Here is a 72,089-nt window from a genome sequence, read left to right on the forward strand (position 1 = left end):
CATTGCCAAAGCCACCACCTTGTTGATTGCCATAGTCATGATCTATTTGTTGCTCAAGATCGTCTGTGAATCGGGACAAGTATGCTTGGGTTTCAATTTCATCAGCTAGATCATCGTCGCTGTCATCAACAACCACTGTTTCACCATGATGAATCCACATTAGTCAACACTATCAATCACTATCAATCATGTCAAAATAGTCAACACTATCCGAATGAGCAATGTTGCCATTGTCATTGTCTAAATGTAATCGCTCAAGCATTTATAAGTCCTTCACATTTTGCACCTCATCTCCAGCGTCCTCTTCAATGACCGTTTCATTGTCTACTTCCATTCTGATCGCTTCGGCTAAGTCTATCTCAAACCTCCCTTCTAGTCCCTCTTCTTGAAAGAACTCTCCGTCATATGTGTTTGGGTCTAAGTTGTAATCTTCATCGTTTGGGACAGGCACTTTACCGTGTGGTGATACCTTGTGCACAATATCCCAACCCTTAAGATGCCTTTTGGTTTGACATGCATGTGGGAGATAATAAACTTGCGTGGCCTGTTGGGCCATAATATAGACATCGTCTCCTGGTAAGATGGAATCCTGTCGAATTTTGACTAGCCCAAGATTAGAATATGTCTGTATCGTTACTTTAGGATCAAACCAATGGCATTTGAATATGACGGGATTAAAAGGTTTGGAACCATGAAACTTGAGTTCGTATATTTCTGGCCGTGAAGGGGTTTCTGTGCCACGGCAAACATGTCGTAGAACGCCTTTGCGGTTGCCTCTGGCTCCTCCTCCATACGTCCTTCAGCGAACTATGCCTCGTGACAGTCATTTAACATGTCTGCTACCCCGGCATCAGCATCATAATCCTCGACGCGTGGTCTCACCACCTCCTCTCTCATACGACCGGCTTCAACATGGTGGACCCACCGGGGTATAGTCTGCCGTAAATCCATTCTTCCAATTATGTTCCCCATGACCTTCTTCGTTTGTCTTTTCCTGTTTGCACATTTGCTGCAGGGACAACAAATTTTACTCGCTCCTTTAGCATCCACGCCAAATGCCCGTTCCAAGAAAGCATCGGTCTTGTCGATCCATTCATTGGTGACCTAACCCTGACTTGAGCGGCCCGTGTACATCCACTCATGGTCCTCCATCCTCTAACATATATAGCGATGAGTAATATAAACATCTATTGCATCTACACGACGTTCCTACTATCTAATAGGTGAGGATAGGTCCTAATCCCACGTAAGGATCCGTAGATGAGGTTAGTTTCCGTGCTCTACTCCTATCCGAGACAGAATTTCAGTAGCACCTCCCCGCTGTTCTTTAAATACACGTCCTGTCAGGGAGAGTGTGTATCCAGAGAGCAACAGAGAGATGATGCCGAAACTCTATCTTGGATTGGAGCAGACCATGGAAACTAACCCCACCTACGCATTCGCGGGCTGTCCAAAAAAACTTGGACAATTTGAAACAGATACGGTTTTACATATGGAAATATCTACATATTTCCAACCGTATCTCTTTCGAACGGGAGACGCCTAACTGGGTTACGTGATCTACGACCATGATACGGAAAGAGGGGTTATACCTAGGGTGGCGGTGGAGTCAGGCTAGCGGGGCCGTGGCAGGTCGGTGCAGTGGCGAGGCGACGCGGTGCAGGCAGACCCGCAGCGGCGAGGAAGGCGATCAGGGTCGTTGAGGTACTCCGGCTCCGCTCCGATGGGCACTTCTCTGCAAAAAAAGAAACATAAAACTGTCAATACAAAATTTCGGCAGCACCTCCCCTGCACAGTGAGGTTTCCAAAACCTACAAGAAAACAAACGACACGATGGCCGACATGCACATATATATGAACGACACAATGGCCGACATGCACAAGATTATATACAACCACATATATATAACAATATCACAACTACTCCTACGACTCCTACGACTACCACCACTGCTACTCTACCACTACTACTACCGCAACTACTAGTAATACTATGACGACGACGACGGTAGGGCATACCTAGTGGGCGTCGTAGGGCGGCGGTGGTGAAGGGGCCAGGGCGCCGGTGGACAAGGCGACGACTGGGGAAGCGTCGGGGATGTGGCAACGGTGGTCGGGGCACCTCCTCCTCCTCCTCCTTCTTCCTCCTTCCTCCTTCTTCCTCCTCCTCCTTCTCTTCCTCCTTCTTCCTCCTCTCCTCCTCTCCTCCTCTCTTTCTCCTCCTCCTCCGACGGCACGGCTGGCGCGGTCAGTTGCCTGCGTGCGTGTGTGTGGGCCGACTGGGCCGGCGGGGTTAAATCCCCCCTTTGCCGAGTGCGCCTGATCTGGCACTCGGCAAAGTATTTTTTAATTTTTTTAATTCTCTGCCGAGTGCCACCTGGCCTGGCACTCGGCAAAGAGTTTTTTTTTTAAAAAAATCTTTGTCGAGTGCCCCCGATAGGGCACTCGGCAAAGTATTTTTAATTTTTTTAAATTCTTTGTCGAGTGCCACCCGGCCTAGCACTCGGCAAATCGGGTTTTTTTTTATTTTTTTTAAAAATTCTTTGCCGAGTGTCAGCCGTCCTGGCACTCGGTAAAGAGGCTCCTTTGCCGAGCGCCAAACGCAGACACTCGTCAAACCGTTTTTATTTTTTTTCTTCCTGCCCCAAACTTTTTCTGTAGTCCTCATACAATACCTGGTATTCCATGTTCCAATGTGGCACATTTCTTGGACTTTTTCTATATTTCTTTAATTTATTCCATTTAATTGAATTTTCTTGGATAATTCAAATTATAACCGCTAGTCATTCGAATAATGAAAAAAATGAATGGAAAAATGATAATCATGTTATTTAGTATAATGTGAGGCCGTATCTAGGAACAGACCACCAATTTCGAACATCTTGTTCACGAAACATGACCACAAACTTGCAGTTGAGTTGTTTTTAAATTCTATAAAAAGCAAACGAAGACCGAAAATCTTGAAACTTGTCGAGATGTCTTGATATCATATGTGGAGGTTGTGATAAAAAATTGAGGAGGTTTCGCGCAAGGTTATCACGTACGATGCTTACCACCTCGTCGACCTCTTCACGAAATCTTAAAACTTCTTCAGAGATTCTTCGGTTTTCAAACATCGTACGTAACAACCTTGCGCGAAAACCTTCTCAAATTTTATCACAACCTCCACATATGATATCATGACATCTGGACAAGTTTCATGATTTTCGGACTTCGTTTGCTTTTTTATCGAATTTAAAAACAATTCGACCGCAAGTTCGTGGTCATGTTTCGTGAACAAGATGTTCGAAATTGGTGGTATGTTCCTAGATACGACCTCACATTATACTAAATAACATGACTATCATTTTTCCATTCATTTTCATTATTCGAATGACTAGCAGTATAATTTGAATTATCCAAGAAAATTCAATTAAATAAAATAAATTAAAGAAATATAGAAAAAGTCCAAGAAATGTGTCACATTGGAACATGGAGTACCAGGTATTGTATGAGGTATGCAGAAAAAGTTTGGGATGTCAAAAGTAAAAAAATATGGTTTGCCGAGAGTAAAAAAAATGACACTCGGCAAATCACCGCTTTGCCGAGTGTTAGGAGAAGACACTCGGCAAAGGGTTAACGGCGGCTGCCGTCCCGTTAACGACGGCGGCCCTTTGCAGAGAGTGTTCTGGTTTGCTGAGTGCCCGACACTCGGCAAACCTGGTCTTTGCCGAGTGTTATTGTTTGCCGAGTGCTCGGCACTCGGCAAACCACCTCTTTGCCGAGTGCCAGTTGTTTGCCGAGTGCTTTCTCTCTAGCACTCGGCAAATAGCTTCTTTGCCGAGTGTCTGATAAAAAGCACTCGGTAAAGTCTGGGACCACTCGGCAAAGAAGCCGTCTCCGGTAGTGGAGGTGCCAGTTCATCTAGTCTGCTCCTTTCTCTTTTTGGCGTTGTCGAGTGCATAGGAGGTGAGGAAACGACCAAGCAGGATGGGAAATGAGTCGAGATGAACTTAGGGCCATGCACTAGGTTGATGACCACGTGGAGGCAGGTTTTGTCGTATGGGAAAGATGGAGCAGGGATGGAGGTGGCCGTTGTGGCTGCGACGGGGGGTGGTTATTAGGAGGCAAACACATGCATAGGGCTTGAGGTCCTGGGTTCCAGCCCACACCACCATGCAAATTTTACGTGAAAAATCACGTGACTTGTGGGCTTGCAACGGCACCCGCATGTGGCTGCCTGGTGGGGGGGCCACCCTAGATTCCTTTTAAAATAGAAAAGCAATACCGGAACTACTCACAACCCTTCTAATTAGCAAGGGGGTAATCGATGTTTTGTCACCCTTCTTATTTCGTCTGAAAATCCCCTTGATTCCTTATATTTCAGGATGGAGGAACTAGTATATTTTCATAGTAACATATGTGAGGCATAAATGTTGATATTATTTTTAATAAACTTAACGAAACTTAAAGTATTTGACTTAGTCCAAACTAAAATTGAATTCCCTTTTTTGATAATTTTATAACCTCATGCGAGACTCCAGGTAATGGTGACATTCTCCCCCATGTCTCTCCCTCCTATATTGATATCTCTCTAGGCAAATAAATGATGAGCCACCGCTAGAGATGCAAGCGGGTTGGTCTACAAACTCACATATATGCTTAGTTTTGTTGGTTTCTTGCGGCAACCCGTAAAATTAATGATGTATACAGGTTCGCAAGCCGACCACTTGCATCCCCGCTGTCCCTCATGTACTCTCTCTCTCTCACTCTCCACACAAAGTGACGTCAATGCGGATGATGGGCAGCGCGATGAGTAGGAGGGGCATCTAGAGGTCCTCGCCTAGAGCTCTGGCGCAGGCAAGCGGAAGCACTGTTCATGTTTACTTCTCTAAGGTGCTCCCAAGCGCAAGCACATCATCAATGTCTTCACAGGTAGGGCAGTACAATGGGAGCGCCAGAGGCTAGACACTGATGATGAAGAGCAAAGGAGCAGCAGAGATAGGCCATGGAAGTTGTTCAGGATCTTAATCACCCCGCCTCTAAAATACGATTTCATGGGAGGCGTATTCGTCCGCTCTATAAATTTTTTAGGTAACACATACTCTCTCTCTCTATATATATACACACTAGAGAATACCTCGTGCGTTGCTGTGAGAATTTTACAACAATTTAGATAAAATTTTATTTAAGTATGAAATGATGAAATCATAAAAGTAAAACTCTTCGCACCCTTATATTGATTTCTCATGTGACAAAGAAACACATGTGCATCCAAGTTTCTTGGGACCATGAAATAGATATGATGTCACTTCCGTGGAAGGACCCCTGCAGCACCAACCCCTAATCTCCTTATGTTATCCTATCACTACTGGAGACGGCCTTTTTGCCGAGGGCCTGAGGCCCTCGGCAAAGGCCCATTAACCCTCGGCAAAGGCTTTGCCGAGGGCGGCCCTCGGCAAAGAGCACTCGGAGAATTTTGAGTCGGCGAAGAGGGTCTTTGCCGAGGGCCCTTTATCGGGCACTCGGCAAAGCCTTCGCCGAGGGCTGGAGCCGCACTCGGCAAGAAAGCAGCCGTCACGCCGCCGGCGCCTGGGACGGAGTCTTTGCCGAGGGCCGTCTCCGTGGGCCCTCGGCAAAGAATATTCTTTTTTTTTGAAAAATCTTTGCCGAGGGCCTCCAACCATGGCCCTCGGCAAAGAAATGTGCAGATTTTTTTTCCAAAAATCTTTGCCGAGGGCAATGGGGACGGCCCTCGGCAAAGAATTATTCTTTTTTTTTTTGAAAAAACCGTTGCCGAGGGCCTCCAACCATGGCCCTCGGCAAAGAAATGTTTGCAGAAAATTTATTTTTTTTTAAAAAAAATCTTTGCCGAGGGCAATGGGACGGCCCTCGGCAAAGGACCCTTCTTTGCCGAGGGCCTTGGTCATTGCCCTCGGCAAAGAGGCAGAATTTTTTTTTGTTTTTTGCATTCCATCGACACAAGCATTTCATACACACACACACACACATATCAACCATCACACACACACACACACACACACACACACACACACACACACACACACACACACACACACATATATATATATATATATATATATATATATATATATATATATATATATATATCACACAGAACCTATTTTCTCACAATATATCACAATCATAATTGTGAACCACAAATCACAATATATTACAACGACAAGTCATATGTTCATCATCATTCACATGTTTATTACGACAAGTTCATGAAATCCAAGCACAAGTCAGAACCATAAACCACAAATATTACAATAAAGTCCAACCACATCACCTAGCACTAGTCCTGATCAAGGTAGCCTATGAGACGGTGGTGAAGGAAAGGCGGGATCACCCGGTGACGCACTACCAAATTGATTGGAACCCGTGGACGGAGGCTGCACAAAGGAGCAGAGATTGCATGTGTGAGTAATCCAGGAAAACAGTTTTGGAACTTAGAGATTGCATCTAGTAATCTAGGAATACAAAAAGATTAGACTCAATTGAAAATTTCGGCAGCACCTCCCCTGCACGGGGAGGTTTCCAAAACCTGCAAGAAACAACGGCACGAACGCCGACATCCACAACGGCACGAACGCCGACATCCACAATGGCACGAAGGCCGACATACATGCAAAACACAAGCGAAAAGTGAACTTTCATACTTACAGGAGTAGCTGCAGGAGTAGGAGGAGGAGGAGCTGAAAACTGCACAGGTACACCCGATGCTTGCCCAAGACTTTGCATGATCACCATCATCTCCGCCATCTGCTTCTGCGCGGCCTCGAACGCGACCTGCTGGGCCTACAGCTATGCGGTCAGTTCCGCGTTCTGCTCTTGACTTTGCCTTTTTGTTTCTTGCAGCTCGGCCTGCAATATTTCACTCCAATGTATCAGTAATGCAAATCTAATTTAGGTGTGTAAATATCAACGTACGATGAGTAAAACAGAAATTACCTAGAGTGCCTGGACCTGCTGCAGTGCTGGAGAAGGCCGTGAGCGTATGGGTTGGCTGGAGCTCGTGCTCCGTGCTCGGATAGCGTCGAGGGAGGGAACAGTGGTGGAGTCGATGGCGCCGTCTGTAATCCACAGCCGCCCGTGCTTCTTGCCTCCTCCGAGCCTCATGATCGTCTCTGCATCATGGGCTCAGTGCGCACATTGTAATCTTCCCCATAGATCTCCCTTACCAAGGACGTGTACTCTTGGACTTTAGTGTATACGTTCGGGTCGGAGTACACCTGGGGCGGGGCAGCCGGGTCGAAGGAGACAGAGGACGACGTCCTGCCCATGTGGGACATAGCCCACGCAGAGAACTCCGAGACCTCCTCGCCCGGGTGCGCAGCCTCCTGCGAGAAAGACGGGAAGATAGTGAGAAATCAAGCAGAATTGAGCATCAAAATAAATGAAAGAAATCACTTACGTATGCTTGTTTGTATCCGGGGAGGCTGCGGCTGCCTTGATGGTGAGTTGGACCTTGCCTCATTAGATGCTGTTCCCGTAGCCTCTCGTGCGTGCCAACAAAGTCCTGTGATAACCACTTGTCCACGATCATGGCCCAGCACTCGGGATACGATCGGCACCACCAAGGAATCACCTACAAGTCATCGAGTATTTGACATATAAGAAGATGAAATTGAACCTACTTAATATCAAAACGAATCATTAAGAAGATGAAATTGAACCTACTTAATATCAAAACGAATCATTACTGGTCCCGGGTCAGCGTAATCAGTCTTGCTTGAGGCTTGGGGAGGGACTGCTTAAGTACCGACCTGTAGTAGTCTATGTGGGCTTGGACGCGCCCATGGTGGTGCATCTCGGTGACGTACTTCATACAAGCTGCGGCAGCCGCCCGATCCGCCTGGGCCTCAAGTCCTTCTTCAGCCTTGAAAAATTTCTGCATACAAAACCGATGTATCCATTCATTATTTCAATAAAACATTTAACCAATGAATGAGATGTATTAAGCAATGTTGTGCGAGAGAAACTTACCCAAAACTCCGCCAATACCCGCTCCTGCTTGTTGCGGTAAGTGTCATCCGTGACCAGTGCGTACCTGTCCTAGTTGGAGGCCGGCTCCCGCACCACCCGCTCTTCGGACAGTTGCACAATGCTGGGGTACCATTTCCTGCACAAAACACCAAGGATGCTCGTGGGGGTGCGTGCTGGAGTACCTGACAAAACCAACCAGGACCTGCACAAGTGATTAAGAAAATTTATCAGTTTCTCTTATGATTTCCAACATATCTTATGAAGTAGTTGTGATAACATCTATAGTTACTTACCTCTTTGCCATAGGCCGAATCACTGGGCGGTTGTGAGGAAGCGGAACCGGAGGGAGGCCCGCGGGACCTCTTTGCCATAGGCCGAATCACATGTGGAGATGTCTGGGTTTTAGGCATCCGACGTCATAACTTGCTCGAAACCTTCTCAAATTTTTACCACAGCCTACACATGCGATAACATGACACCTCGACAAGTTTCATGATTTTCGAACTTCGTATGAATTTTATTTAATTTGAAAACACTTTTCCGACAAGTTCCTCGTCATGTTACATGAAGAAGATGATCGAAATGTGATGCGAGTTCGTGGATAGGGACTCAACATACACCAAATACCATGAATAACATTTTTCGAATCACTAAATTGCATTATTCCATCCACCTGCAGTTCAAATTTGAAATATTCGAAAAAATCAACGAAAAGAAATAAATTAGGAAAATATATAAAAAAAAAGTCAAATATGGCTCAAATTTTAAAATTGAGATTTAAATAATGTATTATAGCACCACAAAAAAACTGGATTCAAAAAACAAAAAAAAAACTCTTTGCCGAGGGTCTAGCCTGGCCCTCGGCAAAGGGGGTCTTTGCCGAGGGCCTGACCAATGGCCCTCGGCAAAGAATATTTAAAAATAAAAAATCTTTACCGAGGGCCTGACGGCGGGCACTCGGCAAAGACTAACGCCAGTGGCCGCCATGACCCATCCGGCCAATTTGCCGAGGACTAGGTCCTTGGCAAAGATTTATTTTGCCGAGGGTCGTTTGTTTGGCGAGGGCCAGGCCCTCGGCAAAGGCTTTGCTGAGGGCCTGTCTTTATCGAGGGCTCCTGGGGCTGGCCCTCGGCAAAGACCCCCTTTGCTGAGTGCCCGAGATCTATCTCTCGGCAAACCCACAAGCCCTCGGCGAAGAGGACGTCTCCGGTAGTGTATCTTTAGAAATGCACATAAATTAGCTTTGGCTTCTCATATCGTGATGATAACCATGCCATGCCTTTATGGAATTATTGACGGGATCAAGCGTGAGGATTTTGGTGGCTCGATTTGAGATGGTTTTGGTCGTCGGTGCCCTATGGAGTGGAGATCAACGTCGGGCAGCAGCCTCACATCCCTGTGCAGCGGTACAGATATAGCATTCAGTCGGTACAGATAAATTTGAATTTCAAAATACTAGGACCTCAAAATATTATCATTTCTCACTCCGGTGGCGGTCCGCTAGTTGCTCACCTGGGCTGGGCTACTCCCCATATACACGCCTACTGGCTCATATGGTTGAATTTTTTTAAAATAATATTTTTGTAATGATTAATTGCAAATGTAGAAGTGTTATATAAAAAGTGCAGATATAACATTTAGTCGGCCGTTGGAAAACCGACACGGCCCGGAAAAAATTCCCTGCATCCTGCATGTAAATCGCATCCGTTGCATACGTAGAGCCAGCGAGCGACGCGTGGACGCCAACAGAAGCGGACGCCAGGCGCTCGCCAGGACGAGTGACCTGTCGGCTATCCAGCGGCCGAAAGGCCTGGCCCCCGCCTTTATCGTACCTTCAAAAAGGGGAAAACATAGTACTTGTACATAAGGTTCTCGTTTCTGTCCAGCAGGTGCTGGGTTCGAGCATTGATTGATGCGTCTTCTTCTCCTTCTTCTTCTTCTTTTTTTTTTTTTTGCCTACCTCCAGATTTATACTCGGTAAAATTCCCCTTCTGTTTGTTGAACGTGCTAGTGCTAGCCCATGCAACCATGGGTAAATTCTATAGATGTGATCCTGTAGAAAAATTAGGAACTCAAAAAACAAAACAAATATTTATACACACAGCAGGTCTTCACGCCACGCTGGGTCGGCATACAATTTAAGTGAAGTTACTTTAAAAAGAACTAATACTTATGAATGAACACGTCGTCTTTTAGGTTTGAATCTTTTTGCAATCACATTTTTTATTTTTCTTTGCACTAAATATCGATAGCGGGCCTATTGTTTTGGGCTAATTAGAGTATGACGAATTTAAAATCATACATTGTGATGACCCGGATAAAACCATCCTGAGTTAGTGGGTCGGGAATATCCACTGGCGCACATCCACGACAGAAAAAAATTATCGTCACGGATTGCGTCTGTCAGTGACGGTTTGTAAATCTGTCACCGAGAATCCATAACAGATTAACAAGTTTCTGGTAGTGTGAAGGGTCGAGATGACGACTAGAGGGGGGTGAATAGTCGCTTCTAAAACTTAATCACGTCGGCTAACCAAAACAAGTGCGGAATTAAAACTATCGGTCTAGCCAAGACTACACCCCTCTATCTATGTTCTGTAGCACCTTGCAAAGATCCTAATTAAGCAACAAAGGTGTCGGGCTAACTAGAGCTCACCTAACCAATTTTAGGAGCAAGGTCACACAAACCTATGCCACTAGTATTTCAAGCAATGAGGAAGCTCCTACACATGCTTGTAAGCAAAAGTCCAAATCCAACTAAGCTCACTAGCAATGCTCAATAAGAAGGCAACCAATGCTAAATTAGAGAGCGCACGTACTTAGTTACACAAACTAAGCAAAGTGACTAACAAGGTTACACAAACCAAATTAGCCACGCAAGGGAGCTACTTCTATGCTACACAAGCAAGAAGGTAACTAGTGAGCTACACATGCTAACTAATTACAAGAGCAACTACACAAGCACAATGTATATAAAAGTAATCACAAGCTTATGTAAGGGGATTGCAAACCAACAGGAAGAACAAGGTTGACGCGTTGATTTTCTCCCGAGGTTCACGCGCTTGCCAACACGTTACATTCCCGTTGTGTCGACCGCTCACTTGGTGGTTCAACGGCTAATTGGCATCACCCGCCAAGCCCGCACGTTGGGCACCGCAAGAACCTACCCCAAAAGTGAGGGTAACTCAATGACACGCTCAACTAGGGTTGCTCTTCGCGGCTCCCGCGGGGCGAGCACAAGGCCCCTCACAAAGCTCTTCTCCAGAGCACCGCATAAGCTTCTTGCGGGCTTTGACGGAGATCGCCACCAAGCCGTCTAGGAGGTGGCAACCTCCAAGAGTAATAAGCACCACCGGCTTGTAACTCGATCACCTAGTGCCACTCGATGCAATCTCACAATGCAACGCACTAGAATCACACTCACTCGCAATCGATTCGCACTTTTGCAAGCACAAGTGAGTTAGAAGACATCCAAGCACTCCTATACAAGCCACATAGGTGTGAGGGTGCTAAGCAACCAGCCCAAGGCCGGCCACACACTCCTTTTATAGCCCCAAGGGCTAAAATAGCCGTTACCCCTTCACTGGGCAAAGCGCGTACTAACCAGACGCGCAGGTCATAACGATCGGACGCTGAAACCCAGCGTTCGGTCACTTACAGAGAGGTTCCAGCGATGTTTTTCAGCGACCGGACACGTTTGGTCATCACTGACCGGACTCTCCCAGCATTCGATCGCTTCTGGACACGCTAAAAACACTGACCGAACGTTGTGACTGGACTCGCGGGTGCTGACCAGACGCTGGACCCCAGCGCCCGGTCGTTTTTCGCGCTAGCATCCGGTCACAGACATTTCAGCGCTAAAACGGCTATACCTCTTAGCTCCGAACTCTGATTTCGATGATCTTAGACATTTTGGAAAGATTACTCAGAGGGCTACACATCCCACATGCATACTTGATCCAAATCACAATGGATCAAAATAGTATTCCAATCCAAGGACCATTCTATAGTTTAGAGTACACCGAAAACCCTTTTTCTCTTCTCTAAGTTGATTCACGACAACTCTAACTTCTTCTCCTTTGCAAATGTGCCAACACCACCAAGTGTGCACCACCATGTGTATATGTGTTAGCTTTTCACAAATATTTTCCAAAGGATTGGCCACTCAACTTGCCACGCCACTCGATCCTAGCGATGATGCAAAGTTAGATCACTCGAGTGGCACTATAACCGATATGCAAACAAGTTTGCCCCTCTTGATAGTACGACCATCTATCCTAAACCCGGTCATCAACTTCTCTACACACCTATGACTGGTGAAATAAAATGCCCTAGGTTATACCTTTGCCTTGCGTATTTCATTCCATCTCCTCCAATGTTGATGCAACACATGCACCAACATGATCAACAATGATATGATCCACTTCATATCATCATGTGATCATATTTGTTCATCGATCTTGACTTCACTTGTTTTTTACCGTTGCCTTCGTCCATCGGCACCAAGTCTTGCTCAAGCTTCACCGCCACACAGTCCATCGCTCCAAAGCCTCCGACTTGCCCTTCACGCTTGCAACCGGTCCATCAAGCCAAGTCTTGTCTTGATCTTCTCCACCTTGATCGCATGACTCAATGTCATGTCTCATGTGCAATAAGCTCCTTCATCATCACATGTGTGAGCTTTGGAACATCTCCAAACCATTTTCACCTTCACGGCATATGTTGCTTACACACATGTACTTGTGGACTAATCACCTGTGTATCTCATATAAACACAATTAGTCCACTTGGGTTGTCACTCAATTACCAAAACCACACAAGGACCTTTCATAGTGCCAGGAGAGCTTGCCACATGGGCACATGCATCCATTCATCTTTATTTGTATATCCAAACACCCTTTCACCTAATAGGTGGATAGTGAGTTATTATCCCGCTAATATTAACTATGTGCTATTAGATAGATAGCTACTATCAGATAATAGATCCAAATAGACCCTAAATTGCTCTCCTGCTAGTCTTCCTCCCTTCCTCTCTCACACGAATGGCGGCGATTCTTTTACTAATCTCTCTTTCTTTATCATGAAGTAGCTGCGGGTGGCCCCTAGTGGTGGATGTGGCACGAGGGTGAGGGTTTTGGTGCCATGACGGGCATGACACGAGTGCAAGGGAGTGACACGGCACAAGGGCGACAGAAAGACACATGCTCCAGCCTCCTAGATCTGCACGAGTGTGGCGGGTGCAGGCACGGAAAAACACCGATGGGCCTAGCGACCATTTTTTAATATCAGTTTTCAACGCTAGTTTCAAATTAGTGATGTTCAAGTTCAGTCTACTTTCACCGATGCCACTCTAAACCGACATGATGATAATGGTTTCCAAGCCACCGCGACCAGTCCGCAGCATGCGTAGCTTCTTGCCGCTCTCCGACTGTGCGCGCCTTGAACTTCTTGATTGCTTCAGCCGCCTCGGTCTTGGTGGTCAGAAGCTGCAGCCACATGTACCGGCTGTACTCATCCACCAGCAAGATGAAGTACTTGCGCCCATCAGGCGTCGCCGACGTGATCGTCCTGTAGAGGTCACCATGGACCAGCTCGAGGGCCTCTACCACGTGGTACTTCGCCGTCTTCAGGAACGGTAGCCTTCTTTGCTTCCTAGCTAGGCTGCTATCACACAACTCGTCTACGTGCTTGATGTGAGGTAGCCCAGTAACCATCTTCTCCAGCCAACCAAGAGCGTCGAAGCTGAGATGTCCATACTGGGCATGCCACACTCACCTCTTTCCTTTGCACTCCACAGCGTGCACCACCTGTTATATGTGTTAGCTTTTCACAAATATTTTCCAAAGGATTGGCCACTCAACTTGCCACGCCACTCGATCCTAGCGATGATGCAAAGTTAGATCACTCGAGTGGCACTAGCTAACCGATATGCAAACAAGTTTGCCCCTCTTGATAGTACAGCCATCTATCCTAAACCCGGTCATCAACTTCTCTACACACCTATGATCGGTGAAATGAAATGCCCTAGGTTATACCTTTGCCTTGCACATTTCCTTCCATCTCCTCCAATGTTGATGCAACACATGCACCAACATGATCAACAATGATATGATCCACTTCATATCATCATGTGATCATATTGGTTCATCGATCTTGACTTCACTTGCTTTTTACCGTTGCCTTCGTCCATCGGCGCCAAGTCTTGCTCAAGCTTCGCCGTCACATGGTCCATCGCTCCAAAGCCTCTGACTTGCCCTTCACGCTTGAGCCGTCACCAAACTTCCCCATGCTGGTCATGTTGCCGTTGAGCTCGGAGAAGGCTGCCTTGGAGCCCGTCATGTGGTTGCTGGCGCCAGAGTCCAGGTACCACCGCTGCTCCTGCTCACCGCCCACACATCTGAGGTGGACTTGGGCGCGTGGTTCATCGAGGTTGATAGCCTTCAGAGCCTTCCCATGCCCTTCCACCGCCATCACCTCTCCCTTCTCCTTGGCCTCAACGTCATACAGTGCACAAAACATCGCCATCAGGAGAGTGGCCTCATCATCATCATCAGCCTACGCTAGATGAGCCTCAGCCTTCTTCTCTTGCTTGCGATTTGGACACTCCTTTGCCTAATGGCCCGTCTTCCCACAGTGCTGGTAGACATTAGGGTCGACCTTCTTCTTCTTCTTCTCCGAAGGAGCCTTGCCGCGGCGCTTGCCATCACCACTATGGCTGGAGGAGGCTTCCTCGGACTTCTTCTCCTTCATCCGGGCAGCCCACTCCCCCTCTATTAGCAGCAGCTTGCCGCTATCCGTTGTTGCTGTGGCCTGCTCCATGCGCTCATCCACCGCCCACAGATGGCCAGTCACATCCTCAATGGTGAGGGTGGACAAGTCCAACATCATCTCTATGGAGAGAGCAATCTAGATGTACTTCGTCGGCATGGAGTGGAGGTACTTGGAGACCACCTCTTCTTCGTCGATGGTGACATCGTGGCTCCTTAGCTTGCTGATGAGCATTTGCAGGCGGAGGGAGAAGTTCTCCACTCACCATCCTTGAACTTAAGGTTGGCGTACTCTTGCTTTAGTAGCTAGGCCGTCACCTTCTTTGCGTGGTCAAAATCGACGCGCATCGCCGTAATAGCCTCCCACGCCTCCTTAGTAGAGCTCTTCGCCCCCAACGGCTCCCTATACTCCACTGGCACAGTAGCGAGCATGGCTTCCAACACTGGCATATCGTCTTCTTCATTGTCGGTGCCCTTGTTAATGGCATATCAGAGCCGTCGGGCTCTGAGCTTGACCTTCATGGTCACCGCCCACTCGCCATAGTTGGTGCGAGTCAGCGTTGGCCAACTAGTGCTGTTGACCTCCCGCACATGCGCACGACGACCTCTTGTCGTGGCTGGGTAGCCATAGCAGCATCGCTGCTGTCGCCCATCTCCAAACCGTCCGTCATCGCCAGCGGTTAGTCCAGCGATGGTGTTTGTATGGATCTGATACCACTTGTTAGTCCCTCGGCTGCCCTGCACTAGTAAGCAGTAAGCTTACCAGCACACTCACTCACTATGGCTTGAGGTAGAAGAAGATATTAAGAATAGCTCACACATACACAACACAAGCCCAGCGCTGGCCGAAAGCTCTGCTTCTAGACGTGACAAACTGAACTGATTTGTTATATTGCCTTTGGATAGAATATATACAACTCTAGCTGTACCTCTACCAGGTACATAGTTGTTGGTGAGTACACCAACTACCTACTACCGGAGTATAATAGTACACCAACTACCTACTCCTAAGGTACAGAGTACACCAACTACCTACTACTAAGGTATAAGGGTACACCAACTACCTACTCCTAAGGTACAAAGCTTAGCTCAACCATCTCCACTCTACATGGCTGAAGTAAACCACTACTACTATGACCTAGTGCCTTACTAGCTACAGGAGCTAGTCGGCAGAGCCGATCAGTATCCAACTCCCAATAGGGAGTGGTCGGTCGAGCCGACCATTCTCCAACAATGGAGAATCGAGGGGGAGCAGATTATGTCTTACACTACCTAGCTAGTAACAAATAAAAGGCAAAATAGAAAATGCGAATGCACCTTGTTAAAACCATGTTGAGCCTCTATAACAGAAGTTGAATAAAGAGAGAACGACAAGTCTGCAATCTACATTTCATGAAGTATGCATTACCGTTTCACATATGTAGTGCATTCGTGCTCCAAATGAGAAGATGTTTCTCCTCTCCATAAAAGAACAATTGGAGATATGCAACCCTGAAGGACACTTACAAGTCGAAGGCCAGCAATTTGTTCTCCTCTTCCATCATCTTATTCTACAATCAACCAATAAAATAGTGGATGAGGGAAAGAATTAAAAAGAACCGCATGCTCAAATAAAATTCATGATACAGATTCATTAGTCAGATTAAGCTCATACGTTTGTAACACGCCTTTCCTAGTGCTCCATCTGCATCAACAAAACAACCAATATCAGAAATTATTACACAGATGACCATACCTGCAACATCAACCACATTGAGATCGACTGACTGAGCAGATTTGTTACCAGCTTCTCATTCAGATTCGTCAGTCCATTATCAAGTGCCTCCTCAATCATGATCGGGTCCTTGGGTTGCAGCGAGTTAAGATCTTCACCTTTGAGGTGACTGTACCATCACACATGAGATCACATTCTCCATAAATATCAAAATGAAACTGAAGAGGTAAATTCCCAAAAAGAAAAGACAATCTATTCTAGATTAAAAGATTACTATGAGACCACACTCGCTTTAAATTATATTCTGCCAAAGAATAGAAGCTCTTGAACACGTTGCAAAATCACCGTTTACTTTTCAGTAGAAATAAATTGGCCAATATAAAAAACCTTGAAATGATGAGGGTGCAGATTTATTACCAGACAAGCACCAAGGTAACTTGAGTTCTCAAATTTAGGATACACCTTTTATTTTGCACAACCTGTATGAGTTTGGTGCCTACTGTTCAAAGGACCTGCAAATGGCATTTTGTTAAATAAAAAAATTAATCTTCTAAACTAACAAATATGCATTAAGAGAGAAAACTCAAACTTTCTCTGTTAAGACCGGAAAAATGGTTTTGCACTACATCACAAACCCCCATATTGAAACAGATGTCTAGCACCGCTACGAATATGCATGCATTGCAGCAATACAACGTCAGCCCGCATCCCACCTCCCCGCTTCCCACGCCAGGGGTGGCCACTGGCCATAACCACCATTCCAATTTCCAAACTTCTCGTCTCCTCCCCTTTTCTTTCTCCCACGTCAAACCATATCTATTACTAGATCTAATCTCCGTCGAGCACTTGGAGAGGCAGCCATAGACATAGAGACCGGCGTTGAGCACTTGAGTGGATAAGGTGGTGCGGCAGGGCGGAGGCCACAACAACGTGAGTTCGGCACCCTCACCGGCCATCTTGGCGGCGAGTGTAGGCGGGTCCATGGTCCAGTCAAGTAGGAGACTGCCGCCCTCTCCGGGGAACGTCTCGGCTGCGAGCATGATTGGGAGTTGCCACAAATAAGATTACAGGGTCCAGGGGGAAGAGATGCGATGACGGTGGCGCTAGCCAACAGCAGATCAGGGCTCGACCAATCCGTCTCCACCACCATCGCTTCTGATTTCCAGGTCGGATCCAACATTAGACGGCAAACTACGAAAAAACAACTCCGATCTTTGGGTGAAGACTTCAATTCCACAGGGACAACTGACTGGTTGATCACAAGTCTAATTCCTCCAAAATCTAGCAACCTGATACCCATCCAGAATTTTTATCCAAATAATTAAAAAATAAAGCACGCGTAAGTACATGTCGAACTCAACAAATATAACATGAGGTTCATGCGGCTCAAAAGGCTGACATTGGTTTAAGTACGATTAGCTTTTAATTATCACAATTTTAGCATAGGAGTAGCAACAAGTTTACCATAAGCCCATATAAACCCCTGATCAGGTAAACATGAATAATGAATGAGCATCTTTATCATCAGGATCATCAGTATTCATCATCTATTCCGTAAGGGTTCCAATGTCGCTCGTGACCGTGAGCACGGCTGATATACCAGTTTTATACTCTACAGAGGTTGTACACTTTCACTATGAGTCGTGATTTATCCTTTCAACCGAGGTGATCAGCCTCTTGACCTACTACTAAGGAAGGTCGGCAGGGTTCACTATGAAGCCTTTCAAATGTTCATCTAACAAGTTAGGGCCGCTAGGTTTCTGTGCCCTGCGAATGTAGGGCTCCCCTTCCGACAGGCACGATGACACGTAGCCTATACACTGACGAAAAAAAGCCACACTATATCCAACCTGAAACACACCCCTCTTGCGCCATAAAGGTAACCTCTAACAAGCTAGAAAAGGTCCTTGTACTGAGCTAAAGCCAGAGCCATGTAGCCCTCACAGCTATACTGTAAGTCCCGGATGATCACTCACATATAAGTACTTAGGGAGAGGAATCTAGAGCACCATAAAAACAGCCCAATGCTCTAGCCCCCTTATTCCATGTTGCTAAAAAACATCTTTTAATGTATTGCATATTCCATTAGTCAAGTTACAAGATCATGGCTTTAGTTTGAGCACTAGCATCATACTATCCAATGCAATACCTCATAGGTAGGTACAAGGTAACAAAGTACTAGGAAATCCTTAGTAGTAGTCAAGGTAGACACATGTAGTATGAATTAAATGATTAAAGGTATATAGGACAACAAGGAAGATCCCATGCTACATTTGCCTTAAACTCAGATCCTTCTTCTAGTCTAAGCCTTTATTGAATTGCTTTTGGATTCACCGCGTATAGCTCACCGACTGGACATGATTATAAAACACCACACAAACATCCATGCAATCATACACGAAGCAAATAATAAAACTAAATTAGAATAGTACACCAAACATAATAAACAGTAAGTGAAAAGGTTTCAAAGATGTTCTACACGTTACTAGGAACACACAGACGTGAAAAACACACTATTCGGAGCTATAACGAAAAAATTATGAATTAAACAAGATTTCCTTTAATAAAATAGTAGATTAAATTTAACCTCAAATTTTATAATTTGAAAACATATCTAACAGTAGTATGAACATATAGATTATGAAATTACGAACCTAACACAAGTTGAACGGGTCAAATCGGAGTTAAACAGAGAAACTACTCATAAAATAAGATCAATGGCATTTTTGTAAATATTTGGAAATCTATTTCTTGTTAAAAACCGAATTAAAACAGTCCTGTGGATCGGACGTTGTTTTTGGCAAACTGTAGGGGCTGAAACAGGAAATCTAGGGGCATATGTTGAATTATTTTCTACAGAGGGTGCACTGCGGGTTGATTTGAGAAAACTGTGGGGTCTCTTTAGCAAATAAGCCAGCTGAATCGGTATCTTCTAATTTAGGCCGTTGATCTTAGATCAGGCGGTGCAGATCAAATTGGGGCACGAGGGTCGTTGGAGCGGCGCTGTGCGCGGTGGCGCCATGGCCGGGAAACTCGGCTCCTCGCCGGAGTCCATAGGGACGGCCCTAGAGGCCACGGCTAGACCTACGGATAGCATGGAAAGAAAGAGAACGGCGAGGCAAACTCACCTATGGTATTCTCGACGGCAAAAAAGGCACGGAGACGACGCGCGGTTTGGCGGGGCGACGCCGCGGCTTGGTTTCGTAGCGGCGGCGGCGCTACGAGCTCGGGTGGAGGCGGCGACTTGCGCTAGAGCTATGCGGGGGCGATGCGGCGCAGAGTCTTTGACTTTTATAGGGGCGGAGCGACGTGGGCGACACAGCAAGGCGGTGTCGTGGTGGCATGGGGCTCTCAGCGGCGGTGGAGTCCATGTCGAGCACGAGAGGTTGAAGACGCCTCGGCTAACAGCGGTCCCGACCTGGCAACGACTACGGTGGGAAGGAGGCGCCACTTTCAACTGGGCCGGCCCAAGAAGGAGGAGGAGCGCGCGCGCAGGCCTTCGGCGATTGGGCCTGTGGAACTGAGGGAGTGCGGGGGAGAAAAACGGGAGCAGGCCGGATTGGGCCGAAAGGGGAGAGGGTTTACTCTTTTCTTTTTCCCAAATTATTTTTCTTAATACTTTTTCAAGTAGGTTTTGATTTCATTTGAACCTTGAACCATAACTAAATTCAAATATTATTTTAGATATACTTTTCAATTCAAATCAAAATGGATAATTTTGGTAGGCTTTCAAAAATAAACTTTACAACTTTTAAATTCTTTTTTTTCTAATTTTCTTTTCTTTTGCTTCAAAGCCATTTTCAAACTCATTTCCAAAAACAATTTAAACCATTTTGAATTTTAATCAAAACCACTCAACCAAATAAATCAAATACACCAGTATGTATGCACATCCAAGTTGCGACTCCTTATGATGTATTTTAATATAATGAAAAATATTATTTTCACAAAATACAAAATTAAATCAATTTATATCTTTTTCGAAAAGAGCAATTTTTAGAGTGTTACACCGGTGGGCAGGGAGTTGGCGCGTCAGCAACCTCCCCGACACGAGCAGCAGTGGCAGACCAGATCCCTTCGCTTGGCAGCCGAGCGGGGGCGTGGTGGCGCACTTGGACTTGGGAGCGACCCACAGGAGTCGCTTTTGGTTTGAATTCGTTTCTCGTTGAGATACTGGATATACAGGGACAAGCGGACGTTTTCCGTTCGGACAGAGGGGCGAGTGCGGCGACTAGCGGAGCGCTAACGATAGCCCACCATATTTTTTAGATGTTTATTATTAATTTTATTAATTAACTTGCCTTTTTTTATGTTCTAGGCTCATGTGCAATAATCCAGCACAATCTTGATTCAAACGTGAAGGAAGGAAAGAGTTTGATGTTGGACTCTACCCAATTTTAGCTTGCCGACCGGTCCGGCAAGCACATCGTGAACTCTACCCAGGAACTTGGCTATTAACGCGAGCATGGAAATTGAAGTCTGAGTTCGGCATGTATGTGGACGCCTCACGTACATGCAAGAGTCCATATGCAAAACGATCATGCTTCAGGCGGGCGCGCACACCAAGCTTGGTGGACGAAACCTCCTCTGGCTTTTTAGGTGGTAATAGATTATAAGAACGAAAGGGTATTGTAGGTAGAATGATTAGTATATGCAGTGTTAGCTTTGGAATCTTCGTTGAGTGTAGACTTGTTTTTTTTCCTTGATGATATGCACTACCGGAAACCGGCGATTTGCCGAGTGCCGAGGCTTTGCCGAGTGTATTTTATCGGGCACTCGGCAAATACCGTGTTTGCCGAGTGCCAAATAAAATACACTCGGCAAACAAAAACACACGGCTTCACCGGCTTTGGCTTCACCGGCTTTGGCTTCACCGATGAAGCCGTTTTGGATGAGCCGTGCCAAAGGGGGCTTAAGACTTGTTTGACTATACACAAATCCACCCAATCCAGTGGTTTGGGAGGGATTGAGGTGGATTTTAGTTTAAGTTTCACCTCAATCTCTCCCAAACCATAATGATTGGAGTGGATTTGTGTGCAGCCAAACGAGACCTAAGCGGTAGCAGCCACGAGTGCAGCACGGCCATGATCACCAGCGTCATGGTAGCAGCATTAGCTGGCTGAATACATGGGGGGCGCGCTGCTTCACATACAACGCGCTAGGCCGCTAGTATCACCAGTGCCATGCATGACGTGTAAATTTTCTGCATGTTAGTCAACTAAATCCGATCGAGTATTTGTAAAATTGGAATTAGCTTTGCACCGTGGCCAGTTAATAATCTCGGCTGCTGATCCAGACAGGATTGGTTTGCGTGCATTGCTTTCTAATCTCTAGTGTATTTCTGTTTTTTTCCAGCAGAAAAGGAGGTATTTGACGTAAGCATGATGTCAAAAACTTTGTTCTATTTATACTACCTCCTGTTACAAAAAGGTCAAAAACTTGTCGTTTATTAGGGGAGTATATATTTCATTAAACTTTACATGCCTCAAACATAAATAATTATTACAACGTTTAGCTTGTTAGCATATAAGCCATATGTTGATTTGTATTCAAAATACTTACACATTCTCTTATACCTAATATGTTTCAACAATATGTTATAGAAGAAACTAGTAGTCAAAGCTGCACACCAAACATCATATATAAAATGTCAAGTATATACGACCGAAGGGGGTTAAAAATTGTCCAAATAGCACTTTTTCATTATACAATTTAGGATTTTTTTGCCAGGGTCCCGGGCGCCAACTCAACTAAACCGGTTGCCGTCCACTTGGCCAACCCGCTTTAGCCTAAACCAACACCAAGGATCGCCAGGAGAGAGCCATTCTCATCTCCTCTTCAAGATCTTTTTATGGTTGAGTTACACCACACGAGCCAATCATTAAGCATCTGACATATCACAATCATATTATGGTGAAGAAATTAACAAGTTACATCATTGACCACAAAAGAAAATACGAGTGAAAATCAATCTAACATGCTATCAAGATGTTTCATCTATTAACCCATTTTGTAATTAAGTTTTCTCCCAATCTCTTCTCTACTACTGTCAAAGTAACTGCAGCTCAATTGGGGGACGCTTCGTCCCGACGTCTCCTACAAATCAACTTCATTGAGCTTGGCTCAATGGTCACCAAGTCAAATATACCTGCAGAACAACTTATTGGCAGCAGCATGAGTACATTGCTACATTGCGTACTCACAGGGCTTATAGCAACATAAAAAAAAATCGGTGGATGCACAGATTAACAGGCATTTATAACATTGCATAAGAAGCATGGTGTTCATTAGGAAATGATATTGCATTCCTCATCCGTGTTTTTCATGTATTTGATAGTTTTTATTCTCCCATTGCAATGCATGGGCATATTTTTGCTAGTATAGGCTAAATTGCAACAAAGCACTAAACAACACCTTAATGCCATGTTATACACACACACACACACATATAACAAAACAAAACATATGATGACCTTTCATTATTCCTAGGTACTAGATTTGTGAAGGCTAATAAAGAATGAAATTGTTATAAAACTGTTGGTCTGAATCGCCTAAAAGTTCACCACGTGTACCGCGAGACACACAATAACGAGGTCCGATAATCATTAAGTGTTCTCTTTACACAAAAAGGTCGGCGTCAACAGACGAAAGCAACAAACAGCACTTTGGACTTGCATTTGATTTTGTAACTGAGACCAAAACAAGCTCGCTCGTGCAATATATGAAATTAATCAAATACTAAATACTATAAATGATCATCACTGAGACTGGAAATGTTGACTCCTGCAAACATATAAATAAATACATAAACGATATATAAATAGTGTGATGGATAAGTAACATGAATAATCGATGCTCGTTCAAATGAAATGAAATACGTACCATAACTGCTAGGGGCAGGCCCGCAGGAACTGAGGCCATGGCAGCGTGTAGGTGAAGATCGACCTCGTCTCACGACAATAGGGTACCTCGGGCAACACCTGCAGCTCAATCGTATTTACATCCATAGAGAAGAACCAGCGCCTTCCATCATAAGGACATGCTGACAAGATAGCCAACGCAGCGCCGTCGGCGTTTAACGCTCGCCATGGTGCTCCACGTCATACGATCCCTTCTTCTCCGGGCAGACTAAGAGACCACAGGTCGCGGTCGCCTCCGACAAGTTGGGGATAATCAGGGGATGATGTGCTCCAGCACCCACTCGCCGCTGCCCTGGACCCGGCGGAACAACTCTAGCTTCTCGCCGCACACGTGGACGATGCTAGCCCTCTGCGGCAAAGTGGGACCAAGACCGCCGGCGCCATGGACGACCGTGAACGATGACGAACGGCGGCGGAATAGACTCGTGTCCACGCGGGTGGGCAGATCGACCATGGAGAACACCAAGCTGGTGCTGTCAATGGCTATGATCCTACTACTCTCCAGCAAGCCCAGGTACAGGGATCCGTCGACGCGGCCAGCGGCGTACAACGAGCAGCACGGATATAGGTCCTCGTCTGACAACCGGCGACTCAGCAAGCGCCAGCCCCACTCCCCGGCGTTACCTCTGGAGAATACGCAGGAGGTGGCAGCGCGAGCGACGGTGAGGTGGCGGTGCAGCACCTTGAAATTCGATACGGAGATGCGGCCGTCGTCGCCGTCAAGCAGAAAAACTTCTCTGGTGCCGTAGCTGAAGCCCTGCTCGTTCCGCGTTGGGAGACCGGAGATCGACCGGTGTTTGCGTGTCAATGGGTCGTAGACAATGAGGTTTGGCACGGAGCCTGCACACGGCCCGTAGGTCATGCTGAGAAGGACGAGGCCACCGTGGCAGTCGGCGACGTGCCAACGCAAGTACTGGTTGTCCTTGTCGAGGAAATCGTCGACCGAGAAGCGGCTGCCGTCGATGATGGGCGACGAGGAGGGCACGAACCTGTGATCGCCACTGGTGTGGATGTGGTACTGGCCGACGACGGTGGGCGGGTGGAGCGAGCTGGCGAGGCGGAGGAAGGCGCGGCCTTCGTCGGCGCCGCCGTCTGTGACGACGCGGCGCCACCGCTTGCAGACGCACGCCGCGCGGATGAGCCAGAGCGAGGAGTCGAGGCGGAGGAGGATCCACCTGAGCGAGTCGTCCGGGAGGTCATGGATGGTACTCGCCCCCATCGCCTCCTTCCGGTCCTTGCGCTGCCGCGGCCTCACGCTCCAGCTCCAAGGGCGCCATGGAGGATCGAAAACCCTAACACTCCGAGCGCCTTACGTCCCGCAGGAGCGGTGGCATGGACCGGCCGGGGCCATATACTTGGTCCGACCTGTTCTCGATCCGAATCCAAAGGATTGCTGTGGGCCACTTCCAAGCCCAACCAATGTGTGGATCTAGTACAGCTTCAGGCTAAAAATACCTGTGTACCAACTTTCAGAATACATACAGATCGATTCTCTTAGATCTAATATATTTTAGGAATATATCCTATAACAAACTAGTGGTCAGAGATGCACATCAAATATTCTTATCTAAAGTGTCAAGAACGCACTACCAGAAAATAGAATATCCTTGGCGTCCAACAATTTCCTTGAGGAACGAAATTGAACCCCAAGGATATATGATTGCCTTGAGGTTGTATAAAACCTTAAGAAAATGCATATTATTGAGTGCTAACCTGACCGCCAAGGTACTTCTCCACGTTTCTTTGAGTGTTATTACAAACCGCCAAGGTATTTCCTCATTTCCTTGGGTGTTATTCAAAACTACCAAGGTAATTCATATTTTCTTAAGTGTTATTAGAAACAGCCAAGGTAATTCACATTTCCTTGGGTTTAACTAGAAACAGTTAAGGAAGTGCTAGTTTCCTTGGGTGAAAACCCTAAGTAAATTGTTGTAGCCACGCCAAGGAAAAAATATTCAGTTTATAGTCATTCCTCTTAACCACCGATATAATGGACTCATTGTACTCTTCTTAGTTAGACATTCCATTTTATAGACATAACTGCTCCATTAACATGTTTGTGAAATGAAATATAATTTTTATGGTACATTAATCCAACAAAGGGTGCAATTTTCTCTTGTTATGCACTAGAGAATACATATTGGCATTAGCTTGAAATTTTCTAGTTAGTTTTAAAGATATCATGCAACATACTAATATCGTATGAAGGTAAAGTTTATATCAAAGATGTCGAACCCGAAGAGATATACGACTTTATAGTTAATGACTTTTTTATCTGAAATTATTCGGAGTCCAAAAACTATGTTTTAAGTTCTCCGAGTTTTGAAATTAATTTTTTTATTTTTTCAAATGACCTCGGATGGAGATACAACCTAAACTAAAGTTCTAATGCTCGACCAAATATAAAACATTTTAGTTCAAACTTTTCCATTTGAAATTGTTTATGATGTCTAATATTCATTATACGAATACAAAAAGAAAGAAACATTCACTTAGTCACAAATGACTTCGTGGTGTAGCGGTCACGCGAAACTGTAGGTTGTGACTTTAGTTCCAAGCTACGACAACCATTTGATTATTTCTCTTTTTTGCTATGCATATTCTTGGAGGTCATTGACCCTCAACAAAATATATATCCTTGGCAGTTGGTATAAATACCTTGGGGGTCATCGGCCCTCTAACAAACATATATCCTTGACAGTTCTATACATATTCTTGGGGGTCGTCCACCCTCAACAAAATATATATATCCTTGGCAGTTGGTATAAATACCTTGGGGCTCATCGCCCCCCTAGAAAATACATATCCTTGACGGTTGGTACACTAACGGAAACAATAGGTAAGCCGAGTGCAATAGTTTGCCGAGTGCAATCCATCAGGCACTCGGCAAACAAGCTCTTTACCGAATACTGCAAAAAAAAAAAACACTTGGCAAAATAATTGCACTGGGCAAACGAGGAAAAAACACTCGGCAAAGTTTGACACTCGGCAAACTAGAAACAAAACACTTGGCAAAACTAGGCACTCAGCAAAGAAATATGTTTGCCGAGTGTAATTGTCTGGCACTCGGCAAAGAAATATATTTGTCGAGTGTCCCCGATCTGGCACTCGACAAAGATGTGGCTTTGCCAAGTGTCCTGATCTGGCGCTCGTCAAACTCGCAACCTTATAAACTCAGAGCAGCGGCCGCACCGAACCCCCAATCCCCATATCTCCCTCCCTCCAAAGCTTGATGGCTGCCGCTGCGAAGCTCGCCGTGGCGCCGGGCACACCGACCACGACAACACGTCACCGAGTCTCCACGACCCTAGCGATGTCCTCTGCCACGCCGACCATCATCAACCTCAACAGCCTACAACACAAGCAAGAGGCTGCAGCGTCGACGAAAGTGGTGGCACCAGCAGGTGTCCACGCCAAAGCCATGGTTACGCCGCCGCTGGCGTGCATGTGGCAGGAGGTACAAGGCGCCGGCGACTGGCGAGGCCTGGTGGAGCCGCTCCATCCGCTGCTCCGTGCTGATATCGTCCGCTACGCGCAGCTCGTGGCAGCGTGCTACCAGGCGTTCGATATGAACCTAAGGTCCAAGCGGTATCTCAACTACAAGCACGGCAAGAAGCAAATGCTGCAGGCGGTGGGAATGCAAGCGGTATCTCAAAGTTTGGGTTTTCTTTTCTCTTACTCCTTAGCTCAGTTTCATCTGCCATTCGTCCTATGTTCTTGCTGCCCAAACCCACCCCCTGCTAGAACAAGCGAGTAGCGAGTCCTTCCAGTCGAGGAAGGGGTTGCGTTCCGGCAACTGAAACCTTCCTATGCTGCGGCGGCGGCGTGGTGGTGGCGGGGTGAGCCGCGAGCGGGCAGTGGTGGTTTTTTTTTATATTTTTCGAAAAATCTTTGTCGAGTGTTGATTTTAGCACTCGCCAAAGTCTTTGCACAGCTTTGCCGAGTCTTTTTTTTTTGCCGAGTGCAGTTTGCCGAGTGTAACACTCGGCAAAGGCTTTGCCGAGTGTTTTTTAGGCTTTGTCGTGTGCCTGGGGCACACGACAAAGCTACTGTTTCCGGTAGTGGTATATGTACCTTGGAGGTCATTAGCACTCAAGAAAATTTCCTTCACTCTATTTAAAATCTGACCTCGTCTTTGTTTCCTTGGCAGCCAAATCCCCAAGAAAATCATCTATGGTGGTCAGCCCTCAAGGTAATTTGAATTTCCCTTGCTTTCAACCTTTGGTGGCCATCCTTGAAGGTTGGCTGCCAAGAATATTTTTCTTGACGGTTTTTATGGTTTCCTTATGTGCTTCTGGCCCTCAAGGATATTCTATTTTATTGTAGTGATATTGTAACACCCTAGGTGTTATGAACTTAATAAAACTTTGATCATGATAATCATCATGCATCAGCATTGAGGCATAAATGCATTCCATGTTTCATTCATAGCATATATGTTGCCTATGTAGTGTTTTATACGTTACATGAAATGTTATCAATGTTAACAATAATCTCAATTAAGGTTCTTTGGGAATTTATATATGTGAATTTGTTTAAACAATTAAATTTTGCTAAAATAAACTTTGGGGTGTAGAGTGTGTACTTTACACTAGTGTAAAGTGTTGGCTATGAATATGAGTCCAACCAATTAAAATTTGAGCCCCAAATTTGATATTGAAATTGAAATTCAACACTTAATCCTAATTTGGCCGTGTGGGATTTCAACATTAAGTTCACTTTTGGGGGAATTAATAAAATGTTTTTCACAAATAAACTTGTGCAACCTTTAGTATCATTTATTAGTGCTAAGTATGTACTATGCTATGGTGCTATTAGCTGATTTGTTTTAGTGTTAGTTAATCATTAATAAAATTCCCAAAATAGCTAAGTTTTCTCTGTTTTCAAAATTCTAGGGCTGAATTCTGTTTTTTAGTTTATTGTTTCAATTGTGCCTACTTTCAAAAGCTAAGATCTTGCAAACCCTCGCGTTTTAGATGTTGGTTCCTTAAGCAATGTTGGAGAAGGCATGAAGATGAACAACTTTTATTATTAGAGTTTTTCAAGTTTCTACATGGAATCGAGAGAGATTGGAAGCTGAAGGTGGACTGTCAGGATGCTACAGTACACATAGGTAACCACTCTGTTTGCCTGCTCGCCGCCGTCCAGCGCCTTCACGGCATTTCGTGTGCGTGGACACACAGTCGTGCACGAGGCCGAGCTCGAGAAGACGCTGCCGAAGCCACGACGTCGTCCTCGTCCTTTAAAATGCGAAGCAGCCGGTGCTCCTTCTCTTTTTCCTTTCTCTGCTCGCCGCGGTGAACTTGACGTGCCAGCGAAATTTGTCACGGCCGCTCCATCTCCGCACGTCAGCTCACGCCTACAGCTTCGCCTGCTCCTCGCGCATCTCCTTGAACCACTCGTGCCAACCCTTTCCGCCAGAGCTAGTCGCACACCGTCATCTTCCTCGTGGGCGACCGCAGCGCCGCCGTGACCACCCCCACCGTGGCCAGGCTGCTCCGATGAGTCTCTCGCCAAGCCGTTTCACGTTTTAGCTTCGCCATGACCCCCTGATGCTTATCGGCTTGCCGGTTTTCACACATAAGCCACAAACGCGTCGGGACGTCATCGCCGCCGCGAGTTCATGTCACCGCCGTCATCCTCACCGTCGACCACCTAGCCTTGCCGTGTTCCCGACTCAACCAACAAACGCAGAAGAGTCGCGGTGAGCTCCTGGTGCTAACCTGAGCCCTAGCTAGGTTGCTACCATAGCTCCATCGCCTCTTCACCACCGCGCCGCTGCACCGCCATAGTCGCGGGCCGGCCTACTGCGCAACCCTAGCCGCTGGTTTAGTTTCCTAGATCTATGTGCGGTGATGTCATGAACTCGTCGGTTACCCGCCGGTGCGGTCGTGGTCAAGGCTGGGCTAGGCTGGTTTGACCATGGGACCCACGCATCAGTGGCGGTGGGTAAGAGTGAGGTGGGTGAGAAAAGATTTATGGCGCAGAAAAATGATTTATTCTTTTTTAGAAAATGCTTTTACATGCTAAATCTTGTTTAATGCATATAAAAATATAGATATGTGATAAAATCATGAAAATTTTTATGTAGCTTTATTATGATGTGCTCTACATGGGAAAAATATCTGTTGGTCATAAGCAATAATTTTTGTATGCTTAAAAATTCACTAAATAAATTATAAAATGGACCTTGCATAATTTTTATAGGCTAAAATAATAATGTTTTGGCAATAAAACTTTTTGTGTAAATGTTATGTGCAATAACCTACCTCCACAAAAAGTTTGGTACTGTTTTGATAATTTTTAAATTACTCACTTAATTTCCATGCTTTAATTTATTAATTAATAAATACCAAAATGCTTATGATAAATCATGAAATAGCTTGGGTATGTTTTGGAATTCATTGTAGACCTTGGGACACTTTCACCTCTATTGTTCCTTGGCAATTTAATTGCTTATTAGCTACGCTCATAATCAACTTGATGATAATAATAATTAAAAGTGCTTTACGTCAATTACTTGCGGTAGTATCGTGAAGGAAAAAAATTGTACTCAAGTTAATCTTGTTATGCTTTCACCAATGCATTGTCATGCATCATCTCAAGCATACCATTATTGAGCATGCATCATTATCTCCGTGTAGTGAACGAGAGTGGGAATATCGTGGTTGATCAAGTCCTCGAAGGAAGTTGCTAGCCGGTGGAAATTGGGTCAGTTTTCTATGATCCTTCTGAGGAGATTGACTACCCGACCAACACAGGCAAGCCTCAGAGCATACAACCATATCCTTGTTGTTTACAAATGCTTTTATCAATTGCGTCCAATGAAATATGCAATAAGTAATTAGGCATTGGGTGAATACCAACTGCTGCATGACTACCTTGATATTCAGATATTTTCCTTGTCACCCCACTAGTATGTAGGTTGTTTCCTCTAATGCTTAGTATTGCTTAGACTACGATTGAAGCCAAATGATGGTTTCATCGTTCGAGAGAAATAAGATCTACTTGCTCTTCTTGGCTCCACTTATGGGTCGTAAAAATACAATAATGATGATAATGTTAAATGGAGACCGGACGGGACATGACAATTGTCTTTGGTGGTTATGCCGATAGGGTTGCATGGTCGTGCTTGTCCTGTCTGTGTCTATTAAGGACCGATCGTTGTAGGGACGCTTGTGGTCGAGACTTTGCAGTACCGACCACAAAGTTAAGTTTTACTTAAATATGTTTTGTAAACTAATATTATAAGTCTTCCGCAACTCCGATGTATGAAATTTTTGTATCAATGTTGTAATGTTGTGGTAACTCCATTGTTAATCCTGTATGAGTTGTAAAATGTGGATGATTCAGGGTTCCCCAAGGACACCCGATAGACTACCGGATTATCTGCTTTCATGTACAGCAGTTAGAGGTCTTTAGGACAATGATGGGTACACGTGGCTAGCATAATTGGGGTGATTCTGGCACAGCTGGTATCAGAGCTCATACATTGGATGTGCTACAATATTACTTTTTGAAAACTTCAAAAAGATTGTAACGCTAGGCCACCCACCATCTATTCATGCTCATATGCATGGAGTAACTAATCCTCTGCATTATGGTCGTCATTAAGCACTAATTTGCATGGTCATTATGCAACAGCATTATTATGCATCCATTTCATGGGCAACACCACAACACGTAACATCCATGTCTATTCATATCCATGCAAGCATGAGATGACTGTTACTATGATTCCTCTTTACTCTAAATTACACACACTAAGTCTCACATAAGTTGAAGGCAGAGGAGAAGGTGTTTCAACCCATTGATTTTTAATCCTTTCTAGTCTAGCAACCATCGCACATAGGCCGTTTATAATAAGAATTAATTTCTTTAATTACATGGGCCTCATTTTCAATTAAAATAATCTAACAATAGATTGGCCATATTAACTGTAACAAGACACTAAATAACTAGCAAGGTGGCAAGACCAAATAGCGCTAGTAGCTAGCCTTTTCCATTATAATTATATAGCATTTAGGATTGTTTCCATCAAAATGATTCTTACGAATACACTGGTAGAGAACCGAGCTTTACTCCCGGTGGGGAACCCCCTCTAGTCCCGGTTCCCCACCCGGGAGCAAGCATCCGGGACTAAAGGGGGGTCCTTTAGTCCCGGGCCAGGAACCGGGACTAAAGGAGGACCTTTAGTCCCGGTGGGTAACACCAACCGGGACTAAAGGTGCCTCCTGACATGCCACGATGGCCGGCACCTTTAGTCCCGGTTGGTAATACGAACCGGGACTAAAGGTTTTTTTCTTTTTTCTTTTCTTTTCATTTTTTTGTTTTCTTTTCAAAATAGGTTTTCGAAGTCGTATTGTACGCTGCTAATTATACATTTATACGCGCATATAGTATGTTTCGGTTCAAGCACAATGAACGTATTAAATCACACAATTCAAGCATAGAAATATATATATATATATATATATATATATATATATATATATATATATATATATATATATATACATGCATGCATGCATATGTGTATTTTACATTATATTATTTCATGTGCATATATTACAAAAGATTGCATTATAGTTGTTGTGACATAACAAGTTTCTTCTCATCCTCTAGCTTGGCTTCAATGGCAGTGTTGGGTCGAAGTAGAACTCGCCCTTGGAATCGATGACCTGCTCATTAAAAAATCCGGCTATAGACTCTTGAATTGCTTTGATTTGGTCTTGCCGTATGACCTTTTCCTCCAACCATCGAGTCTACAGGTTTGAATTAAAGGAAAATAAATTAATATATGTACATATATATATATAAAGACATAGTAACACAATCAATAATAATAATTAAATGAATATATAGTGTATTTTTAACGTACTTTGAGTCTCTCTGTAGGAGTTCTTTGAGAGAGCACATTGATAAACTTGCAAACATAGTAACCACAGTAGTTGTTCCCCTGTTCCTGCCTCAGACACCACTTTACGAGAAAAAGATTTGTCATCCAATCTGGTGATCCGGTGAAAGCTATATGTTTAATTAATAAAGATGATGCGATTCAGGGGACTTACTTTCAATGGAATTACATTCAGTGGCGCTTTGCATTTTTCCATGTGTTGCTTCTCAATAAAGGTTTTCCAAACACTGCCCAATAAAAAATTTGCAACGTCATCAGATATAGTTAATCATCATGTTTGTGTGTATATATAGTTGCTAGAGATCCCGAAATTACCTCTGGATAATATCTATCATATCTTGGTAGTCTTGTTGTGGTTTTCTCATCGAGTCATAGATTATCAAGTGACTTTTCACCAGATCGATGTCCATCAATATCCAGTGATTACTGCATGTGTTTATAGGATATAACGCATAACACTCATTAATTAACTAGAATCAACATATGAGCCATTAAGGCTATGATCGACATGATTAACACTCACTTGAAGTTATAGGGAAAGCGTATATCCTTCTTGTGGCGTTGGTTCACTAAGAAGTTCATGAGGTTACTCTCTGACTCAGACTTCCAATTAGTCTTTGGAGTAATTGGGTCTTTGAATACTATATGGGGATCAACAAAACCAATTTCATTGCAGTCTTCCTTTCTGAGCTCTGTCATTGTAAATCTGCATATATATAGTACTTGTTAGGATAATTTATATGCATATACACACATATGATGAGTTTAATAATAGATCGAAAGAATTATTACTTACAGGCAATAGCAGCTAATGATAACTTTGTCCAGAGAGGTCAGGTGGCATAGTTGATGAAATTCTGCAAAGTCAACATACATAACATCATCGCCACGGAACCAATGTTCGTCTCTAATTCTGACACCAACGCAGAAGTCTCCACTGGTAGACGCCTGCATGTACCACTTGTTTAGCAGGTACATTTGCGTCCCCAGATCAGATAAGGCTTGAGGGTTGTATAGACTCTGGCCTAGTACAAATTTTTTCTTCCAAATATCAACCTCCGCCGCACTCTCAATGTTTCCATCACCAAACATCTGGTAAAGGTCGAGACCAGTCTCATCAAGAAATTCACCAAGGTGATCCAAATCGACATCCGGAGGTATGTTTGCCTGATGCATTAATCCTAAATTTGAACCATATTCATTACCAACAACTAGCGGGGGGATTGATTGGTGCGCTTGTTGTCCGAGTTGGGCAACTCCTTTCCCTGCCCGCTTCTTTTTCTGTGCCGCCTCAATTGACTTGGTGAGAGTACGGTCATAGTCTGATAACGTTGATTTGGACGGCTTACGAGATTCCCGCTGTTGTTGCTGGTAAGAAGTCACCTTTTTTCTTAAAATATCCGGAGCTACGAAGAAGTACGGTTTCTCCGGGTTTCTCCTTGCTTCTTGATTCATTTTAAGTTTGTCATAGAATCTAGACATGTCTTTTTTATATGCATCAGTTCCTTCTTCCTTCTCTTCAGATATTATTTTGGGAATAGCCCTTGGTTTCACGGTGGCTTTCTTTGCAGGCGGGGACTGGTTCTTCGTTTGAGGGGCTGGCCTCTTGCTAGGCTTCTTGGTAGGCGGGGGCGGGGGAGGCGTTGGAGACCTCCTTGGAGGTGTTGGCAGCGGCGTTGGAGACCTCCTTGGAGGTGGCGGCTGCGGCGTTGGAGACCTCCTTGGAGAGGGTGTGGATGCAGCCTCGTCTTCCAACACAATGTCATCGTACAGAGCACTATGATGATCTGGCGATTGAACAATTGGATTTAGGTTGGGGGAGGATCTGCTACAAAAAAAGGAATGACATATTATTATGAGCAGATTGTTAATTATTTAAGCCAATACAAATTAATGATGTAGTGTTTTCATCCGCACGTACCTATGGTGAGGTAGTTCAGGAGGAGGTGGAGCCGACATCCCTGGAATGATGATGTAGCGCTTGCGCCATAGAATGAATGTCTTCTCCGCTTCTCCTAGAGTCTTCTCGCCATCACCTCCAGGAATGTCAAGAGGCAAATCACTAAAACCTTTTTTAGCTTTATCTACCGAGATGGTAGCATATCCTTCTTGGATTATATTCCCATGAATCCTTGGTGTCTTGGTTCGGTCGATAGGATTAACAAGACCGATAGCCACCTTGATTGTGGAATTCTCCTTCGGAATGTGTAGCTCACACGTTGTACAAGGTTCAGTGACGTCATCCACAGGGAAGCGCAGTCCTGTGTCCCCTTGATTTGGTATCTCCGTGGAAGCGCAGCTGCTTTTCAACTGAACAGATTGGCTAATATTGATTCCTGGCTCTGATGCCTGCTTGCTTGCACTCACTGCTATTTGCACTTGCCTTTTGATTTCCTCCTGCATTCTCGCTTCAAGGTTTTTTTCCTGCTCCTGTGCTTCACGCACCGCTTCCTCCAACCTCTGGAGCCGCTGTGCCTCTTCTTCCTTCTTTCTCTGGCAACCACGAGACACTTCCTTTGCCTCTAGTTCGGCCACCATGTTCAATAGTCCCGATGGCGTATGTCAGCTCATCCTTCTCTCTGTTGGGCTTGAACGCATCACTAGCAGTAGCTCTCTGAGCATAAAACAATCTTTCTGCTGCTTCTTGCAGTCTTGCGCCATAAACGCACTTCCCTGTCTCCTGGTCTAGTGTTCCCCCATGAGCGAAAAACCAATTCTTTGCACGTTCTCCCCACTCGACAGATCCCCCGATTGTGCAACATCTTTGGGCTTCTTCGGCTGGATCACTGCCTCATTAGCCGCCGTATCTGCCTGTTGTGCAAGATATTTTTGCACGAGTTCAACATACTCTTCCTCCCAGTAGAAGCCTGAACATCGTCCACTGCCATCCCACTGAAATTAAAACAAAAAATTAGAACTTTAATCACAACCATCATGAAAATAGGTATAAACTAACCATAATCATTAAATACGATAAAATAACTCACATTGCGATCCGGACACTTGTAGAAGATACGATCCTTGTTGGGACCCTCCTTCTTCACTCGGTACTCCATCACAATCTTCGTCTCATCACGACACTTGCCGCATGGAATGAGAGGAAGGCCCGGCCTAAGTCGCTTTGGAAACCCATGAGAGGCCGAGGACCCGGAAGCAGTTGCCATCTACTCTCTATACTCATTTTTAATACACTATAAATTTCTCCTTTTATAAACAAATAAAATTAACAAACTATAAAATTATCTAGATCTCTAAACAATGATATTTTTAATGGTCATTGTGTTCTCGTCTTTTACTGCGGCAGGTAAGTAATTCATATGATATTTCCGCAAATTAACAGAAGAATGGGAATGTACACACATAACAGACTACTACATTTAGGTACGGTGATTGACAGACTACTGCGACGATATCGGGACATGTGAATAAATAACCATCCGTACTAGTTGACCTTGCTTACGTGATCAGCTCGGCGAGCATGTCTCCACCGGACGGCACCGTACTTGGTCAAGGAAGAGCTCCGATTCTACGAGGAAGGGAACACGGTCTTCCACGACCGTTGTCGCTCTCCCTCGTAGAATCAAAGCTCCTCCTTGACGTCCGTTACCGCTCGGCAGAGAACATCCTCGCCGACCTGAACACGGTCCGCAAGTTCAACTAGTAAGGATTTGCTATAATTTTCTAACTATTTTCTAACTTTATATTTATATATACTACGTTTAGGTACGGTGATTGACAGACTACTGCGACGATATCGGGACATGTGAATAAATAACCATCCGTACTAGTTGACCTTGCTTACATGATCAGCTCGGCGAGCATTTCTCCACCGAACGACACCGTACTTGGTCAAGGAAGAGCTCCGATTCTACGAGGAAGGGAACACGGTCTTCCACGACCGTTGTCGCTCTCCCTCGTAGAATCAAAGCTCCTCCTTGATGTCCGTTACTGCTCGGTAGAGAACATCCTCGCCGACCTGAACACGGTCCGCAAGTTCAACTAGTAAGGATTTGCTATAATTTTCTAACTATTTTCTAACTTTATATTTATATATACTTTAACCTTCTTTCATGTAAATATACAAGCTTGAAGTGATTTTGAGCTCAAATTGCTTACAAATGAAAAAAACCCACAATAAAGAACCATAAATATATATAGTGAACAAAATGGCATAAGATAATGGTAAAAAATGAGAGTATGAGATTGGTAACCTTTACAACTGAAGAATCGACGGAGGAATCGAAGAAATCGACGGAGGAATCGAAGAATGGATGGAGGAACAATGGAGGGAGGGAGGAAGCAAGAACACTACTGCAGTGAGCTTCAAAATGTGCTGAGCTCGGGCTCGGGGCCGGGAGGAAGGAGGAGACGACCGATTTATAAAGGGAGAACATTTAGTCCCGGTTGATGGATCCAACCGGGACTAAAGGTAACTTTCCAACCCCGGGCGCAGCCACGGCCCGGGAGTAGACCTTTACTCCCGGTTGGAGCCACCAACCGGGAGTAAAAGTATACCTTTAGTCCCGGTTGGTGGCTCCAACCGGGACTAAAGGTCCCTGCCACCTCTGTCTGGCGCAGTAGCCGTTGGGCAGGGACCTTTAGTCCCGGTTGGAGCCTCCAACCGGGACTAAAGGTATTTCTAGTCCCGGGGGCAAAAAATTCCGGGACTAGAGCTCATTTTGATCGAGGATCAAAGGTCTGTTCTCTACTAGTGATAGTTTTGTTTAGTTGTTTGATCCACCGCGCATCCATTAGCACAAATTCCATATAGATATTGTCGGCCAATTTTCTTGGCTTACTTCTAATATTGTCTCCCTCTTTTTTTTCCCACTGGTATCCCATGGTTAATCAGTTTCTGCTGAGGTCAAGTCAGGATAGTTTTCAGTTCATCTTAGTGAACTCCATTTCTGAACAATAGCACTTTTGTAAATTTAACTTTTAGATTATCTTTGTCTATGTATTTTCGTGTTTATGCTTCTGTCTTCTTCAGTCGTTAGGATCTTGAGTTAATCGTGCACTCTAGCAATGATAGTGATGCTTGTTTGACGCTTATAGTCGCTAATAAAAAGAAAAAAAAATATGTGAATATATATGTTGGTAGTAAGTTGCATCAAAGTCTAATGAACGACCTAGTTTCTTGTTCTTAATTAATATAATCTGCTCATGATGCGTGAGATGGAATATGGTACGCCAGCTGGCTCATGATCTGTAATGCTTAGCTAATGGTTTAAACTCTATTCTGAATATTCCATCTGTCCCAAAATAAATGCCGTTCTTGCTTTCCGATAAGTCAAACACTTTTTAACTTTGACCAAATATATAGAAGAAAATATTAATATTTGTATCATTAGATAGATCGTTGAATCTATTTTCATAATAAACTTATTTAAAGATACAACTGTTGCTTATATTTTGTATAATTCTAGTCAATCTTAGGAAAGTTTGACTGGCACAGATACCATAGCGATACATGCTTTGGGACTGAGGGAGTATGTTGCTAAGCTAATTGTTTTTAATCTCCTCATGATGCTTGCCAGAACTTACTGTGTGTCTGCACACAATAACCAGCTGATCAGCTGATCCTCTCTTAAACTAGGTACTTATTATACTCTATATATCGGTGCATTTTTTCCGGGGTGTTTACTGAGTTAACCGTTCCTGAATTTATTTAAAAAAATATTTCAAGGGCTATTGACATAGTCAACCAACGCTAAAAATTGAAGCTCGGTAGCAATTTCTTAAGTCAACGGCTCACGAAAATCGATCTTCAATAGCCGTTTTTAAGTCAAGCTCTGATCAAAATTAATTTTTAGGGACGGTAGAAAAATACGTCCATGAAAACGCATGATCTTTATGTAGTGGCGGTCTTGTTGTACGGCTCTAAAAAACATTTCTAATAACCGTCGCCAAGAATCATTTCAGTAGTAGCGCATGTTAGTTTGTTATTTCCGGTATTTAGGTATTAGGGATACAGATCAAGAAGATAACGTCGAGCGAAGTAGAGAGATATTGAGCCAAAAGGGAAAGATGAGATGAGAGATATGGGCGATTGTGGTCAGGCCATTGTAGAAAGAATGACGAGAGAAGATCAGGGAGGGGTGTTGTAGAGAATGAGGAAGTACTTTAGAAGAAGGGATGGCTGATGAAATCCAATTTCATTAAAATTTTAGGTGTCGATCTCATACCACCACTAGTTCCAACTACAAACTGGCATTGATACCAGCTCTTGGTATTTAGTCACCACCAGGTCTTCTAAAGAACCGGTGGTGACACTGTATCACTGCCGGCTCGATCTAATCAAGCTAGTAGTGATCTATGTGGCAATGCTCGGTTTTTTTTGGACATATGGGTAATTTCTCTAATATAAGATAAGTATTTCAGATAGTTTTTTGGATGTCAGATTTGGACGTCTTTAATAGATGGAAGACAATGTTATTTAATTTTGGACATCCATTGGCTTACTGTAACAGATAAACAAGTGATAGCAGTGCTGAAACAAGCTGTAGACACGATAAGGGCCAGCTACGTAATAATATATACGACATCCTCCATTCTCTAGTTTTGTTCTAAGGCAGACGACTTATTTAAATTTGGCTACATTTACAGATAGATGTATTAATAATAATTATGATACCAAATAGGTGTACTGTGAAAATATATTCCGTAATGAAACAAATGCTATTTTAACTAATATTTATAGACATCGGTAACATTTTGTTTAAGATTGGTCAAATATATGATAGTTTGACTTTCAACAAAGCTAGAACATTAAAAAATTACAATTCTTAGGATGGAAGTAATACAACTGTAGGAGTGGTCAAGGGCAACATTACAGCTACATATTTTAAGATATGGAAGGAAAGGATCATGATACTGTTTGCGTAAGGAAAGAGAACCGGAAACTGGCAGCGAGTTTATTAATAACACACTACTAAAAAAACATTCTTAGAGACACCTCCTTTTTTTTAGGGGGGCTCAATCTAAAACAACCTCTATAAATGGTTCCCAAAATTGAGCCGCTTCTAGAAATGCATTTGTAGGAACGACTGATATTTACAACCATCTCTACAAATGACCCTATTTGCAGGGGTGGCTCTAGATCGATCTAGCCACCCCTACAAATCGATATGTAAAGGTGGTTGAATCTAGAACTGCCTCTAAGAATGGGCGAAAACAATAAAAATACGTATTGAAATTCCAATTTTTAAATGATCTTGGATGGAGAAACCATCAAAACAAAAGTCGTATCTCGATAAGTTATAGAACTTTGTAATTGACAACCTTTTCATTTGAAATCTTCTATCCAAAGAAAATTACGTTTGAATTTCTCACATTTGAAATTCGAATTTTTCAAACGACCTCGGACGGAGAAATGACCAAAACAAAAATTGTAGATCTCTAAAAGTCATACAACTTTATAGCTGACAACCTTTTCATTTGCAATCATTTATCCAAAGAAAATTATGTTTGAATTTCTCGCATGAAATTTGAATTTTCAAACGACCTCGAATGGAGAAATGATCAAAACCAAAGTTGTAGATTCAAAAAGGTACTTTGTAGTTGACAACTTTTTCATTTGAATTAATTTAGGATCCTAAATTCTCATTTCAAAATCGGATGAAGATAAAATGAGGAAGACGAATATCATATATAGACACAGGTGTCTTATCAGTGGAGTGGTTATGGGATTAACGTGCGAGGGCAGAGATCGTTGGTTTAAACCCCCGTGGCTGCACAGCGTGGGCTCCCATGGATTAAAATGTTTGGTCCGGGCGCCTCGTTTTTCAACCGCCCCTAAAAGTACCCAGCCCCCGGCTGGCCACCGGCAATATTCCTAGTAATGCAACAAAAGATGATCTGGTCATTAATTCTTCACACGAAGAAAGGAAGAAAATTGAAAAGATAAATGATGCCAATAACTATGTGAAGTGTGAAAGCCGAGGACAGCTTTGTTTCGAGGGGGAGAGGAGTCCATGGCTCCTCAAATTATTACAATTGGTGAAGCTACAAATAATGTGTATATGCAGTTTGGTTCATTTTCTCTAGATGACAATCAACAAATGATGAAGGAAGGAGTTGAACATGCCACTACCGTACCCACCATGATATTATTTAAAGGAGCTAATTGGCGCATGAAGCAAAGCAAGCGGGTGAGGTTTATCACAATTGGGTCCATACCTGTGGAGATTGGTTGACTTCGCCGATCAAAGTTATGCTCAGGTCTAAAGTCAACTGCAATTTAATAATTCAAGCGTTAATTGTTTTAAACAAGTGGGAGAATTGAAGTGCTCAGATATTTGCTTGCTGGATTATTGTTTCTATTCTTTATTTGTTGGCCGAATTCTTGGGCTGCATTTTGCTCATTGGTTAACTAGAGTTCAAATATTACCATCTTGAAGCACTTACGGACCTGTATTGGACAGCTAAGGGGTTGATTTTCCTTGTAATTAATAAGAGCAACCAAGTCACGTACTGTTACTATTACCTTGGTGTGGTTATCGATATATATTATTGAGATTAATCTGAGCTCTAGCTTGTGTGTTTTTGTCGAGAACTTTACCTGCTGCTGTTATATCTTACGCTTTGTTCGCTTGAACTTATCAGCTCGGCTTATCAGCCATGGTATAGTATTTTTCTCTCACAATAAAACAGCATCAGCCGGCTTATCAGCGTACTTGGAAAAAAATACTCAAAAACACATTAGCTTATTTTTGCACTGTGAAAGATTGGGCAATATATTATTTGGAGCAGCGTAGGTGTGTCCTTATCTGTTTGTATCAGCTTCTAGGTTGCTCACGGTGCATTTGGAATTTTTTCAATGGCTGATTATATTCTTGCCGGTAGAGATATTAAACATGTGTTGAAACTTTATGCAAGTTCATCTCCACTTGAGTACTATGATTGGGATGATGACATGGAGAATTTATTGTGGGGTCGTGAACTTAATTCATGTATGCAGCTGTTCTTCGCAAAAACAGACAATTTCTCATGGTGTTTTGTCATGGTGCCGTGAGTTACCTAAAGGACACATGATGAGAGGTGAAGAACCTTGCAAAACATTGAATGATATGAAAGCTGTATTATAGTGCCGCCTTAGTAATGGTAAAAACTTGCTAGATATCAAGCCAATTGTGCTCACCGTAGCAGATTAACTAATGATGAAGTGCTTAAACAAGTTGTAGGCACGATATGGGCCAGCTACGTAGTAACATACAACCTCTATTCTAAAAGAAAAATTGGTGTTCTCTAGTTGTTCTAAGGCAAACTAGTTTAAATTTGACTACATTTACAGACAGAAGCATTGATAATAACTATAGATACCAAGTAGATGTACCGTAAAAATATTTATTCCATAATAATGAAACAAATGCTATATATTCTATCTAGTATTAGAGACACCGGCAACTTTTTGATTAAGATTGTCAAATATATGATAGTCTGACTTTGAACAAAGCTAGAACATTAAAAATTCACAATTCTTGGGATGGACGTAGTACAATGCTTCACATAATCACATACTATGAGTTGCCCAGTCATATCCTTTCCAGCTGGCTATTAATAAAAGCAGTATTTGCTGCCTATAAATTGCTTCGCCTGCCAAAGCTTATATGCATCGATCTCGGTTCAGCTAGCATATCCCTCCCTGGTCCTCCTGCTCTAGCAACCTCGCCCTTGTGCCCTCTAGCTAGCAACACCAATGGCTTCTGGTGCCGCACCCGCGCTTAAGATGGCCACTGTAACTGCCTGCATCCTGCTGGTCCTGCTGCCCATGGCTCCCAAGCCAGTAATGGGTGATTGTCACGACAGTTGTGTTGCCCTATGCAACACCTTTGCTGACGACCTCTGCAAGGGCAATGCCAACCCCAACCTTTGTCCAGAGGCGCTGCAAGCACAATGCAAGAACCAGGCTTTCACAGTGTGTATCGTTAGTTGCGATGCTCTCATCTGCACTGTAGGCACCATCGCTCCTTGCATTGCTTGATGAGAATGCATGCATTCATGCGCATGTATGTATGTATGTATGCCTTTGTGTTCCTACTTGCTAAGTATTGTTTGGCTGCAGAATAAAGGTGAGTGCAAGCAACCAATAAGTATTGTTGTTTGCTGGCATGGTGCACTTACCACCAATACGTACGTATTACTAGTATTATTGTACTTCTCCATATGCATATGGAAAAGTGTGTGTACGTGCCAATCTTGTGTCGTCTTTCGGCGTCTACTAGACATGTAATGTAATCTCTCGTGGTGGCTTACCATCAGGCACAGAGGGAATTTGTATATGTGTTGCAATAAATTATGAAACTTTTTCGTCTCTCTATATGATACATACCTGAGTGGTTCATTGTTCCTAATTAATACTGTTGTGGAAATCCTTGATAGCAAAAGAAGGACCTACTTCTGGCACGGTGCATGGGAGCACCACGAAAAAAAATACCATCCATCAGATTAGATATGGACCATTATATGCAGAAGTAATAATTAAAAGGTGTGCTTGGAATTAAAGACATAGGAGGATAAGCATTTGTCTTTTGCGTGGCCTTGTTCGGTTGTTCAGGGATTGAATCATGGAACAGATTCGTTCTTGGAGGGGAATGAGTGGATCCGGTTGTGTCACTAGATCCGGGAGGGTTTCGTTCCGCAGGTCAAGAGGTGGAGATTGATTCCGGGTCGCTAAGACGCTGGAATAGCTAAAACGGGTTGGAATAGAACCAAGGGCGGCTCTATTCTGATCCAAACTGAATGGTTATTTTGTGTTAGGTCGGATTTTAAACAAGATCAAATCAATCCGTGTGGAATAGGCCTCGTTCCAGGTCATTCCAGGAGAACCGAACCAGGCCTAAATGGTGGTGGAAACTTGTATCTGAAACCGGGATTTGGAAGGATCTTACAAAAAGAAATCTTTAACATTCGAATCTAAAGTTAAGCCCGAGCATTTCATAGGGCCACGTCGTACATGTAAAATTTCTGCCATCCAATCAGGCGCTAAGTACACCGTGCGGCTAATATGGCAGCTGTCGTGAGTGCTCGCGAGTTCCAGAGAAGTCATGACTTATGACGCTTTGCCTTTTTATGTCCATGACTAGAAAATTTGCCCGTTGCAACAGGTGAAAAAAATTCTACCTCTTATAGTTGACAAGTCTTTGTGGTACACGGAATTACGTCAGTTGAGTAAGGTTTCATCTAGACTTGTCGATATTTCGGATAATCATTCCAAATTGCTTATTGCAATGCAATATTTCGGTATTAAGCACTCCCTCCGTTCCAATTTATAAGTTGTTTTGATATTTCTAGATACACAACTTTTAGTATGAAAATTACTAATAAGGTGCATGTTAAGTTTTCTATTGAAAATTATGAGGATACAATTGATTGTGATGCATGTAGCGCAGATGCGTGCATGCCATTTGTTGTTAGGTTGACCATGTCAGTTTGATCTTTTTTTGAAGGGTTGCCAGTTTGATTTGATGAAACAAATGGTGGTCGTTCAAATAATTATATTCTTCTGTGCACAAGGGCATTCATCGTGTCCTCAAACCAATGGTTGATAGTGCTATTAAATCACTATTACAGAAGTTAACTGTAGGGGCGGCTGCGCCAGCCGCCCTTTCCAGGGTGTTCCTACAGAGGGTGTCTCTGTAGGGGCGGTTTCCTGACCGCCCCTTCAGTGCCCTCTGTAGGGGCGGCTGGTGTTTTTAGCTGCTCCTACAGTTCCCTCTGTAAGGACGGCTGGTAATATCAGCCGCCCCTGTAGTGGACTTCTGTAAGGGCGGCTGTATCACCAGCCGCCCCTGCTGTGTGTATTTGTAAGAGCGGTTCAATCAAGAACCGCCCCTACAGTGGATTTTTCAGCAAAAAAAAAAATTCAAATTTAAATCTGACCATATATATATATATATATATATATATATATATATATATATATATATATATATATATATATATATAATTCAAATTCGAATCTGACCGCCACAAATATTCATATATACATCCACAAACACAAGACCATCATCACAAATCATAATTCACAAAAGTCCATCATTACAACATAGTCCATTATGAAGTCCATCATTATAACATAGTCCATTAAGATATCCACAAGTCCACATGCAAAACAAAGTCCAAACCATTCCAAAGTCTGATCCAAATCATACCACAAGTCCACATTGTCATCAACGGCCTAGGGCTAACCTATCAGTCTCCTGAAGGTGTTGGTACAGAGGATTACTACCTAAGTCAGAAAGAAGATGATGGTAAGTGCCTTTATAATACACAATCTGGTCCATTATGAAGTTGCAAAGGTCGCCGACCATCTCTAAGAGCTCGTCATCCTTGTATGGGTTCCTTCTCGTGTCTTTATCTTTCTCCAACTACAAGAGAACAAGCTTAGGTTTACTATATCACAACATATGTGAACTTTTCATACTACGAGCGAAGAGGTTCAAACTTACCAGATTGGGGTTTCTGTTGTAGCCACCGATGATACTCATCATAATACATGTGTAGTATCCACAATGTAGACTCCCAGGCTTCTGCTTGGGGCACTGTGTGTTTTGCATATGGAGATGTTAAGTAATGCTATTGACAGACACATAATATATGGAGTACCAAAGTAAATGACACTTACCGCACATAGAGTTTTGACATACAACTTTTCCTTCCTATTTGGATGATGCCTCCCCTTATGTTCCTGGACATAGTGCCTGAATGCCCTGTTCCAATGGTTTTAGCAAATGCAACTTGTTAGTATTCCACATTGAACCTTACAAGTATGTATACAAACATAGTAGCTAAAATGAGGATTGTCAATATGTATACGTCTTGACAATCGTTATGAAGTCTTTGTATGTCTCGACTAGGAAATCCGCTGAATCAAAGACCCATGCCATGCTATGTGAGTAAGCTTGGGCGTTCGGGTTACCCGATTTTTTTGGATCGGGTAATTCGGGTAATTCAAAATTCGGGTAATGAAAATTGCTACCCGATATTACCCCCGAAAAAATACTACCCGTAAATTCGGGTACCCGATAATTCGGGTTCAGGTTCGGGTATTACCCGTTATATCCAAATTTACAGAAAACAACAAACTACACTAAATTTCAGTAGCGATCTATCCATAATTTCAGTAGCAATTTGTATAGAATTTCAATAGCAATTTGTAGAGAATAATATATTACAGTCACTCATTCAAATAGAGAGAATTATATTCTAATAAAGTGATAAGTTAAATGGTTCAGCTAACAACACATGATAAATACAAAGAAAAAAACAAATCTTTGGGTAGTTCGGGTAGTTTGGGTACCGGGGGATATTACCCGAATTACCCAAACTAATTTCGGGTAATCAAAATCGCTATCCAAATTTGGGATCGGGTACCTCGGGTTCGGGTAATTCGGGTCCGGGTTCGGATAATTCGGGTACGGGTAATGGGTATCGGGTATTTTGCCCAGGCTTATATGTGAGAGCCAGACACCTATGCAAATCCAGTGATCGCTGCATGAATTTAGTCATAGAAGGAACACATAAGCTCTTTTGCATCGAACAAAGTATATTGAACAAAGCTAAGTATACAGTCGAACTTACTTGAAGTGGTATGGCATATATTATCGTGTTGTTGGAAATTTTTAAAATATAGGGCAATGTATGCCGCAACCTTGAGGGACTCTTCCAATATTTTCTTGTTCCTGATGTCCTCTTTCTTCTTAAGTGTCTTTCCAGCTCCTAGTTCTTTGCAATCTAGTTTCCACTCTTTAGGGTAATTAAAATTTGTTGATGCTATAGGTGAAGGGTCTATATACCCGTGTTTCAAAGCTAGCCTCTTTTTCACAAAGTCCGCTTGCATTCTACAAATCACGGCGCGGGTTAGTTACAATAAAATTAAAAGATTACATTCATATCATATGGAGAGGGCAAGGACTTACAGGCACCATATGCGAATCAGATTCATTTCCATTCGTCCGAGGTGGAAGCATGCCTGGATATCCTTAAACTCAACGGCAATTTACCCACCTGGGGCTCCAAATGTGCCGGCAGGGATCCATGCTTGTAAGATTTCTAGTTCTGTTATCTGAGCACGCAAGTATCAATCGTGGAACTTTCTCATTCCACGTGGCAAGCACTGTATGACTCGGTTTGGTAGGAAGTTCTTGCCTTTTTCATATTTATCCGGGCAATCATTTGACCATTTGAGGTTATCAATAGCTGGATACTTGTTAAACCCTTTGTGTAGTTTGCTAGTGGTGCCCTCCTCAGAAGCTGGTGCTCTGAATTCTTTTACTTGGTTCTTAGGCTTGAACTGGTCATGGGCCATCCACTTGTGCACCGACGAGATGTCATTAATGCCCACATACGATGGCCTTATCTTGATTGGGATTTTGTTTCGAGCTTCCCATTTAGGCACGTCCTTGTCAACTTGTGCATCACCTGCTCTAGGGGCCACTTGTTCTTCACGTATCGGCTGTTCACGAGGCAATTACTATTCATGAGATACTTGTTGTTCATGTATCGGCTGCGCTTGTTGAGAAGGATGTTGCATCTCATTATGCCTTTGCTCGGTACGAGCTGGAGAAGGACGTGGCATGTCATCATGCCCATGCTCGATACGAGGTGGAGAAGGATGTGGCATGTCATCATGCCCTTGCTCGGTACGAGGTGGAGAAGTCTCTAGCGTGTGGTGGTCATGGTCATGGGCTGGTGAGTATACCTCCCCATCCTCGATGGATCGCTCTAGAGGATGAACTTCAGTCGGAGTTGGTGAAGACTCGGTCAATACAATGTCTCGTCTGTGCCAGAGGATGAACTGGTTCATGACGTCTCTGAGTAACACGAGCCCCTCGGGAGTAGGGTGTTCTATCTTCCAAGTCATGAACTCGGGCTTCACGGTATGCACCTCGACCCGAGTGTAGTCCTACGGGATGTCCCTATTGTGCCACGTGCCACTCGAAGGATGTGCCATGCCCGTTGCCACCTCAATGATCACGTTTTGCCTGCCCATCGGAACCACCAATTTGCAACTAGTTGGCGCCCGTATGCGATCGACGGGGGTTCCGGTTGCATTGGAACCTTGACTGTTGGGAACATCCGGAGGGCTGCCAACTACCGCTAGTTCTCTGGGCGGCCCCATTGGTGTCTGTGGCTCCATCGTAGACCGTCCTTTCTCCACCAACATCTTTTCAACTAGAGCCTTCACTTGGCGCTCAAGATTAGACTCTCGGTCTCTGCCATGTTTCTTGTACATGTGCCTCTCCTCTACAAATCCATGCTTCCAGGACATCCTCTTCCCTAGCCCCCTGGTGCGTCCTATGTGCTCAGGGTTTCCCAAGGCAACGGTAAGCTCGTCCCTCTCTCTGGAAGGGTTGAATGCGCCCTTCTCCTTGTCTTCAGCAAGTTTCAGTATTTTTAATACTACCTCTCCGGTCTCAGGCTTAGCAAACTTGAGGCTACTACCGGATGAATTGACACTCCTCGCGTATATCCACTGTTTAAGGCGTGGCTTCAACTTTGGCACTTCCGTATTCCAGGCAGCTTCGGCCTCTGCGTCCATCTTCCTAAAGACCTCTTGCTTGCCAGCGTAGCCACCAGGGCCTAGATGAGGGTAGTGTTGGTTCTTCTTCGCTTGCTCGCTGTTACGGGCACTGAGGGCCAATGATGCCTCTGAAGTCTTCGCAGCCATGAGCTCCTCCCATTGACTAGGAGTTATGTTGCCATACTCGTGGAAAGGAGTTAGCTTCTGTTGGATAAAGTTCTTGTTCAGATCTGACCACTAACGTCGGAAGCTCTGCCCCATTATCTTAAAAGTATTTTGTTGTACCAACTCGTGCGTTCCCTCCGAAAACCTGAAGTTCTACTTCAGCTTCTCCCATAGGTCTACCTTTTGGCTCATAGGTACAAGATTCCAGCTACGGATAGCTGGGTTAAACTTATCTCTAACTACAAACCCGATGTGATTACGGAATTTCGCCCTGTATGTACATGGCTCAAGGATCTGCCCGTCCGGTCCGACCTCCATTATCACATAGCATGCCTTATCATGATATTGGTTTGGCTTTCTAATCCCCCTCGTTTCCTCTTTGGCTAGGCAGTCTCAGTTGTGGTTGTGTCCTGAGGTTGTGGAGTGGAGGCCTCATTGTGTGTATCTGTGGCTCCTTCCTCTGATCTCCTTTGCCCCGCTACGTATTGTCCGGCAAGACGAGCCGGAGGCCGACGCCGTCTTTTCAGAGATTGAGTAGGGATGACCTGTGTATCCGGCAGGTCAAAAGTGTTAGCAGAGCTAACATAAAGCCATAGCATTAGCCAAATTTACAAGCTACTAAGGCTTTATCCGTACCTCGTCGTTCGGATCAAAATCCTTGTCCAACTCGTCCTCTGTTGGCCTCCGTCTAGGTTCTTGTGGGAAAGGATCCTCGGGACTGACATATCCCCCTGATGAGGTGTCGTCATCATCATCCCCTTCTTCGCCTTGGGCATCCTCTCCGCCTTCTCTTCCCTAGGCTCCCCCACTGGAGTTCTTGCTCTCCATGGGATGGCTGCTCATTATTCACGGGGCATCGGGATGCACTCTTAGATGTTCGTGACATTTCATGCCTTGTTCTAAGAGATGCAAGAAAAAAAGTAGTATAAGTAGTAGAAGTAGTAGTACTTGTAGTAGTACTAGTAGTAGTAGTACTTGTAGTAGTAGTAGTTGAAAGCACTCTAAAGGAACCCACTGGATTACTTGTAGTAGTAGTACTTGTAGTAGTAGTACTACTAGTACTTGTAGTACTAGTAGTAGTAGTAGTAGTAGTACATGTAAAGTGTATAGTTTTTTAATGAATCTCAGCACAAATACAGACACTCATACACATATATGTACAACTTATCCCTATAAGCTGCAGACAGATCTAAGATTGACAGTCACCATAAACAACCCCTACTGTCAATACGTGTAGATATGATGTCCGAAAAAAGAATAGAATGATTCTCCTACAGTCCAGGAACTGACAGTACATGCTCAATGACAGAAGGTCACAGCCATCACCCGGCCAGTTACCAAGCCCATGTTTTTGTTGACTGTACAGATGAATATCTACTAAAACTAATTGATAATTGTTGGAACTTGGAATCATCTGCAGGGGCTTAGCCAGTTGTTAAGGCTACAGAGGAGAATCTTTTGCAGCTAGCAGCTGAAATAAACACCACTAGGCTACAGAGGAGGCCTATGCTATTCGGCAGAAATGTAGTGATTAATTATAAAATATACAAAGTGCATTTGTTTGCTAACTGCTATCAATTGACAGAAATGTAGGATCCTTTCTAAAGGAACCAACCACAGTAGGAAGCATTTAACCATCCAGACACATATGAGTAGTTTTAGAAAATTCATCATACATTTCTCAGTAGCAGCAGTTTATTTACATTAATGTGTCCAATTCAATGATAAAAAAACATAATGTCACATACCTAAACAGAAAGAGCTCTCTACAAGCCAATCTCTCCATTTTTTCCTATATATAATGAGCTACTACTATTCAACAGAATTAGATATTTCATTCACAAAAGCCCCAGAATCTAAACTGAAAACTGTTTTGCTAGTTCAATGGAAGAAGAATTTTGGTAAAGGCTACTAGACTGTGGAGAACAGATAGATACTAGTAGATGACATTCCAGCACAAGCTAATAGATGCTACAACACCAAATCCTAGACAGTGTCACTTCTGTTCACAAAGCCGCACGCAGCTGATTTCACTGTTCCTTATTTGCACCAATTTCATGCTTTGATAGCTAGTTTGGGAACATATCACTATATCAGAGACTTATGCCCAACCCAGCTTCATATCCTTGCAATGCAAGTGCCATATTTTACATCAAAGTAAATCTTCATCATATAATATTAAATTCACATGTAAATAATAAAAAACAGGATGACCCAGATTCATTCACATCTGATGCTTGGTCGTGTTTGCTTGACGACTAATGCAGGACCCTACAAACCAAAAGAAGGTTCCACCAGAGTTCACAGCAAGTTCCAACCAAGGTGAATTTTAGTAGCGCGATCACGCTACAAGACAGCATATACTGAAATAGACACCAACCATATTGAAACCTCCCTTATTCAAGTCAACAGATTCAAAGTAGCAAACATAGAGAGGACCCGTATCTACCAACACCAGAAATATACTGAATGTATTTAAACTTCCAGTGTGCGAGTACAAAGAAGCTACAGATCCTATTTGTCAGGTATGTCTCCTCTATAATATTACAGTAAGTTTATTTGTCCCCTCTATTTTGTAGCATCAGGGAAAAATATCTAATTCTCGTGAGTGGCTGGGACATGGAGTTTTTGACTCAAATAAGTGTTTTTATCTGATTTAAACAATTAAAAACTGGAGAATAGTGAGGTTTGCAACAAACAGTAGAGTGAACTTTGCAGCAAACGGTAGGAAGGAACACATTCAGTCCTAATTTTACATTCTTTTCTGTAGTATAGTTGTCTATCATGCTGTTAAAAAAAGAGAGATTACATCTATTTCACACAATTTCAGCTCTATTGCCATTTACTGAAATCTAGAAGTACTTGGGATGCTTTATTTGCCTGATAGTGAAGGAATAATGTTGCTTCATTTAACTAATTGGTAAACTGAACTTTTTTTCTCTATAACAGTTTGCTAAAGTACAGTGCATGTTTCTATTTGTTAATAGTTAGTGAATTGCACAAGAGGAAGACGAATTATGTAAACAATAAGCTGAATCAGTAGCTGATGAATATTAAGTAGGACAAAGTACAAACTAAGTTACCACTGTACAATCAATTTATTGATTAATCAGGAGGGCATTCATTTTTGCCACCTCTCCTGCAACTTGTTAGAGACTGCAGTACAGTATGTTTGCTGAAGTATATAGAACAGATGCCCATCATTTGCAATTTATTCCTTTCCTTTGCAGAGACCAACATTATTTAGACTTGAACATTACTTTGTACGACCAACTACTTGGTTTGATTCCTTTTTCTGATGTGGCGTTGGTCATTGCTTGAAAAGTTTTATTTGCACTATAAGTACCACATCTACATTGTTAGGAAAAGGATAAGCTCACTGAAGACATGAGCTTCTGTTCTTCACTCCTGCTGTTCATATGCTGGCTTTATTGGCTAGCAAATATCTTTTCTATCACACAAGTCTCTTATGTTGTCGACAATGGTGCAAGTGTGTTATCGAAGAGCCCTAAGAAAACTGCTAACCTGTTGCTTGCTGGTTTGGTCCAGATTACGAATCGAAAAACATATATTAGAAAATGCACTGAAATTGGCTGGGGAAGTAGTCTTTGACATTGCTAGAGACGTTCATGAGTTCTCTCAGGAGCAAGGTGTGATATCACAGATCTCTAGTTGTGATTAAAAAAAAAAAAACTTGGGGTCACATTCAACATCCAATTACACATGCGTTATACTACCACTTTATCATAAAGGTTATTTCTGCAATATTAAATCAGATTGGGTGGTTTGCTAATCTGGCTGACACACAATCTCAACTGATCTGATTTTCTTTGCGACTAATCTCAACCAATGCACGGCGCAACTGAAATGTGAACTTACCGACAGAGTGGTGGAGCACAAGCGGCAGCAAAATAAAGACAGCGGTGACGAGCAGCACAAACTCCCTCCTTGTCCACCACTGCTCGCCGAACAGCTCCTGTAGCACACCAGGGTAGTCCTAGTCAAAAAATTTATGCAATATGGTAAAATCCAAAAAAATGGCATGCATGACTATAAATTTCTGAAAAATAACAACAGATTCCATTCAATTCTAGGCCCACAGATGACAGATCCACAATCCCTAAGCCTTTACAGTTCAATCTCCCTCCTCTAATGATATCCAAACCCTAACACTGAGAATGAGATTTGGGAATTGGGGGAAAGCAATGGAATGGAGAAGAACAAACACTCACGAGAGGTCAGTAGGCCACAGGGCACCACGATGCCCCTGGCTGCTGCGGTGCTGCCCGGCCGCGGACTGCCCAGCCGCTGCCAGCAGGTGTGCGGCGCGGCAGCCGCCCAAGACAAGCTGAGCGGAGAGCTGCCGGTCCGTCGCCGCGTCACGACGGAAATAGGGTTTGGAACGCAGGAACACGAGTCGAGAGGGAGAAGCACCGTCACGCCGACCGGACCGGGAGTCGCGCACGACGAGGAGCCGCTCCCAAACCTAGGACGACAGGCCGCGCCGAGGAGCGCTCCCAAACTCTAGCCGCCGTCGCGGCCTGGGGAACGGTGGTTGGGGTTAGGGAGACGGTGGAGGGGTCAGGGAGGGGCAGGCGACGGCGGTGCAGGCGGCGACGGCGGCGAAACTGGGCAGCCTGACTGTCCAAGTGCGATTTCGCCCAAATCGATTTCGCCCAAACCAACGGTCACATGTAAATACCTCAGAGCCACTGTAGGGGCGACTGAGGTTATAAGCCGCCCCTAAAGAGCCTCTGTAGGGGCGGCTGAGGTTATAAGCCGCCCCTACAGTTGAATTTTTTTTGAAAATACCTCAGAACCTCTATAGGGACGGCTGAGGTTATAAACCGCCTCTACAGTTGATTTTTTTTTTCAAAATACCTCAGAGCTGCTATAGGGGCGGCTGAGGTTATAAGCCGTCCCTACAGTTGATTTTTTTTTTCAAAATTCTAAATCAAAATTAATTATTCACATGTAAATAATAAATAATACAGTACAAAATTTTATAATTATTTTTTTATAGATATATTTACATATACAATAACTAAAACAACTACAACAGTTTAAAATTACAAAATTGAACCATTAAAAATGGAAAAAAATTAAAATTTAAAAAATTAAAATCAAAACTAATAAAATAATTTTGAGACACCAAATAATCTCAAATGAAAATTTGATAAACATCAAAGTTGTAGAGGTCATGAAGATCTACAACTTTTATTTTGGTTATCTTGTCATTTGACAAAATTTGAACATTTCAAATTTGAAATTTTAAAAAATGACAAGTTCGAACCAAAATTTGAGACCCAAAATGATTTCAACATAAAAAGTGATGAATAGCAAAGTTGTTCAACTCATTAATATCTACAACTTTTATTTTAGTCATCTTGTCATTTGACAAAATTTGAACCTTTCAAATTTGAAATTTTGAAAAACGACAAGTTCAAACCAAAATTTGAGACCTAAATTGATTTCAACATAAAAAGTGATGAATACCAAAGTTGTTCAACTCATGATTATCTACAACTTTTATTTTGGTCATTTCTTTATTTGACAAATTCTTAGCACATATTGTTCACTAATCTTACACATATATCGTATAGTTTATAAAACCTCATGAGAGATGTGTCATATTTGTGAACAATGTCATTACCATTTTGTCATATGAAGAAATGACCAATACAAAAGTTGTAGATCTTGATGAGTTATTCAACTTTGGTATTTATCATTTTTTCAGCTGAAATCATTTGGGGTACCAAAATCTTGTCTGAAGTTGCATTTTTTTGAAATTCAAAATTTAAATTGCTCAAACTTTTCATATGTATATATTGACAAAACCAACAAAATAAATTGATAGAGAATAATTTTAGAAAATTTTAGGAAAAAAATCATTAGATTTGGAGTTAGTACGAGGAAGAAAAACTAGTTACAAAGTTGACCCACAGATTAAAAAAAATCACACTGTTCACTAGATCATGTAAGGATCATCTAGAAAAGTGTGATTTCTCTTTTTAATCTGTGGGTAAACTTTGTAACTAGTTGTTCTCCATCATACTAACTCCAAATGTGATGATTTTTCCCTAAAAATTTCTAAAATCATTCTTCAGCATTTAAGTTTGATCAAACTTGGATGTGACAATGTTTTACACATTTTAAAATTTGAAATTTGAAATTTGACATTTCAAACCAAATTTTTAAACCCTAAATGATTTCAGATGTAAAAGTGATGAATACAAAAGTTGTTCAACTCATCAAGATCTACAAGTTTTATCTTGGTTATCTTGTCATTTGACTAAATTTGAACCTTTCAAATTTTGAAATTTGAAAAAAGACAAGTTGAAACCATAATTTGGACCCCCAAATCAATTCAACTGAAAAAGTAATGAATACCAAAGTTGAATAACTCATGGATATCTACAACTTTTATTTTGGCAATTTCATAATTTGATAAATTCTTAGTACACATTGTTCACACAAACATACGTGAATGTGGTCTCAAACACACACACACATAAATGTAGTTTCAAACACACATACATAAATGTAGTCTCACATACATGAATATAGTCTCACACACACATACATGAATATAGTCTCACACACACATACATAAATGTAGTCTCACACACACATACATGAATGTAGTCTTACGAACACTGACACACTTACATAAACTAGCTAGCTTACCGTGACAACTTTCCCCTTGACACCTTTTCATTCCCATGGCAATACATCTTTGGGCAGGTGCTTTTCTATAGCCTCGATCTTCTTACAAAAGTCTGTGAATAGCGACATCTCATCACACTTATTGTAAGCTTCAACATTGTCCATGCCATCAACTCCGATGATATGTTGTTTCTCGGAGGCCACCACGTGCTTTGTCTTATTCTTTGGGGGGAGGTTACTTTGCGGGTCGGGCATATAGAAGACTTGCGCGACACGTTCAGCGAGCACCCAAGGGTCATCCTGGTAGCCTACATTCTGGAGGTCAACTACTCTCTGTCCGATCTCATTGAATTGATGTTGCTTGATCCAGCGGCATTGAAACAGGGCCACCTTTATATCCCTTCCATAGTCAAGTTCCCATATATCTTCAATTATGCCAAAGTATAGGACCTTTCGCCCCACTCCGTCAAGAGCCTCTATTTGGACGCCGCTGTTCTGATTCACAGATTTCCTGTCCTTTGTGTCGGTATAGTATGTGTACCCATTGATGTCATAAGCATTCCAAGACGTCACCTGTTTCGATGGCCCGGCCACCAACCGACTGATGGTAATAGAATCTATGGTTTCTCCAGGCTGTATATTCTAGTCCTTCAACCATGATGTCAGGCGTTGCTTATATTGTTTCATGACCCAATCATCTGAACGACCATTCCTCTCGGCCATAATGATAGCCATGTGTTCATCAATGTACGGTTGCATCACTGCCATACTCTGCAAGACACTGTAATGTGCCCGACTCACCTATCTGTAATCATTGTCAAGGAATACTTTCCTACCACTTGTGCCCTTCCCAGCTAGCCTTCCCTTGTGATGAGAATCGGGATTACCAATCCCTCTCTATACTTTTAGCCACTCTTGGCAGCACTCGACGACTTCTTCGGAATTGTAACCCTCTATCATGGAGCCCTCTGGGTGTGTTTGGTTATGAATGTATCAGCTTAGAACCGACATGAACCGCTTGTAGGACCACATTTCATGCAAGAAGCTAGGGCCCAGCGCCTCGATCTGATGAACCAGGTGAATCATGAGATGTACCATTATATCCAAAAAAGCGGGAGGTAAACACATCTCTAGCTGGTTCTGGGTCTCCACCATGAATTCATGTAGGTCACTCAGCTCTTGCCTATGAATCGTCTTCTGTGAGATCTTTGAAAAGAAGTAGCACATGCGGGTGATGGCCATCTTTAGGAACTCTGGCTTTATAGCCCTTATTGCAATTGGTAGGAACACTGTCAGCATCATATGACAATCGTGAGCCTTGCAGTATGTTAATGATAGGTCCTTCATTGACACTAGCTTCTTCGGGTTCGCCAAAAACCTAGTCAGCACTCTGACCCCCCTAAGGAAATTGCATATAGCTCTCCTCTCCTCTAGGGTTAGGTTGAAGCTAGCCGCGGGAAGACTGTACTTACCATTATCTTGCTGTACTGGCCAAAGCTCCCGCATCATGTTCAGCTGCACCATGTCTTTCCATGATCTAAGACCATCCTTTGACTTGACTGTGTCCATCAAGGTAGCCATGAGACTGTCAAAGACATTCTTCTGCATGTGCATCGCATCAATGGCATGTGGGACCTCCAAGTCTGGCCAATAAGGTAGGTACTGAAAGAAGATCGATTGCTTCTTGAATGGTACGCCTTCGATGGGAGGTGTGCTTCTATCTCTGATCGTTCCATTTGGATTCTTCTTTCCATAGATGACGTGTATGTTTTGGACCATTCTGAACACATGTTCTCCATTATGACGTCTCTCTAGAGGGGGTTCATCCTCTGGGATGTTGCCATAGTATCTTAGGTACAATTTACCGCGGTACTTGTGACCTATCTTTAAGAAGCGCCGGTTCCTTATGTAAACTATCTTCCTAGATCCATCTAGGAACACCCAATTAGTACCATCCAAACAGACTAAGCATCCAGTCTTGCCATTGAACTATCTAGACAGAGCAAACAGCGCGGGGTAATCATTGGTAGTAACAAATATTATTGCTTTGCATATGAAGTCCTCCCGCCAAAACACATCGTACATTGGCTCCCCATACCTCCATAGCCTCTCCATTTCTTGCATCAGAGGCTCCAAGAACACGTCTATATCAATGCCTGGTTGTTTGGGGCCGGAGATAAGAATGGTGAGGAGAAGGTACTTCCTCTTCTGACACAAATACGTTGGAGGTTGTACATGGTCAAAATGACTGGCCATGTGCTGTGGTCGGTCATCCTCTCATTGAAGGGATTCATTCCATCGGTGCTCAAGCCGAGCCGTATATTCCGTAGGTCATCACTAAATTCTACTTTGTACTTGGCATCGAACGCTTGCCACTGGCTACAATCGGCCGGGTGTGCGATCATATCATCATCCACCTTGCACTCATCATCCCACCATGTCATCAATGCGGCTTCCTTTGGATTTAGGAACATACACCTCAAGCGGTCGGTCACTGGCAAGTACCACATAACCAGGGCAGTAATTCTTCTCTTATTGGCATCGTTGCCTAATGGAGTTTCCTCTAGGGGCTGAGATTCTTACACCACCTTCTTCCCACCCTTCTTCCTCTTTCCTGTGGAGGCTTCCACCCCACTTTGAAGGTCATTGTTCTTGTACCGACTAGCCCCACACCTAGGACATTTATCTAAAGTCTCGAACGATGTGCCACGCCGAAAAAGGATACAGTGGTTGGGGCATGCATGGATTTTTTCAACCCCTAATGTGAGTGGACTTATAACCTTTTTTGCTTGGTATGTGTTGGCTTGAACTGTGTTCGGCCGTGGGAGCAACCGTGACATGAGGCACAACAGATCATCGAAACTGCAGTCCGACCAGCCGTACTTAGCCTTCAGGATGAGTAGCTCAAGCACAAAACGTAGCAGTGTGAAGTATGTCGGACAGCCCTTCTCAGCATCATACATAGTCTTCTTCGATGCTTTTGTCACCCTCTCAAGATTTTCTAGACCTCTCTTGCTCTTTTCTAATATTTCTGGTCCAAAGGCCCCAAGCATTTTGTCCAAGTTATCACCGTCATCTGCATCCCCCTCACGTGCTTCGCCATCATTGCTGGCACCACCAGCATCACCACCACCTTGTTCATTGCCAAAGCCACCACCTTGTTGATTGCCATAGTCACGATCTATTTGTTACTCAAGATCGTCTGTGAATCGGGACAAGTATGCTTGGGTTTCAGCTTCATCAGCTAGATCATCGTCGCTGTCATCAACAACCACTGTTTCACCATAATGAATCCACACTATGTAGTCCGGAACAAATCCTCTTCTAATCAGATGTTCTTTGATGGTACTCACATCTCGAAATGCAATAAGGTTCTTGCAATCTTTGCAGGGACAAATAATTGTGTCACTATTCTCTTTCAACGTCGCTGCATGCTTCTCTGCGGCTTTGATGAATTTGTCCACCTCATCACGAAAAAGAGCATCGTGTCTTAACGAACCATACATCCAAGAGTTCCTGTAGTCCATCTTATAGTAACAAAACAACCAAAGAAAGAATATTACTCGAGAATAATTGTATATACATGAGACACGCACCATGGTAGTAGAGGATAGGTAATTAATTGACTATTAATGCATAAATATTTTAAAATATAAATTAATTGGTTCAAATAAACAATTTCAAAGAAAACAATTAGCAACATTTAATATTTCATCCACTACCTTTCATGCGAACTCCATTCCAATTTCATGGTAGAGGATAATTAATTAATGGCCTATTTATCCATAACTAATTAAAAACACACATTATAGAAATGAATCAAAATAAATATTAAATGATAATTAGTGCCATGGTAGAGGATATTTTACACATTAGCAACAATTAAAATCTTACACATTCACCTACATGCAAACCCTAGTCACATAAAGAAAAAATTGAAAAAGAAAAAAAACAAAATCCTAGATCTAGATCTAGATATAGGGTTTCATGACACATGCACCAAACTTTACTAATACTACACTAAAATCAACAAAGATGTACTAAAAAAGGGTGCAATCTTACTTCCCTACCTAATTTACCCTAGTATAGTGAAAATTAGGGTCCAACTTCACTCATAACTAGCTCAAGCTCTATGGAAGAGAGAGAAAACCAAAAATCAAATTACTAACTAACCAACGAATTAAACTTCAAATAAAAAGTTGGAGAAGCATTTCCTTACCTTTTAGAGCCTCTCCACCAAAGGATTTGAGATCAAAACCTCTCCCCTTAGTAGAACAATTTTTAGGAGGAGCCCAAGGCCTCCCAACCTTTTTTTTGGTAGAAGAGTGTGTCTCGAGGTGGAAGAAGGGGTGGCTACTATTTATTCGTGCACCATCAGTAGGGGCGGCTGGTGATTCAGCCGCCCCTACAGTCGAACCGCAGGGGCGGCTGATGGCAGCCGCCCCTACAAATGGCACTGTAGGGGCGGCTGGTGATTGAGCCGCCCCTACAGATCAGCCCCAACTGTAGGGGCGGCTCAGGTTACCAGCCACCCCTACAATGCCATCTGTAAGGGCGGCTAGGCTGCTGGGGCCCGAGGACGCCCACTATAGGGGCGCCCCCAACCCCAGCCGCCCCTACAGTAAAAATGCCCCCGTTCCTACTGTGCGAATCTGGCGTAGTGAATCAGAGGTGTTTTCTACTGTTAGAGTGAAAGAAGGACTGCTGAAATTACTCCAAAGCCGAGGACGGCTTTGCTTTCACAGGGAGAGAATGGTGCAATTATAACAGTGTTATTGCCAACAATATTCCTAGTAATGCACAAAACACGGTTTGGTCATTAATTCTTCATACAAAGAAAGGAAGAAAAATGGAAAGATAAATGACGTGAAAACTATGTCAAAGCCGAGGACAGCTTTGTTTCAAGGGGGAGAGGATGATGAGCCCATGGCTCCTCAAATTATTACAATTGGTGAAGCTACAAATGATGCAGTGCTTAAACAAGCCGTAGGCATGATAAGGGCCAGCTACGTAATAACATACAACCTCCATTTAAAAAAAAGGTGTTCTCTAGTTTTGTTCTATGGCAGACTAATTTAAATTTGGCTACATTTAAAGAGACAGAAGTATGATACCAAGTAGGTGTACCGTGAACATATAATCCATAATGAAACAAATGCTATTTTATCTAGTATTATAAACACCGGCAACTTTTTGTTTAAGATTGGTCAAATATATGATAGTTTGACTTTTGAACAAAGCAAGAACATTAAAAATTACAATTCTTGGGATGGAGGTAGTACAATGCTTCACATAATCACATATGAGGTAGTACAATGCTTCACGATATGAGCTACCTTTTAATACTGTTGTGAAAATCCTTGATAGCAAAAGAAGGACCTTCTTTTGGCACGGTACATGGTAGCACCAAGAAAAAAAAATACCATCCATCAGATTAGATGGACCATTATATGAGAAGTAATAATAAATAAAGAGGTGTGCTTGGAATTAAAGACATAGGAGGATAAACATTTGTCTTTTGCGTAAATGGTGGTGGAAACTTGGATCTGAAACTGGGATTTGGCAGGATCTTATATCTTATAAAAAGAAATCTCTAACTTTCGAATCTAAAGTTCAAGCCCAGCCGTCCGTTTCATTGAGCCATGTCATATGTAAAATTTCTGCCATCCGATCAGGCGCTAAGTACATCGTGCCGCACGATTCATGCGGCTAATATTGCAGCTAGCTTTTCATCCATGATATCAATTGAGGTCCGAGAGCAACTCCATCACGGCCACCAAAATCAGGGCCCCTACTTCGGATTTGGGTACTCCACCTATTTTTGTTGGCCAAACATTTTTCTTCCACTCCAACAGCACCTGCCGGACAAAAGGTCCCCAAATTCATATCAGCAAAACAATGACTTGAGGAACCCACTCGTCATTGGGTCAAACCTTTCTTCTCCCCATCCTCCACACACAGGCTAGGACCCCACGGGGGGGGGGGGGGGGGGGTTGTGGAGGCAGCGGCCACCGGCGGAGGAGGGAGGCGGCCACGAGGAGGGGAGATCCACTGGGGAGAGAGCGCATGGGGAGGGATCCGGAGGGAGGACTGGGTCGCCAGAGGGGCACTGTCGTGTCCGCCACATGACGTCGCAATAGAGGGAGGCGCTGCTAAGCCGCTCCCACGCGGCTAGGGCCGACAGAGGCGGACGACCGGGGAGGAGGGAGGCGCAACAGGGTCACCGAGGTTGAGGAAGGTGCGACTGGGTCGCCAAGGTGGAGGATGGCGCAGCCAGGTTGCCAGCGCTGGGCGAGGGCGAGCGGGTGCCATGGTTCCTTCTGGGTGTGGGGGAATCGACACAACAGCCGAATGGGGGCTCAAACCTGAGCCCCTAGGAATTATGTCGAAGGGGGGATTTGGGTGCCCACCCAAATTTTGGGCCCTAGTAGGGCCTTGATGGAGCATGTTTTTTTGCCGGAGCATATATATTTAGTTATTGGGGCTCAAGTAGGAGCCCTGGTGGAGTTGCTCTCTGCCCTTTTATGTTTCAGTGAAGCATGCAAAAAAAAAAAAAAAATGGCCCCTTAGTCAAGCACGCAAAAAAAAAAGTGCCGGCCTTTTTTTTGCTATTCATAAGAGCCGGCCCTTTTGTCAAGCACGCAAAAAAAAAGCCCTCTTCCACCCAAGAACGCAAAAATGCAACCGCTATAGGTGGATCCTATAGAAGCAAGCGACGTGAGCAACAGGTACTAATCTACTAATAACTTCTAATCCGCTTTCTCCCGATTGATCGGGCTATATTCGGAGGCAGATAGACAATCGAGGGTCAATGGGCTAGGCGCAGGGTTTACTCTACCCATATTTTTAAAATCTCGGTGGTCACCGATATGCTGAATATCGGATATACAGAAATTTATTAGTGATATAAAATTTATTTCGGACAAAATCTATAAAAAATACTTTATTTTGTTAAGAAATCACATACATCATTTCTAGACCTTTCTATATAAAAAAGAACAAAGCGAAGCCATACTATAAACTCCTGATTCAATGATATATGAGTACGAACAGCCCCTTTTCAACACATGCAGTCTCAAATATTACACAAATATGTAATCCCAAATAAATGTTCCACAAAGATAGAGTCTAAAATTAGTCCCAAATGAGTCCATCTATAGTTTTAAATATCACTACATAAAATCAGTCCACAGTTCCAAATATTACATACAAATAGAATAGTCCACCATCCTAGATATTACAAAGTCCATCATAGTGCCAGACATTACATAGAATCAGTGCACATTTCAAAATATAAGAAATAGCACCAAAATGGCAAAATCTGATCACTAAATCAGCCCATATCCCTAGTTCTTTATGCTCAAATCACTGCAATGTCTAGCAAACAAATATGTTAAACTTTACACAGCAAATAAATATCAAAGTGGTGAAAGGAAATCACATGCACTCAAACGCCGAGAAAGTTTCCATCTTCAAACGTCATCTCCCCTAAAAACACCCCATTATACATCTCATATCCTCTATTTCTTTCCATAATCTCCTTTTAAACATATAGACTTATGTTTTTTTCTGGACCTTATTCTTCTCTCCGCCACTTGATTTATCATCAACGTCTTCACATCTATAACATATCAAAGCATTCAAAATTAGTCCTCAAATATAATGGATTTTAGAGACAAGACCATAATTAGTATTGATGACTCAGATCTTATCTCTCCTTTCTTAATCTATTATCTCCTTTCTAGCTTTTGAATGTGACTAACTTTATAATGTGTGCATGAGACTAACTTTAGATCAAGAGATCTTTTTAGAATGTGATTTTAGATTCTCCTTTCCTTATCTCTCCTCATATGATTTTAGAACGTGTGCATGAGACTACCTTTTGATCAAGAGATAACTTTTTCTCTCTCATTAAAATATAAAATAAAATGCTTAGAACCAGCTCATAAGTTACAATTAGAGGTGCCCTTACATAAACAAGTACTTTGGACTTGGCATTTGATTTTCTAACTCAGACCAAAACAAGCTCGCTCGTGCAATGAAATTATCTTTTTTTAACGATTCAGGCAGGAGAGTTGCCGATTATTTTGATAAAGAAGAAGTCCCAGACTGGGTACAATAGAAAAACAATAATAGTCATAACAACTACAAACGACTACGGCAACTCCACCAAAAATGACAGTAGCGACAGAAATGAACGACTAAGACAACTCTACCAACAAAACAACTCACTTGCAACAAGAGCAAATAAACAAACTGCAGTGAAGACAAACGCCTAAAGGAATGACAAAGAAACCACTGCCACCATGTCCCAAAGGCATGACCTTTTAACTCCACTAGTGGCTTGAGGAGATCAGATGGCAACAATTCCTTTAGATGCTCTGCATAGCACTACATCCTCATTGAGCTTTCCATCATTTCCAACTATACCCAAATCCTTTAACACACCACGTTGTGCAAGATGGGTACTTCGGCGAAGTGATGATCTATCATAGGACTTACGTCGACATCTTGTTCTTGTTCTCGATGGTGAAGGAGGATGCATAGAAGGACATGCAAGGTCCTTGTCCTTCCTTGGTGTGGCCGTCGGAGGAGATATTGCCTCTTTTGGTGGATCTTCACCTGTCACCTTGGGCTCTTCTGTGTTAACCTCAACATCAGAATAGGTACCACAATCTTCAGTGGTTACAAGAAAGATGGGGTCCTTAACTATCTCATGTTTGTATGACATCTCCTCGTCATTAGATGCATCCTCAACCAAAACAACATCCTCAATAGAGGTGACAGCACTACCGGAATCCAAAGCTTTGCCGAGTGTATTTTATCGGACAGTCGGCAAACAATCTCTTTGCCGAGTGCCAAACTAAAAACACTCGGCAAAGATTCTGACACTCGGCAAACTCTCTGTTTGCCGAGTGCCTTACTAAAAAACACTCGGCAAACATTCTGACACTCGGCAATTCTACTGAAAAACACTTGGCAAACTCTGGCACTCGACAAATATGGGAAAAACACTCGGCAAATTATGGCACTCGGCAAACATTGTGCCACGTGTCCCTCCATTGCCCTTTTGCCGATTGTCCGTTGGGCAACACTCGGCAAACAATTTATTTATTTTTTCTCATTTGACCTTGAAACTTTTTTTGTACTCAACAAACAACATAGCATAATCCATGTTAAAATTTAGCATTTTTTTGGATCTGTTTGCTATTTTTAATTCATTAAATGCATTCTAGGAATTTAATTGATTTACGTCAAATTTGATCTATAAGTGCATGCAATAATAGAATAAAATGGGCAGAAAAATCATATTCATGGTGTCAAGTTTATTTTTTTGCCTTACCAAAGAAATGAAAAGAAATTTGAAACATCTAGCTGCCAACACTCGACCATCGACATGTAGCTTATTGGTTTTTTAATTATAAAAAATTCAAATGAAGTCTGAAAAACATAGGACTTGCCATTGTATCATGATATGATACGTATAGGCTATCGTAAAAAATTGAGAAGATTTCAAAAAAGTTGTAACATACATTGCTTACAAACCGAAGCATCTCTAAGGAAGAATCGTGGTATCGAGAGAGAACAGAATAGGTTTGAAGGCGAAGTGACGGTTCAATCATTGTTTGACCTTGAAACTTTTTCTATACATTAGATTGAGCTCAAACTTTCTGAGCTTGCTATTTTCCTCTCCCATGAAAAGAGAAAAATAAATAAATAATAAAAAATGGGGGGTTTGCCGAGTGTCAAACAAAAACACTCGGCAAAAAGAGAGGTTTGCCGAGTGTCCAAAAACAACACTCGGTAAAGAAAAGATGAAGAAAAAAACCCACCCGCCCCTCCCCTCCCTCACAACGCACACACCCCCTCCCCTCCCTCCTAGCTTGCTCCCTCCCATCCTCTCCCACGTGCGGCCAGCGCCTCCCCTTCTCCCGCCAGCGGCCGACCCCCTCCCCTCCTCCCGTCGGTGGCCGGCCCCTCCCCTCCCTCTCTTCCCCGGCCCCTCCCTCCCCTCCCTCACCGGCGGCGCCCCTCCCCCAGATCCATCACCCCCTCCCTCCCCTCCCTCACCGGTGGTGCCCTCACCCGGATCCACAGCCCCGCCCCTCCCCTCCCTCACCGGCGGTGCCCCTCTCCTGGATCCGCCGCCCCCTCCCTCCCCTCCCTCACTGGCAGTGCCCCTCCCCTAGATCCACTGCCCCGCCCATCCCCACCCTCACCGGCGGCGCCCCTCCCTCGGATCTGCCGCCCCTTCCCTCCCCTCCCTCACCGGCGGTGCCTCTCCCTCGGATCCATCGCCCCACCCCTCCCCTCCCTCACCGGTAGCGTCCCTCTCCTGGATCTACCACCCCGCCCCTCCCCTCACTCACCGACGGCGCCCCTCCCCCGGATCCACCGCCCTGCCCCTCCCCTCCCTCACCGGCGGCGCCCCTCCACCGGATCCGCTGCCCCTCCCTCACCGGTGGCCTGGGTGAGCGTGTGCGGTAGGTGGCCTGGGAGGCAGACGTAGAAAGCGAGTAGCGGTGGTGGTGCTGGCGGTGGCGGGCTTCATGGCGTGGCGGCGGTGGGGTGCGGGGGCCACGATGCTGCCCTCGATGATGCTGCAGGGGGTGCCTCTGTGCTGCCGCTCTCCCCGAGGTCACCGCGCGCGCCTCTCGCGGAGGCCTAGCGGGCTTGGCGCCGGCAAGCACAACCGCTCCACGTTAGCGCTCCGTTCGGCCACCGTTCCGTGCTCCAACAAAGGTGTGGTGCCCCTCTCACCTGGTATTTCGTGCATTGGATGTCAGGTGAGATGCTATGAAAAGAGTATCTTGAATGTCTTGCATATATCAACCTCAATCATTTTGATATATGATATTTGCGGAGCTGAGATGAGATGGAACCCCAGTCTCGTGATGCGCTGCTCTCCCCTTCCCTAACTATGCCTTGTGACTTTTTTTTGTTTTGTACTACTCTTGAGTGGCTATGATGAATCAAGTTTTCATTAGAGAACTTCTGCACTTTAGCACCTTATGAGCTGGTACTTGGGATAATTTGTTCTGTTTGCTGCTTAACTAGGATGGCTTGTACCAATACAAGCAACCAGTTCTGTGGCCAGTTCATTTACTATTAGAGAGAGAGAATTAAATTAAGCTCTAGGTAAAATTAAGTTGAAGTTGTCATGCTGATAATGGGTAAATCTGAGCCATTTCTCGAGTTCTTTTGCTCCAGGTGAGGAAGGAGAAGCTAGGGGATCGAAAATGTTATCTCTTAATGGTTCATAATTTTGAGCAAAGACAGATTTGTTCCTCAGGAGTCAAAATGAAGCAGTTGTTCATGTTTAGGTCACTGAACTGCTAGCTATCCACTTGACACATCTAACAGCAAAAATCCTGCAGGGCTGTTTGTTTTGCTACTGTAGCAATACTCGTTGCATTGATTGCATGTAGCCCAACAAAAGGCTAGAGTGGTCGCAGTAAGTTCTTATCAAGTTGAGATTGTTAGTTGAACAGTTGAGCTCTTGATGTTCTATGCAAAGTAAGATGTTATATTTGGTCTCTAGGAACACAAACTTTTAAGATTTAATGTATTTGGATCTAATACTTACTATAAGAGAGTATATTTGTTGTCAAATGGACCTCTGTTGTGTTTTTCCTAGTTGCTGCTAAACCTGTTATCAACTTTTGTTATACAATCAATCCATATTTCTTCTTTTTCTATATAAGTTGACACATTGACTGTTTGTCCTTCACATTTTCCTTTTGCTCCTGATAGAACCTATGCAAGCAAGTACATCCCTATAATTGCTAGTGTGAGCGATCACCAACCACCAACCTGGCCTTCTTATTTTATGAATATCAATGTGCTGGCCTTCTTAGTTCCTACTGGGATCGAAAATGCTATTAAACTGAAATATGCTAAGAAAAAAATTATTTTTTTCTTTAGGAAAATAGGTTTGCCGAGTGTAATTCCCAAAAACACTCGGCAAACAATAATAGTATGCTAAGAAAAAAAATCATTTTTTCTTTGGAAAATAGGTTTGCCGAGTGTAATTCCGGAAAACACTCGGCAAACAATAATCCTTTGCCGAGTGTATTTTAGAAAAACACTCGGCAAACCATTTTTGCCAAGTGTCAAATTTGACACTCAGCAAACCATTTGCCGAGTGCGCGATAAAAAACACTCGGCAAATAGCTGTTTGCCGACACGGTAGGTGTCGTGTGCTTTTTACCAAGTGTAATACTCGGCAAATAGCTGTTTGCTGATTTTTAGCAACGGGTCAATTTTTTTGTAGGGGCGGCTGGTGATGGAGCTGCCCCTATAGTGGCGTGCTCAGGTGTCCAGACACCAGCCGCCCCTACAAATAGAACAACAGAGGCGGCTAGTGATACGAGTCGCCCCTATAAATGGGGTCTAATTTGTAGGGGCGGCTCAATCACCAGCCGCCCCTAGAATTTCTATTTGTTGGGGCGGTTGGTGATTAAGTCACCCCTACAAATGCCCACGTATATATAACTCGGATTTGTAGGGGCGGCTCAATCACCAGCCACCCCTACAAATGACCCACATATAAAAACGCTGCAGAACCTTCTTCCTCCTCGGGTCACTCACTCCAACCCATGAAAGAAAGGTGGAGAGGCTTTGAGCACCTCCCAAAAATTGCTCTACTAAGGGAGGAAGGTTTTGGTCTCAAATCCTTTGGTGGAGAGGTTGTAGAAGGTAAGAAAATGCTATTCCACACTTTTTTTGAAGTTTTAATGGTTGGTTAGTGAGTAATTAGAGTTTTGTTTTTCTCTCTCTTCTATCGTGCTTGAGCTACTTATGAAGCAAATTAGACCCAAGTTTTAAATGTACTAGGATAAATTAAGGAGGGGGAACAAGATCATACCCTTATTTGGTCCATGTTTCATGATTTTAGTGAACAATTAGTTAGTTTTATGGATGTTTCATGTGCATGTGGATCTAGATCTAGAGTTTGGTTTTTTATTAATTTTGTTTTTGTAAATTTATGTTTGATGAAATTGGACTATGGTTTGTATGAAAGATATTGGGTAAAGTATAATTGTTGTAAATTGTTGTCTTTGAAATTGTTTATTGTAATCAATAAATATGTATTTTAATTATTTATGGATAAATGGGCCATTAATTAATTTTCCTCTACCATGGTGTGTTTGTATGCTTCATGTAATTATATTAGATTTATATTCATATATATCTGAAGTATATACAATTATTCTCAAGTAATTATTACTTTGATTCTTTTTATATATATTTGAATAAGTAGTTATTTAATGTTTGTTTTGTTGTTGTTGTAAAAGATGGACTACCGGAACTCTTGGATGTATGGTTCGTTAAGGTTCAAGGTAGGTTTCCGTGAAGAGGTGGATAAATTTATTGAAGCCGCAAAGAAGCATGCAACGACATTGAAAGAGAATAAGGATACAATTATTTGCCCCTGTAAAGATTGGAAGAACCGTATGGCATGGATAGATGTGACTATCATTAGATCACATTTGATTATGCGAGGATTTATTGAGGACTACACAGTGTGGATTCATCATGGTGAAACGGTTATTGTTAGCGACGAGGATGATGAGGAATACGATGACGAAACCATAGAATCCCTATCCCAATATTCAGCAGAGCTTGATGCATGAATGGATTTTGAGTTTGGTAATGAACAAGGTGGTGATGCTGGTGGTTGGGATGGTAACGACAAAGGTGGTGCCAATAATGATGGTGGAGCATGTGTCGGGGATGAAGATGATTTGGAGGACATGATTCGAGCCCTTGGACTAGAGATTTTACTAAATAGCCCGAAAGGTCTAGAAAATTTGGAAAGGGTGACAAAAGCATCGAAGGAGACTGTGTATGGTGGTGAAAAGGGCTGTTCGACACATTGGACATTGCTACGTTTCATGCTTGAGCTGCTCATCCTGAAGGCTAAGTACGGCTGGTCAGACTGTAGTTTCAATGATCTATTGCATCTCCTATCATGGGTGCTGCCACAACCAAACTTAGTTCCCGCCAACACATACCAAGCGAAGAAGGTCATAAGTCCATTGACAATGGGGTTTGAAAAAAATCTATGCATGCCCCAACCACTGTATACTTTTTCGTGGCGAAACGTTCAAGTCACTAGATAAATGTCCCCAGTGTGGGGCCAGCTGGTACAAGAACAATGACCTTTACGGTGGGGATGAACCCTCCACAGGGAAAAAGAGGAATAAGAAGGGTACAAAAAAGGTGGTACAAGAATCTCAGCCCCCAGAGGACACTCCATTAGGCAATGATGCAAAGCAGAGAAGAATTCCTACCCTGGTAATGTGGTACTTGCCAGTGACCAACCGCTTGAGACGTATCTTCCTAAACCCTAAAGAAGCCGCACTCATGACATGGTGGGATGATGAGCGCAAGGTGGATGATGATAAGATTGCACATCCGGCTAATTATAGTCAGTGGCAAATGTTTAATGAGAAGCACAAAGAATTCAACGATGACCCAAGGAATGTACGGTTTGGCTTGAGCACCGATGGAATGAATCCCTTCAATGAGAGGATGAGTGACCACAGCACATGTCTAGTGATCTTAACCATGTACAATATCCTAACATGGTTGTGTTAGAAGACAAAGTACCTTCTCCTCACTATTCTTATTTCTGGCCCTAAACAACTAGGCATTGATATAGACGTGTTCCTCGAGCCCTTGATGCAAGAAATGGAGAGGCTATGGAGGCATGGGGAGCAGATGTACGATGCGTTCCAAAAAAAGGACTTCATATGTAGAGCAATAATATTTTTTACTACCAATGATTACCCCACGCTATTTGCTTTGTCTGGATAGATCAAAGGGAAGATGGGATGCTTGGTATGCTTGGATGGTACTACATGGGTGTACCTAGATGCATCCAAGAAGATAGTTTACCTAAGGAACCGACGCTTCTTAAAGACAAGTCACAAGTACCACAGTAAATTGTTCTTTAGATTTTATGACAACGCCCTGGAGATTGAACCCCCTCTGGAGAGACGTCATAATGGAGAACACGTGTACAGAATGGTGAAAAATATACGCATCGTCTATGGAAAGAAGAATCCAGATGTGACGAACAGAGATAGAAGCACACCTCCTGTCGAAGGCGTACCTTTCAAGAAACAATCGATCTTCTTTTAGTATCTGCCTTATTGGATAGACTTGGAGGTCCCCCATGCCATTGATGCTATGCACGTGCAGAAGAATGTCTTTGAGAGTCTCATTGCTACCTTGATGGACACAGGCAAGTCAAAGGATAGTCTGAAAGCATGGAAAGACATGGTGCAACTAAACATGATGCCACAGCTTCACCCGGTACCTGAGGCTAATGGAAAATACACACTGCCCACGGCGTGCTTCAACCTAACACCAGACGAGAAGAGAGCTATATGCACTTTCCTGAGGAGGATCAAAGTCCCGACTAGGTTTTCAGCAAATGTGAAGAAGCTAGTGTCGATGAAGGACTTATCAATAACACACTGCAAGGCTCACGATTGCCATGTGATGCTGACAGTGTTTCTACCTATTGCAATCAGGGCTATAAAGCCAGAGTTCTTGAAAATGGCCATCTCCTGCATGTGCTACTTCTTTTCGAAGATCTCACAGAAGACGATTGGCAAGGAAGAGCTAAGTGACCTACATGAATTTGTGGTGGAGACACAAAACCAACTGGAGATATGTTTACCTCCTGCTTTTTTTGATATAATGCCACATCTCATGATTCACATGGTTCATCAAATACAGGCGCTTGACCCTTGCTACTTGCATGAAATGTGGTCCTACGAGTGATTCATGTCGGTTCTAAGTCGATACATGCATAATCGAGCATACCCAGAGGGCTCCATGATAGAGGGTTACAGTACTGAAGAAGTCATCGAGTGCTGTCAAGAGTACCTAAAAGTATAGAAAGGGATTGGTAAACCTAATTCTCATCACAAGGGTAGGCTGGTTGGGAAGGGCACCAGTGGTAGAAAAGTGTTCATCGACCATGATTACAAAGAGGTGAGTCGAGCGCATTATAGTGTCTTGCAGAGTACACAACTGATGCAACCGTATATTGATGAACACTTGGCTATCATTATAGCGGAGAGAAATGGCCGTTCGGATGATTGGGTCATGAAACAACACAAGCAACGCCTAACTACATGGTTGAAGGACCAAAACATACCGCCTGGAGAAACCATAGACTCTATTACCATCAGTAGGTTGGCAGAGGGGCCATCGAGACAAGTGACATCTTGGAATGCTTATGACATCAATGTGTATACGTACTATACCCACGCAAAGGATAGTAAATATGTGAACCAAAACAGTGGCGTTCGAATAGAGGCTCTCGATGGATTAGGGCGAAAGATCCAATACTTTGGCATCTTTGAAGAGATTTGGGAACTTGACTATGGAAGGGATATAACGGTGGCCCTGTTTCGATGCCGCTGGATCAAACAACACCAACTGAACGAGATTGGATTGAGAGTCCTGGACCTCGAGAATCTAGGATACCAAGATGAGCCTTGGGTATTCGCTTCATGTGTCGCACAAGTTTTATATATGTCTGACCCATAAAGTAACCTCCCCCGAAGAAGAAGACAAAACACGTGGTTGTCTCCGGGAAACAACACATTATTGGAGTTGATGGCGTGGACGATGTTGAAGCTTACAATAACTATGATGAGATGCCGCTATTCATAGACTTTCCTAAGAAGATCAGTGTTGTGAAAAAGAACCTCCCCAAAGACATAATGCCATGGGAACAAAAAGGTGTCAAGGGAAAAGTCGTTACAACGGGCTAGCTAGTTGTTGAACGTGGAGTGTTTGTGTAAGTGTGTGTTTGTAAGACTTCATTTATGCATGCGTGTGAGACTATATATTTATGTACGTGTGTAAGACTACATATTTTTGTATGTGTGTGAGACTACATTTTATGCATGTGTGTGAGACTACCCTTTGCAACATCCAGATGACTCTATTTGAACATCCACTCTATTACTACTAAAACTTTATGAAATCACTTAACACTTTATGAAATGAAGAAATGACCAAAATAAAAGTAGGAGATGTTGATGAGTTATACAACTCTTATATTCATCACCTTTACAGCTGAAATCATTTAGTATTTGAAAATCAGGTTTGAAGCTGTCATTTTCTAAAATTTAAAATTTGAATTGTTCAAAATTAGTGACAAAGATAGATGACTAGAGTGAAATGATAGAGCATGATTTTAGAAAATTTTAGGGAAAAAACCATCACATTTGGAGTTAGTATGAGGGAGAAAAACTAGTTACAAGTTTCAGCCACAGATTAAAAAGAGAAATCACACTTGTTCATCATTGATCATTGTGAACAATTGTGATTTTTCTTTTTAATCTCTGGTTAAAATTTGTAACTAGTCTTTCTCCCTCATACTAACTCCAAATGT

At 43.3% G+C, this 72,089-nt stretch overlaps 1 protein-coding gene, 2 long non-coding RNA genes and 1 pseudogene across 3 annotated transcripts; all 4 read right to left on the reverse strand.

Annotated features, from left to right (window-relative positions):
• Window positions 1-23,052: 23,052 nt before the first annotated feature.
• Window positions 23,053-23,641, reverse strand: LOC136505904 (uncharacterized). Its single transcript, XR_010771347.1, has 2 exons — window positions 23,356-23,641; window positions 23,053-23,256 (listed from the first exon to the last, which is right to left on the reverse strand). It is a non-coding gene; the product is annotated as an uncharacterized lncRNA (long non-coding RNA).
• A 5-nt stretch (window positions 23,642-23,646) lies between these two features.
• LOC136503561 (uncharacterized) lies at window positions 23,647-24,698 on the reverse strand. The gene has a single exon (XM_066498599.1). It carries the CDS (start codon window positions 24,610-24,612, stop codon window positions 23,647-23,649), a length of 966 nt encoding a protein of 321 aa, XP_066354696.1. The 5' UTR covers window positions 24,613-24,698.
• A 19,834-nt stretch (window positions 24,699-44,532) lies between these two features.
• On the reverse strand, window positions 44,533-45,029 carry LOC136504744 (uncharacterized). The gene is made up of 3 exons (XR_010770960.1): window positions 44,936-45,029; window positions 44,760-44,852; window positions 44,533-44,678 (listed from the first exon to the last, which is right to left on the reverse strand). It is a non-coding gene; the product is annotated as an uncharacterized lncRNA (long non-coding RNA).
• A 9,683-nt stretch (window positions 45,030-54,712) lies between these two features.
• On the reverse strand, window positions 54,713-58,170 carry LOC136503562 (uncharacterized; annotated as a pseudogene).
• Window positions 58,171-72,089: the final 13,919 nt, after the last annotated feature.

This window comes from Miscanthus floridulus, chromosome 14 (assembly GCF_019320115.1).
Source record: "Miscanthus floridulus cultivar M001 chromosome 14, ASM1932011v1, whole genome shotgun sequence".
In the NCBI taxonomy this organism is placed as follows: domain Eukaryota; kingdom Viridiplantae; phylum Streptophyta; class Magnoliopsida; order Poales; family Poaceae; genus Miscanthus; species Miscanthus floridulus.

Coding starts and splice junctions, on each gene's coding strand:
- LOC136503561 (XM_066498599.1), bottom strand. CDS start 24,612: ATGGGGGCGAGTACCATCCATGACCTCCCGGACGACTCGCTCAGGTGG.